This window comes from Theropithecus gelada, chromosome 19, assembly GCF_003255815.1.
Source record: "Theropithecus gelada isolate Dixy chromosome 19, Tgel_1.0, whole genome shotgun sequence".
NCBI lineage: Eukaryota > Metazoa > Chordata > Mammalia > Primates > Cercopithecidae > Theropithecus > Theropithecus gelada.
The window spans coordinates 18,725,607-18,794,159 of record NC_037687.1 but is presented as its reverse complement, the minus strand read 5'-3'; the positions used below and the strand labels follow the sequence as shown (position 1 = coordinate 18,794,159).

Sequence of the window (68,553 nt, the reverse complement as noted above, 5' to 3'; positions counted from 1 at the left end):
GTGCCCAGTCCTGTGTGAATGAGTCCCAGATGTGGCCTCTGGAGTGCCTCATCCCACTTTTAAAAACATAACGTATATATTTTAAATAGAAACGCGGTCATGATACCTTCCCCGGGCTGGTCTCAAACTCCTGGGCTCAAGCAATCCTCTCGCCTCAGCCTCCCAAAGTGCTGCGATTACAGGCGTGACCCACTGGGCCCGGCCATTTGTCACTTTTTTTTGGAGACAGAATCTCACTTTGTCGCCCACGCTGGAGTGCACTGGCAAGATCTTAGCTCACTCCAGCCTCCCGCTCTGGGTTCCAAGTGGTTCTCCTGCCTCAGCCTCCTGAGTAGCTGGGATTACAGGCGCAGGCCACCACGCCTGGCTAATTTTTGTATTTTTACTAGAGATGGGGTTTCGCCATGTTGGCCAGGCTGGTCTTGAACTCCTAACCTCAGGTGATCCACCCTCCTCAGCCTCCCAAAGCGCTGGAATTACAGGCATGAGCCACAGCACCTGGGCCACTCGCCCCACTTTTAAGGAGGATGCCCCAGAAGCTCAAGCCAAAGGTCTTCCGAGACCAGAGTGTCACCCAAACATGCACTCCAGCTAGCTGAGCAAGCCTTGTGGCCTCTGACCTTGGCCTCATGGATGCCGCACGTGTTTTGTTCCAGCCCGGAGGAACCACCCCCGCCCTCCTCAGCCTGATCCTGGAAGAGACTCAGGGCACCCCAGCCTCCGCCAACCCAGGTCAGTGCCGAGGGTAGCCACAAGCCTCTCTCTGCTCTGAACTAACCAACCCACCCGCTTGGCAGTCAGCCAGGCACCTACTTGTCTAACCACTTGGGGTTTCTCACTGGGCTTGTGGGATGGTTTCGGAGGTGGCAGGTGGAGGGGTGTCTGCGGGTCCAGAATGTTCCACCCTGCTGCTCAGGGACCATGTCAGCCCATCTTTCCCACTCTCTCTCCGCCACCTTCCTCTCTCTTTTCCAGGCCATAGGCCCTATGCCAGTCCCAGAGATTTCCACCCCCCAAGACAGAGAGGGGAGCCCACATTTCCTCTATCCTACCACATGCCAGCAGCCTGCTTTACCCATGCACAGTCTCTCAGGCAGAGCCCAGCATGGGCAATTACCCACCTATCTCAGGGACCTCCCCACCAATCCACTGCCTAACTGCTGTGTGACCGAGCAAATTAATCCCCCTCTCTGGTCTCTGCATTTCCTTTCTGTAAAGGTGGCTCATCAGGTGACTGAGAGGGGGCAGGGCATAGTGACGGATGTGCTTTGGAGCAGTCAGCTATTGCTACATAACATAGCATCCAAAAACTTAGTGGTTTACAGCCCCAGTAATTAATCTACTCACTATTCTGCACTTTGGGCTGGGCTCAGCTAGGCGGTTCTGCTGCTCTCTCTGGGGCTCGCCCATGCGCTGCTCATGGGAGCTCAGCTGCAGCTGCATAGTCGGGGGCCCTTGACCAGGACTGCTGGCAGCAGGCGTCAGGTATTCCTCGTGGCCTCCCCATCAGGCCAGCCTGGGTTTCTCCTGGTGGCTGGGAGCCAGGAGAGTAGCTTCCATGCAGAGTGCCGGTTTCACATTTGTGGGTGGCCCATCTGTTGAGGCCAGTCACGTGACCAGGCCCAGGATCAGATGGGAGAGGACCATACAAGTGCAGCGGGAGCTATGGGAGGCATGGCTGACCACGCTTAGAAAGTGTGGTGCCAGGAAAGATCTGATGTGTCACCATTCTATATCTGTGATGGGCAGATGCAGGCAGGTTGAAGGGGCCCCGGGGACTTATCAAGCCTCTGCCTGTTGGCCAGGCACTGTGATTGTCCTTGGTGCCATGGAAGCCTTCTCAGAGGTCGAGGGGAGGCAGGTGGAGACAAAGCCTCTGTACGCCTTTCAAGCTGTAGCCCCAGAGCCCAGAGGCAGCCGAATTCATGTGTCCAGTCAGAGAGCACTTAGTGGGCACTGCAGTCAATCAGAGAGCACTTAATGGACACCACAGGCAGCATGCATTTATTGAGTACCTCTGGCAGTTGATGCACACTTCCTGAGCACCTGTTCATAGCAGGCTTAGCTCTGGGTGTGGGGTGGTGAGGAATCCCACAGGCTGAGGGGTGGCCTGGGAGCTTTCTGGGGGGCCTGAAGCAGGAGGGGCTGCCTGAGGGGGTCAACAGCCTACTGCCCTAAGCAGCCCTACCCATACCCCCAACCTAGCCTCTGTCTCCCCAGTCCCATCCCCCACACCCTGGTCACTCCTACTTTGTGCCTCAAGGTCAGTGCCCGTCTGCCCTCCTCACTCCCCAGCGTCTGCTGTTCCCTCCGCTGCTGCTCCCTGGCAGGATTGCTCTGTGTCTCATCCACCTTTGTCCCTGTGGAGTCCCTCTCCTCTCCCCAGAACCACCAGTTCCATGCCCCATCTCAGAGCCTTTCTTTTTTTCTTTCTTTCTTTCTTTTTTTTTTTTTTTTGAGATGGAGTCTTGCTCTGGTCACCCAGGCTGGAGGGCAGTGGCACGATCTTGGCTCACTGTAACTCTGCCTCTCAGGTTCAAGCGATTCTCCCACTTCAGCCTCCCGAGTAGCTGGGACTATAGGTTCCTGCCACCTCACCCGACGAGTTTTTGTATTTTTAGTAGAGACGGAATTTCACCATGTTGGTCAGGCAGGTCTTGAACTCCTGACTTCAGGTGATCTGCCCGCCTTGGCCTCCCAAAGTCCTAGGATTACAGGCATGAGCCACTGCACCTGGCCTCAGAGCCTTTCTTTTTTTTTTTTTTTTTTTGAGACGGAGTCTCGCTCTGTCGCCCAGGCTGGAGTGCAGTGACCGGATCTCAGCTCACTGCAAGCTCCGCCTCCCGGGTTTACGCCATTCTCCTGCCTCAGCCTCCCGAGTAGCTGGGACCACAGGCGCCCACCACCTCGCCCGGCTAGTTTTTTGTATTTTTTAGTAGAGATGGGGTTTCACCGTGTTAGCCAGGATGGTCTCGATCTCCTGACCTCGTGATCCGCCCGTCTCGGCCTCCCAAAGTGCTGGGATTACAGGCTTGAGCCACCGCGCCCGGCCGCCTCAGAGCCTTTCATTCCCACCTTTCCCCCAAAACTGCACCCCTTGGGGTCATCAGTGACCTTCACAGGGTCAAGTTATCCCCCTCCTCTCCAGTCCCAGGACCTTAAGCACTGCCCCGTTTTACAGAAGAGGAAACCAAGGCCCCGAGAGGTAAGGCAGCCAGCCCAGGGTCATCGCCCGTGCCCAGAAATGCCAGGATTCCCACCCAGACCTCTGACCACCAAGCTCCACCTAAGCCTGGCCCAGGTTCATCCCTCAGGTGCCGCCTCATGCCTTGAGTCTGCCTCTCTGACCACCCTGACCCTCGTCCCCGCTCACCAGCCTGACCGAAGCTGGGCCAGGCAGAGACTGAAGACTGAATGAGTGCGGCCAGCACCCTCCTCCTGCGCCTGCCCCGAGCCTCCAGGCCCAGCCGTCAATGTTCCCAAAAGTAGCTTACTGCTCCTGGACTCTTACTGGCCCCCCATCGACCCTTGGACCAATAACTGCCATCAAAATAATCCTGATTATGCACCTACCAAGTCCCTGGCCCTGGGCTAAAGTCTTCACAGGGGTCATCTCATTTTATCCTCAGACAGCCCCCAAAAGCAGGTCTCACCCCCAAATACAGATGGACAAAGAGAGGCTCTGCCGGGCATGGTGGTGGGCACCTGTAATCCCAGCTACTCAGGAGGTTGAGGCATGAGAATCACTTGAACCCAGGAGGCAGAGGTTCCAGTGAGCCAAGATGGCGCCACTGCACTCCAGCCTGGGTGACAGAGCAAGACTTCGCACCCCCTGCCCCCCGACCACCAAAAAAAAAAAAAAAAAAAAAGGCACAGTCAGAGAAGAGCAGACCCTGGCCTGGTTTGGTCCCAGCCCTGCCCGCCTCTGATGTGCTGTGTGACATAGGCCTGGCGCTGGCCCTCTCTGGGCCTCCCTCCCTCCCTTCCTTTCTTTCTTTTCTTTCTTTCACCTGGTGCTGGCCCTCTCTGAGTCCCCTCCCCTCCCCTCCTCTCCTCTCTTCTTCTTTTCCAGGATCTGGCTGTCACCCAGGCTGGAGTGCAGTGGCATGATCTCAGCTCACTGCAACCTCTGCCTCCTGGGCTCAAGTGATCCTCCTGTCTCAGCCTCCCAAGTAGCTGGGACTACAGGCGCACACCATCACCCCCAGCTAATTTTTCGTAGTTTTTGTACAGATGGGGTTTCACCATGTTGGCTAGGCTGGTCTCAAACTCCTGAGCTCGTGATCCTCCCACCTCACCCTCCCAAAGTGCTGGGATTATAGGCGTGAGCCACCGCACCCAGCCTTGGTTCTCCCTTTCTTCATCTGGATAAGGAAGGCTGGACTGTACCTTCTCTACAGGCTAAGCTGGACACTCGCATATCTGCCCTCCCAACCTGCATTCTGCCTCAAGCAGCGACGCCCACCCCAGGTTCAGGCCACATGGAGAGGCCACCCCTAGTTCCAGGGGTGGTGGTTGCACCTCGGCCTGGCCAATCAGAGCTGCTGTGTCCTAGGTTCCCAGTGATTGGTTCGAGATGGACACGTGACCCAATGAGAGGCCTTCCTGGGAGTTCTACCGGGAGCATCAGGAAGGTTGAGCTGGGTGGATGGGAACAGGGCAGGGACGGGGGGGTTCCAGGGGGGACCTGAGAACATTGCCTGGGGCTGTGGATCCAACTGTACCTGACATTAGCCAATTTCATTTCTTCGGTTTCATGGACACCTGAATTATGATTTTTGCCAAAATGGCTTTGAGTCCGTTTCTGCTGCTGTTTGCAGAAGGGCCTGCACTGACCTCTGTGAATGCCAAGCCTGGGTGACCAGGCCTCCACAAGTTATGCATCTCCAAGGCCAGCTGTGTTACCCCAGAATCCCTTGTTCCAGTACAATGTATTAGGGAGGTCAGATAGAGTTGTTTGGGGTTGAGGCAGGTTCCAGTCCCACTACTCTGGGAGGGTCCCTCATCTTGGCACTGTGGGGTGGTTGATGGAGACGGGTGGGAAGAGCAGGGGTGCCCCGAGGGAAGACAGAGGGCATCCTACTGGGACATCAGGCCTGTCAAGGTGTCTGAAGGCCTGGAAAGCGGGTTCAGCCCTACCTCTCCTCCTCCTAGGGCACACTGGGGGGCCTCTGCCATTATACCACCTCTCTACTGTCCCACTCAGCTTAGGAGTGAGGAGGAGCCTAAAGCCACCCCATTTAGGGCCCTGATTGGTATGTGGCCTCCAGAGTCCTTCTCCCTTCTTACTTGCTCTGAAGGCATCTCTCAATGTCCATCTGTCCTCCATGCCACCATTTATCCAGCAAACACTGATGGGTATTTGTGAGCTAGACAGTCCAGCACTGTCTTGCTCAGACCTTCAGGAGAAACTGGCAGCAGAATGGAATTACCGCCTGCCTCCCAGGACCTGCCTAGGAAGACTGGGGCACTAGGAGCTGGGGGTAAGGGAGGCAGGTGTGGGGGACCCCACCAGACCCTTCTAGGGCGCTGAGTCACTCAACCTCTGGATGTGACCTCAACCAGCGACCAACAGTCATCTCTCTTTTTTTTTTTTTTTTTTTGAGATGGAGTCTCACTCTGTCTCCCAGGCTGGAGTGCAGTGGCGCAGTCTCAGCTCACTATAACCTCTGCTGCCCGGGTTCAAGCCATTCTCCTACCTCAGCCTCCCATTCTCCTACCTCAGCCTCCCAAGTAGCTGGGATTATAGGCACCTGCCACTGCACCGGGCTCATTTTTGTAGTTTTAGTAGAGACGGAGTTTCACCATCTTGGCAAGCCTGGTCTTGAACTCCTGACCTCGTTTTCCAAAGTGCTGGGATTACAGGTGTGAGCCACCGCGCCCGGCCCAGTCATCTCTCTGAAAAGGAGTCTAGGCTGGGTGCAGTGGCGCTCGCTTGTAATCCCAGCACTTTGGGAAGTCAAGACTGGAGGAACCCCTGAGTTCAGGAGTTAGAGACCAGCCTGGGCAACATGGAGAGACCCTGTCTCTCTCTCAAAAAAAAAAAAAAAAAAAAAAAAAAGCCGAGAATGGTGGCTCACACCTGTAATCCCAGCTTTTTGGGAGTCTGAGGCGGGCAGATCACCTGAGGTCAGGAGTTCAAGACCAGCCTGACCAATATGGTGAAACCCTATCTCTACCAAAAATATAAAAAATTAGCCGGGTGTGGCGGTGCGCACCTGTAATCCCAGTTACTTGGGAAACTGAGGCAGGAGAATCGCTTGAACCCGGGAGGCGGAGGTTGCAGTGAACCGAACCGAGATGGAGCCACTGCACTCCAGCCTGGGTGACAGAGTGAGACTCTGTCTCAAAAAATAATAATAAATAAATAAAAGGGGTCTGATCAGGACTCTGGGTTTTCAGACACTTCGTAACCCCAAGTCCCAGGGTTTGTGGGGGCGCTGGTTAATTCGCATCTCATTTGAATGCTCCGTAGTCCTTTTTGCCTGGAGGGCGCCCCCGCCCCCTCTAGCCGCCAGGGGGCGCAAGAGGCAAAGCGTTGGCGGGAAGCTCGGCCTCCAAGCCGTCATTGTCTGCAGTCCTGGCTGGCCCCGGTGGGCACACTGTGACCCTCCACACTTTTTCACTCTATATGCTGTCGCTCCCATTTTTCAGAGAGCAAACAGGTTCTGAGAGGCCAGAGGGCTCTGAGAACAAGAGCTCGCAGCCTCCGTTGTCAGGGTGGAGGGCAAGGGCGCTCCTAGAGCTCCCTCAATAGCATTTACTGGCCAGGCGCTGTGGCTCACACCTGTAATCCCAGCGCTTTTGGGAAGCCGAGGTGGGCGGATCACTTGACGTCAGGAGTTGGAGACCAGCCTGGCCAACATGGTGAAACCTCGTCTCTACTGAAAATATAAAAATTAGCTGGGTGTGGTGCCCACCTGTAATCCCGCTTACTCTGGAGGCTGAGGCAGGAGAATCGCTTGAGCCAGGGAGGTTGCAGTGAGCCGAGATCACGCCACTGCACTCCAGCCTGGGCGACAGAGGTAGACTCCATTTCAAAAACGACCAGCTGGGCACGGTGGGTCACACCTGTAATCCCAGCACTTTGGGAGCCCAAGGCGGGTGGATCACGAGGTCAGGTGATCAAGACCATTCTGGTCAACATGGTGAAACCCTATCTCTACTAAAAATACAAAAATTAGCTGGGTGTGGTGGTGCACACCTGTAATCCTAGCTACTTGGTAGGTTGAGGCAGGAGAATGGCTTGAACCCGCGAGGCGGAGGTTGTGCCACTGCACTCCAGCCTGGCTACAGAGCAAGACTCTGTCTCAAAAAAAAAAAAGCATTTACTTCCGGCAGAACTCCAGAGATGGGTGGGCAGCTAGAAGAGACAGCTCTCTGTGCCATGGGGCATCCAAACAAGAGCGTAGCGCTCCCGAGGCTGAAGATCACCAAGAAAGGATCCCAACCCTGATCTGCAGATGGGGTAAAAGGAGACCCATAGAGGGCAGCGACCTGCCCCCTGCTTCATCCACAGTGGTCAGGACAAGAATCAGACTTCTGCTGGGTTTTTGTCCTTAGCCCTTGGTCTGAGTCCTTGTTTTTATTTCAGACCTGCTCTGGGTTCCTGGAGAGTCCTGCACACTCAGGACCCTGGAAAGCCTTTTTTTTTTTTTTTTTTTTTAAAGCCCTATTGTATCCCTGAACAAGGCTTCTGGATGCCCCAGGCTTATCCCCCACTCCCTTTCACTGCTTAGACCTTCTTTGAGATTCTCCAGTTCTTCAAGAAACCCATGGAGACTGTGCACAATGGCTCACACCCGTAATCCCAGCGCTTTTGGAGGCCAAGGCAGGAGGATCGCTTGAGCCCAGGAATTCGAGACCAGCCTGGGCAGCAAGTGAGACACCCGGTGCACCTCAAAAAATATTAAAAAATCAGCCAGGTGTGGTGGTGCGTTCCTGTGGTCCCAGCTACTTGGGAGGTGGAATCGAGAGGATCACTTGAGCCCAGGAGTTCAAGGCTGCAGTGAGCCATGATTGCACCACTGCACTCCAGCCTGGGCAACAGAGCAACTCTGTCTCTAAAAAACAAAAAGAAAAACCCATGGAGACACCCCTTTGGTGCCACCATGTACTGGGCTCGGGCCTAAGGAACCCCCAGGCTGGGGGAGACAGAACCAGCCACATACTCCACCCCACCCTCTGGATCAGTGCTAAGCTGGAAGCAAGGATGGGGAAGTGGAAGGATCCTAAATGGTAAGAGGATAGGAAGGCTTTTGGAGGAGGGAACATAGTAGGTGGACCTTGAGGGCTCCTCTTGGCTCACTGCAACCTCCACCTCCCGGGTTCTAGCGATTCTCCTGCCTCAGCCTCCTGAATAGCTGGAATTACAGGCATGTGCCACCATGCCTGGCTAATTTTTATATTTTTAGGAGAGATGCGGTTTTGCCATGTTGGCCAGGTCCATCTCGAACTCCTGGCCTGAAGTGATCCACCCACCTTGGCCTCCCAAAATACTGGGATTATAGGCATGAGCCACCACGCCCAGCCTATCCGCACTTATCACATGAGTAAGGAGGCCCCAAGGGGTGCAGTGACCATCCTGAGGTCACACAGTGAGTGGGCGGCACAGCTGGGATGGGGACTCGGTGTTCTTTAACCTCGGGGGCCCTCCCTACCCACTGGGCCATACATCCTTGCCACGGAAGGTCCTTCAAAGCCTTCTCCTGGGAGAGGGGAGAGAATCTGGAGGAGGGAAAGTAGGGACAGCTTCTTCACCTCCCCAAGCCTCCCACCCCAGCCTTCTCCTCCATTCCCCACCCACCGCCTCCCCCATCTCCCAGACCCCCTTCCCAGGTCACCCTTCTCCCTCGCCACCCACTCTGGCCCCTTCTATCCCTTCCTCCTCACAACCTTCCCCTCTACTCTCCAGCTCTTACCCTAGCAGCTAAGGGTGTCCCTTCATCTGAGAAGAATGAGGTTAAGACTCTTGGGGGACACAATTAGTGGTTGGGGACGGTATAAGATAGGAACAGAGGCAAAAGGACAGGGGACAGACTATGAATAACAAGATGGTGCCCACCAGAAGAAGGGGGCTGGGAAGTCGGGGTGCATGAGGGCCAGCCCCAGCCAGCTTCGCTCTGCCGGGCTAGCCCTTCCCCCAGAGCTGGCCCAGCTGCCGGCCTCACGTAACCAGAGCCTGCCTGTTGCATCAGAGGCGGGCGGGCGGCCTCGGGTAAACAGAGCAGCCCTCCGGGGGCCCAGGGCTCCCCAGCCACCGCCACACTCCCCAAGCCTTGTTCTGCACCATGGAGTGGAGGCAGAAGCCCCCAGCCTGGCCCAGGCCCTGGTGTGTCCTTAGGACACCTGAGTGTGTGGCACTGGGCACTGGATGGGGACAGGAAGGACCCCCTGATAACACAGTGTGAACTCTATAGTTTTTATGTCCAAAGAAAAGTTATGCTCAGACTAGAGGCCCACACTGCCCATGTCACAAATGGGTAAACTGAGGGGTGGGGAGAGACACGAGCCTCCCAGGCGCCCTGTTCCCTGTCTCAGTGTCCCCCACACTCCAGCATCTGCCACATGCCTCAACCTGAGTTTAGGGGACCAGTCCCTCTCTTCTCTGGAGGAGATGGACACCAGGCAGCTTTGCAGCCCCCCTGCTCTCCACCTGTATCTGCCCCTCCACCCCCGCCCCCTGTTCTGGCTTCACCTTCCTCATCTCCCCCGGCTAGAGAATGTTCTGTGCTCTTCTTCCTCTGCACTTTTGCAAGTGCTTTTCCCTCTTGAAAAAGCCCTTCTCAGGTCTGGTGTAGTGGCTCACACCTGTAATCTCAGCACTTTGGGAGGCCGAGGAAGAAGGATCTCAAGCCCAGGAGTTTGGGACCACCCTGGGCAACATAATAAGACATCCTCTCTACAAAAAAAATTAGCTGGGCTTGGTGGTGGCGTGCCTGTAGTTCCAGCTTCTGGGGAGGTTGAGTTGGGAGGATTGCTTGAGCCCAGGAGGTCGAGGCTGCAGTGAGCTATGATCATGCCACTGCACTCCAGCCTGGGCAACAGAGTGAGATCCTGCCTTGAAAGAAAACACAAGAAAAACCTTTCTCCTAGTGGCAAACTCCTACACATACTTGAAAGCCCAGCACAAATGCCCCCTCTTCTGAGAAACCCTCCCTAACTCCTCTGGCACAGCGCTTGCCCCAATTCTGGCCTGTCCCAGCCTCCCATCCCTCCCTCTGGCCCAAGACTGACCCCACAGGGCTAGGGGAGTGCATGGATCCCCTCCCTGCCTCAGACCCGGGTTGGGGGGGATGGTGCCCAGCCCAGAGCCATCTTTATCCTGTAATTCTTTTCACATTGATACATTCACCAACCTCCCCTCTGATCTTCATGTGGGTCTGGCCTGTGCTGGAATCCCAGGGGAAGGGGTAGATTTAGAGGTCTGGGCTGGGGTCCAATCTGGAAGGCTTCTCACAACTGACCTTTGAAGTTTAGAAAACAGCCTCTAGCGGGAAGAGGGAGGGAGAAGGGCGCGGTTGGTGGAAGCATTGTGGTTGTCTTGGACTGTGGAGAGGCAGGCGGAGCGGGGTTGAGGGACCAGTAGCTGCGGAGGGTCTGTCACTCCCTGTGGGGGCACGTATCTGGCCCCGGGAGGCACAGTTGATTGAGGCCACACAGGCGACCCCAGAGCCCCGTCTTGCAGTCTTTCCATTCTAGTGAGCGCGAAGGTCAGCGTTCCCTGCGAGAAGGGCTTGGTTCCTCGGGTCGACGGGGTCCGGGATCGGAGTTCTATTTCGCTCAGGATGGAATTAATCCAGGCAAGTTGGGCCGAGTTAGGAACAGGTTTAGAATTAGGGTTAGGGTCACAGTAGGGTCAGGGGTCGGCAGTAAGGTCAAGGGCGCCCAGTGAGGGCGGGGAAAGCCTGGCCAGTCTGATCCAGACCCCTCCCTTCGTCCTGCTTCTTCCTTATCCGCGCCCCCACCCCTGGCGCCCCAGCATCCTTTCGCGTCTGAGTCCCAGGCCCATGAACTCCCGGGGCGGGGCCACGCCCAAGTGCCCGCCCATCGCCGCCTCCAGGGTGACGCCCTCTATGCAAATAAGCCCGTCACGCCCAATCAGCTCCCGGGGGCAGGGCCGCCCGCTCCCAAGGCACCTGCGGCCGCGGGCCCCTGATCTTCGTGCAGCCGCCGCGGGTCCGTGCGCCCAGCGTCCCAGGGCTCAGGCCGAGCAGGTGCGTGTCATATCGGGTTGAGGCTCCTGCGGTGTCCTCTGAACGGCTTCTGCGGGCTAGGTGGGTTTTGGAGGTCCGCGTGTACTGCTGGGCGTCCCAGGGTGGGGTGTGTGTCTAAAGGGGTGTGTGTCGTGGGGTTGTGAGTCCCGGAGGTTGTGGTAGGAGGGAGTTGTGTCTCCAAGGGGTGTGTATCTGAGGTGTATGGGTCTGGAAGTTGTGTGTCCAAGGGCTCTGCGTCTGAGGTTTGGTGTGAGTCGGGGAGTTGGAGAGTTAGCTGTGTGTCCAAAATCGTGATGCAGGGAGGCCCTATTATGTGTCTGTGAGCTCTATGATGTGGCATGCGATGTCCCTCTCTCCTGATGTGCACTCCTTTAGCATTAGCACGTCCCCTGCGCACAACCCTATGCCTTCCTTCTGTGGGTGTACACTCGTTTGTCACAGCAGGACGGTAGGCATAAACCTTGGAATGGGGGAGCAACAGCTGCCTGGGCCAACCCTCCTCCCTCTGCCTCAATGACTGTACCTGGGACTTGGGTACAGGAACAAGAGTCACATCCCCGTGTGGTTGTTAGCACACGACAAGGTGGTGGCAGCATTACTTTCATGGTCACAGTCCTCACTCCCTGTCTCTTTTGGGGTCCAGGGCTGCAGATATGGGCGACCTGGGTCCCTGGCCACCCTAACCCCTAGTTGCAGACCCAATTAGTCAGAAATAGCTGGCCGGGCACCGTGGCTTATGCCTGTAATCCCAGCACTTTGGGAGGCTGAGGCAGGAGGATCACTTGAGCCCAGTAGTTTGAGACCAGCCTGGGTGACATAGCTAGACCCCCATCTTTTTTCTTTTTTTCTTTCTTTCTCTTTTTCTTTCTTTCTCTCTCTCTCTCCTCTTTTTTGAGATAGGGTCTCATTCTGTCGCCCAGCCTAGAGTACAGTGGTGATCTTGGCTCACTGCAACCTATACCTCCCAGACTCAAACGATTCTCCTCCCTCAGCCTTCCCAGTAGCTGGGATTACAGGCATGTGCCACCACTGCCTGGCTAGTTTTTGTATTTTTAGTAGAGATGGGATTTCACCATGTTGGCCAGGCTGGTCTTGAACTCCTGACCTCAAATGATTCACCCGCCTCAACCTCCCAAAGTGCTGGGATTACAGGCGTGAGCCCCTGAACCCAGCTTAAAATTTTTTTTTTTTTTTTTGAGACGGAATCTCACTCAGTCACCCAGGCTGCAGTGCAGTGGCTCAATCTTGGCTCACTGCAACCTCTGCCTCCTGGGTTCAAGTGATTGATTCTTTGCCTCAGCCTCCCGAGTAGCTGGGACTACAAGCATGTGCCACCATGATCAGCTAATTTTCACCATGTTGGCCAGGCTGGTCTCATGTGATCTGCCCACTTCGGCCTCTCAAAGTGTTGGGATTACAGGAGTGAGCCACCGTGTCCGTCCAAAAAAAAATTTTTTTTAATTAGGCAGGTGTGGTGGCTTACATGTATAGTCCCAGCTATTCGGGAGGCTGAGGCAGGAGGATCACTTGAGCCGAGGAGTTCGAGTCTGCAGTGAGCTATGACTGAGCTAGTGCACTCCAGCCTGGGTGACAGAGCAAGATCCTGTCTCTAAAAAAATAAAAATAAAAATAAAGAAAAGAAACAAAAAAAAAATGGCCAGGTACGGTGGCTCACACCTGTAATCCAAGCACTTTGGGAGGCTGGGGTGGGGGAGCGGGGCGGATCACCTGAGGTCAGGAGTTCGAGACCAGCCTGACCAACATGGAGAAACCCCGTCTCTACTAAAAATACAAAATTAGCCGGCCATGATGGTACACGCCTGTAATCCCAGCTACTCAGGAGCCTGAGGCAGGAGAATGGCTTCAACCCGGGAGGTGGAGGCTGCAGTGAGCCAAGATCACGCCATTGCACTCCAGCCTGGGCAACAAGAGCAAAACTCCGTCTCAAAAAAAGAAAAAGAAAAAGAAACAAAAAAATAATAAAGGCCTCAGACTAGCCTGGCCAAGAATCATCCCTGGGAAAGGGTAGGGCCCCTGGACCTTGGGCATTAGGGACAAGAACTCTCAGACTCTTGGAGTGAAGGAAACTGGATACAAAAATCTATTTCGACTTCGGAGGACCAGTGTCTGAGGACTGATTTCCAGAGGTGAAAGGGGCTCTCTAAAAAGGCAGGCTTGTTCCCTCATGTCTCCTGCCTGTTGTGCGGTAAAGAGGGAAGCTTGGCCTCCAGCAGACAGAATTTCAGGACATTTAGGATCTTGGGGTATCACCTGAGAGAGCAGGAAGCTGGTTTGCAGGAGGGAAGGCTGAGGTCAGGTAGTAACACTAGGCCCCTCAGAAAAAGGATGGAGCTCAAGGCCATGCCTCAGCCCCTGAAGAGAACAGAGGCCGGGGGCGCAGGGCCCAGCTTCCTCTCCCTCCTCTCTGTGTGACCCCCCAACAGGTGGCTGCCCCTCTCTGAACTTTGTGGCCGCTCCTGTGAGCCGAGCAAGTTGAACCCAGTCTTGGCTTTCCCATCCCAACGAACGATTTATTTTATTTATTTATTTATTTTTTTTTTGAGACGGAGTCTCACTGTGTCTCCCAGGCTGGAGTGCAGTGGCGTGATCTCGGCTCACTGCAAGCTCCGCCTCCCGGGTTCACGCCATTCTCCCGCCTCAGCCTCCCAAGTAGCTGGGACTACAGGCGCCCGCCACCGTGCCCGGCTAATTTTTTGTATTTTTAGTAGAGACGGGGTTTCACCATGTTAGCCAGGATAGTCTCGATCTCCTGACCTCGTGATCCACCCGCCTCGGCCTCCCAAAGTGCTGGGATTACAGGCTTGAGCCACCGCGCCCGGCCCGAACGATTTATTTGGTTAAACTATGGCCCAACCAGGTGAACATCTGGAAAATGCAAATGAAGAAGGGAAGACGAATTAAAAACATTTGTTCACCGCAACTTGGGTGCAATGAGTGTAGACATGCTGGGTGTTTGGCCTTCTGGAAGAGGTGTTTTTTTGTTTTATTTCTTTCTTTTGGTTTTTGAGATAGCATCTTGCTCTGTTGCCCAGGCTAGAGTAAAATGGTGTGATCTTGGCTCGCTGCAACCTCCACATCCTGAGCTCAAGTGATCCTCCCGCCTCAGCCTCCTGAGGAGCTAGGAATACATGCTCACACCAGCACACCCAGCTAATTTTTTTTTTTTTTTTTTTTTTTTTTTTTTTTTGAGACGGAGTCTCGCTCTGTCGCCCAGGCTGGAGTACAGTGGCCGGATCTCAGCTCACTGCAAGCTCCGCCTCCCGGGTTTATGCCATTCTCCTGCCTCAGCCTCCCGAGTAGCCGGGACTACAGGCGCCCGCCACCTCGCCCGGCTAGTTTTTTGTATTTTTTAGTAGAGACGGGGTTTCACCGTGTTAGCCAGGATGGTCTCGATCTCCTGACCTCGTGATCCGCCCGTCTCGGCCTCCCAAGTCTGGGATTACATTTTTTTTTTTTTTTTTGAGACAGAGTCTTACTCTGTTGCCCAGGCTGGAGTGCAGTGGCACAATCTCAGCTCACTGCAACCTCCGCCTCCCAGGTTCAGGCGATTCTTCTACCTTAGCCTCCTGAGTAGCTGGAATTACAGGTGCGTGCCACCATTCCCGGCTAATGTGTATATTTTTAGTAGAGACAGGGTTTCACCATGTTGGTCAGGCTGGTCTCAAACTCCTGGTCTCAGGTGATCCACCCGCCTTGGCCTCCCAAAGTGCTGGGATTAAAGGAGTGAGCCACCGTGCCCGGCCTGTGCCCACCTAATTAAAAATAAATAAATAAAGATGGGGTCTTGTCATGTTGCCCAGGCTGGTCTTGAATTCCTGTACTCAAACAATCCACACACCTTGGCCTCCCAAAGTTGTGGGATTATAGGCGTGAGCCACCGCACCTGGCCCACTTTTATTTATTTATTTATTTATTTATTTATTTATTTATTTATTTCTAGAGACAAGGTCTCCCTATGTTGCCCAGGCTGGTCTTGAACTTGGCTCAAGCAATCAGCCCAACTCGGCCTCCCAAAGTGCTGGGATTAGAGGCATGAGCCACCACTCCCTGCCCCCTTCTGGAAGATTCGAGGCACAGAGTGGTCTGGAGACAGACTGTCTTTCTGTCTGTCTTTCCTTGAGTGTTGCAATCACAGCTCCCTGTGACCTTGAACTCCTGGGCTCAAGTGATCTTGTCACCTCAGTCTACTGAGTAGCTGGGACTGTAGGGGAGCGCTACCATGACTAGCTTTTTTTTTTTTTTGAGTCGGAGTTTCACTCTGTTGAGGCTGGAGGGCAGTGGTGTGATCTTGGCTCACTGCAAACTCCGCCTCCCGGGTTCACGCCATTCTCCTGCCTCAGCCTCCCAAGTAGCTGGGACTACAGGCGCCCGCAACCACGCCCGGCTAATTTTTTGTATTTTTAGTAGAGACAGGATTTCACCATGTTAGCCAGGATGGTCTCGATCTCCTGACCTTATGATCTGCCCGCCTCAGTCTCCCAAAGTGCTGGGATTACAGGCGTGAGCAACCACGCCTGGCCTCTTTTTTCTTTTCTTTTTTTTTTTTGTTGAGACAGAGTCTCGCTTTGTCGCCCAGACTGGAGTGCAGTGGCCGGATCTCAGCTCACTGCAAGCTCCGCCTCCCAGGTTCACGCCATTCTCCTGCCTCAGCCTCCCGAGTAGCTAGGACTACAGACGCCCGCCACCTCGCCCGGCTAGGTTTTTGTATTTTTTAGTAGAGACGGGGTTTCACCGTGTTAGCCAGGATGGTCTCGATCTCCTGACCTTGTGATCCGCCCGTCTCGGCCTCCCAAAGTGCTGGGATTACAGGCTTGAGCCACTGCGCCCGGCCTTTTTTTTTTTTTTTTAAGTAGAGATGGGGTCTCCCTATGTTGCCCAGGCTGGTCTTAAACTCCTGGGCTCAAATGGTCCTCCCGCCTCGGCCTCCCAAAGTGCTGGGATTACAGGCATGAGCCCAGCCAGATGCCATTTTTCTGAGAAGATTTAGAATGTGTCTGGGATCAGTTTTGGGTTCAGGGAACTCGCCCCAGCCCCGGCCTGTGAATCCCCATGGGGTAGGCAAGGAAGTTAAATCCCGTTTCTCAGCCTCCAAAGGGCCTCTCTGGGGCTGCATCCTGGGGACTTGTGTGGTTACCCTGATACCCTGGGGCCCAGGATTGAGTTTGCTGGACACTGTGATGGTGATTCTGGGCTGGACAGGCCCAGGCCCACTTCCCAGCCTGGGTGGGGGTGGTGAGATTGAGGTGTCACATGATGGCCCCGGGGTGCAGCCCAGGATTGGGTGGGGATCTGGGGGTCTCACCATGTGGCCCTGGAAGAAGCCTGCCGAATCCTGTGTAAAACAGGGCAACTATCTCTGCTTCCCTGGGGTGTCTGGGGGTCAGGCAGGTCTTATATGTAAATGAGGTGGGGTGTGGGCCCGGCGAAGACAGTAAGGGCTCAATAACAGAAGGTCCCATCTGGGCTGTGATCAAGCGGAGGTGTTTGTGAGCCCATCCAGGGCCCTTTCCTCTCCGCCCTCTGCCAGGTGCTGTTTCCCTCCAAGCCCAGGTTCACCCAAGGTCAAGGTGGGGCGTGAGGAAGGGAGAAATGGAGGTGGATGGTAATAAGAGTCATGGCTGCTGTGGGCATGGGCCTGCCTTGCCCACTGTTCCAACCTGCAGCCTGTGCCTGGTGCAAGCCCTATCATCCCTAGCTGGATGCTGGCCTGGCTTCCTGCTCCAACAGGCCTTTTCTCCATGGACGCCACAGGGTCTTCTGAAAATTCCGAATCAGACCGCAGTCCTCCCCTCCTCACACACCTTCCATGGCTCCCTCTTGCTCTACGTCCACCCTCTTTCTGTCCCCCAATGCCTCTCTGACCTTCTCTGTCTCCAGCCACCCCTTGCTCACTCCACCCTAGCTGCATGGGATTTGCCTGCTCCTGGAACCCACCTGTTTAGCACAATCCCACCTCAGGGCCTTTGCACCTGCCATTGTGTCCACCAGGCAGGCTGGCTCCCATCTCCCTGAGACACCTCAGAGACAGGGTCTTGCTCTGTCACCCAGGCTGGAGTGCAGTGGTGCGATCTCGGCTCACTGCAATCTCCGCCTCCTGGGTTCAAGCAATTTTCATACCTCAGCCTCCTGAGTAACTGGGACTGCAGGTGTGGCGCCCCTACACATCACCACCCTGTGGCTGGTGTCCTGTCCTCCTCAAGACCACTCCTCTTCAGAGAAGCCCTCCTGGACCCTCTGTCCAAAGTAGCTCTCCCCCTGCCCCACCCTCCACTGCCTCCCCCTGTTGAATTTCTTCCTTGAAGTCCTTCTTCCCAGATACAGTTATGTGGCCGCTGTTGCCTCCCCCATCAGACTGGGTGATGGGGGAGACCTTGCTGTGCCCACCCCCTGCTCCTGCATCCCCGGCACCTGATGGGCTCCCAGACATTTCTGCGGGAAGATATTGGGGGCTGACAATGTCCTAAAGCCCCATCTCAGGGTCCCTGCTGGCTGCATCTTGGGGCTGCCGGGCTTGTGGGCAGAGTCCTTTCTGCCCAGTGCTGACAGATGTGCTAATTTCCCAAGCAGGGAGGCTGGGGCATCTGGGGATACATTTCCGAGGCCCCACAGGGAGAGCTTTCTCTGGAACAAAGAGAGGAAAACCTTCGGCTGTCCCTGCGGCCACTACTGTGGCTCAGGGGACATCACTGGGGGCCTGAGAGAGCCTTGGACTCTAGCCTGCATGGGACAGCAGGGTCAAATTCAGAGTGTGGGGTCTCTCTTGGCTCCATGGGCTGGGTGACCTCTGACTCCCAGGTTCAAGTGATTCTCCTGCCTCAGCTTCCTGAGTAGCTGGGACTACAGGCGCCCACCATCATGCCCGGCTAATTTTTGTATTTTCAGTAGAGATGGGATTTCACTATGTTGGCCAGGCTGGTCTCAAACTCCTGACCTCAAGTGATCTGCCCACCTCGGCCTCCCAAAGTAGTGGGATTACAGGCGTGAGCCACCACACCCGGCCTGGAACAGGACTTCTTGGCCAGGTGAGAGTGCCTGTGCCAGGTCAGGTTTGCCATGGATGGTCACCTGGACATGGTTTTCTCCCAAGCTGGGCAGTGGGACATTCAGAGGGTCAGTTCCTTGGCCTGAGAGGAGCATCAGCACTGTCCAATTGACTGTTTTGCTGTGAAGGTTGTTTAGAGGAGGGGCCACAAACTGGCAGCCTGTGGGCCGGATGGGGCCTTAAATTTGTTGTGTGGACCATGAGGTGTTTCAAAGAGAAGTGAATAAGTAGGGCCAGGCTCACACCTGTAATCCCAGCACTTTGGGAGGCCGAGGTGGGCGGATCATCTGAGGTCGGGAGTTCGAGACCATTCTGACCAACATGGAGAAACCTCGTCTACTAAAAATACAAAATTAGCTGGGCATGGTGGGGGCGTGCCTGTCATCCCAGCTATTAGGGAGGCTGAGACAGGAGAATTGCTTGAACCTGGGAGGCAGAGGTTGCGGTGAGCTGAGATCACGCCATTGCACTCCAGCCTGGGCAACAAGAGCGAAACCCATCTCAAGAAAAAAACAAGTAGTTGCTGGGTGTGGTGGCTCACTTCTATAATCCCAGAACTTTGGGAGGCCAAGGCCGGCAGATTGCTTGAGCTCAGGAGTTCAAACCAGCCTGGGCAACCTAGTGAGACCCTGTCTCTACAAAAAATAAGATGTCAAAAAATCAGAAAATTAGCCACGTGGAGGGATAGGCGCCTGCAGTCCCAGCTACTCAGGAGGCTGAGGCAGGAGATTGGCTTGAACCTGGGAGGCGGAAGTTGCAGTGAGCCCAGATTGTGCCATTAAACTCTAGTCTGGGTGACAGACCAAGACCCCATCTCAAAAAAAGAAAAAAGAAAAACAGAAAACTGAGTAAGTTGTCAGTGTTGCTTCTGTTTGTGAAGCAGTTGTTTGCTCATTGATTCAAAGAAGGGTGACTGAGGGCCTTCTATGTACTAGGCGCTGGGGAGCCCGGCAGGACGAGATGCTCATCAAAGAAAGCAATAAAGAAACACACACCAAAAAATCTGATAGGGCTGAGTGCTGCAGAAAGAGTTGAATTTGGCCGGGCGTGGTGGCTTACACCTGTAATCCCAGCACTATGGGAGACCAAGGCAGGAGGATCACTTGAGGCCAGGAGTTCGAGACCAGCCTGGGCAACATGGGGAGACCCCAGCTCTACAAAAAATACAAAAATTAGCTAGATGTGGCATCGTACTACTCCCAGCTACTCCAGAGGCTGAGGTGGGATGATCGCTTGAGTCCGGGAGGTCCAGGCTGCAGTGAGTTGAGACCACACCACTGCACTCCAGCCTGGGTGACAGAATGAGACCCTGCCTGAAAAAATTAAAATAAACATTAAAAAAAATGTGGTGCCTCCAGAAAGAGGGTTTTCTGCAGGTCTTTAGAGGACATGGAGACACTCCTGGACTTGGGCAAACCTAGAAGGGTGTCCCGGGGTTGGACACAGTCCGGGAAAAGGGAGAGTGATGGGCAGGTAGGGGATCAGTTTGGGGCTGTTGTTGCAGATGCCCCCAAACGGGTAAAAGATAGGCTGGGAGTGTGCTGGTAGACACCTTTTCAAGTGAGGGGAGAGGTGGGTGGGTCCCTGGGGAGTTTGCATGGACCCCTTGTAGACACAGGAAACCAAGGCTCAGAAAACATCACGCAGTGGGCAAGTGGTGGGATCCTGGACTGACCAGCCCACAGCCCCAGCCCTGGCCTCTCTGTGCATGGCCAAAATGGGATCCTGGAGCGGAGCAGAGCAGAGGGGGCATCCCACAGGGGGTCCCACTCACCCTGGACTCCTGCCCCTCGAACAGGAGCTGTCCCTCCCAGGAGCAGGCCCAGGGAGAGGTGGGAAGGAGGGTCTGAGGGCTCCCCACTGGGCCTCACTTTCCCCATGGATGCCAGAGGGACCTGTGGAGAAAAGGACCCCCATGGGGCCTTCCCCAGCTGGAACATTCTAAGATTCCTGGATTCTAACACTACCCATTCAAATCTAGCCTCAGATGCCCCCAGCCTGCATTTCACCCCTGGTGGGTGGAGACCACCCTGCCTTGGGAAGGAAGCCAGGCCTGTGTGGTGGCTCACACCTATAATCCCAGCACTTTGGGAGGCTGAGGCAGGAGGATAGCTTGAGGCCGGAAGTTCAAGACCAGCCAGTGTGACAAAGTGAAACCCCCTTCTCTACAAAAATTTTAAAAATTAGCCTGGCATAGTCTGTTTAAAAGATAGGTGTGCGCTTGTAGCCCCAGCTACTGGGAAGGCTGAGGTGGGAGGAATGTTTAAGCCCAGGAATTGGAGGCTGCAGTGAGCTATGATGGCGCCACTGCACTCCAGCCTGGGCAACAGAGTGAGACCCCATCTCAAAAAATAATAATAATAATTAAAAAGAAGAAACCCAGCCAGGTATGGTAGCCTATAATCCCAGCACTTTGGGAGACTGTAGTAGCAGATCACACGGGGCCAGGAGTTCAAGACCAGCCTGGCCAACATGGTGAAACCCTGTCTGTACTAAAAATACAAAAATTAGCTGGGTATGGTAGCGCATGGCTGTAATCCCAGCTACTGGGGAGGCTGAGGCAGGAGAATCGCTTGAACCTGGAAGGCAGAGGTTGCAGTGAGCGGAGAACATGCCACTGCACTCCAGCCTGGGTGACAAAGCGAGACTCTGTCTCACAAAAAAACAAAAAAGAGGAAAGCCAGAGTGTGGGTGATACCACTGCAGGGATGGGGGGCCCTACCTGTGTAATGGGGGAACCAGTGTGGATTGGGGGAAGTCTGTATATGTTTTCTGGAAGAGTCTGCATGCGTCTAGTGGGGGTCTCCATATTGTTCAGGGGAAAGGGGTCTGTGTGTATTTGGGGGACTGGCATGTGTTTAGGGAGATCTGTATGTGTCTGCATTTGGGGGATTGGCATGTGTTGGGGCGTCTGGGTGTGTCTGAGTGTGTTCAGGTTCTGTCTATGCAGAGGGAACAGAATGCGTTTTGGGGACATGTGTGTTTGGAGAGCTATGTGGGTTGGGGGTTTGACGTACTGTGAACTACATATATTTTGGGGACTTTCGCAGGAGCAATCCTTGTGTGTTTGGGGTATCTGTTATGTTTTGGGCATCTGTGGATTTTCCGCGGCTGTTTGGGGGTCTCCATGTGTGGGGAATATTCCTACCTCCCATTGTGCCCATACAAGGATGGAGTGACCCCCAACCCCATCCGCCCCTGTCCCCCAGCACTCCACCAGGAGCTTTCTGGGGCCCTCAATCTGAGCTGGGTTCCCCCAGGATGGAGAGGTGACCCCAAGGCCTTCTGAGAGGCATCAGGGCCCGGCGGCCACAAACGCTCCCCGCATCTATAAAGCACTTTACTATGAAGCCCCTCCCCTCAGTTCAGCCAGGTGGCTCCTGCTACCCCCTGACTTTCCGGGGGAGGAAACTGAGTTCCAGAGAAGCTCAGCAACGGGGGAGTCACTGCCCGAGCCCACCCTCTCCCCTGAGTCCCTGAAGGCAGGTGCGGGGCTCCAGGGACCGCTGTGAACTGAGCCAGGCCGCCAAGTCACCTACCTGCCCCCCGACCTGGGCACCACCTCCCTAGGCCCCCAGGGGAGGAGGCAGGCCCAGGGCTCTGGCTGGGGAAGGAGGGTCGCCTGCAGCTGGGGTCGGAGCCGCTGGAGCCCCCAGGAGAGGGGAGGAGGGGTCCTGGCTTTCCAAGGGGCTCTTCCTGTCGCCCATAATGAGGTACTTGGGGAGCAGGTGATGAAACCACAGCCTGGGTTGCGTGAGGCGGGGCGACAGGCCTGATTCGCTGCAGGGCCCACGAGCAGTGCCCCCTCCCCGCTTCATCGCCTCCCGCGGGCCCTCACCCCCACCCCCACCCGACCCACCTGCCTCTCACTTCTCCTTTCCCGGCCTGGGTTCCTCCGCCAAGCCATGGCCTCCCTGCGGGCTCAGGGGTCTGGCAAAGTGACTGCAGCTCAGCCCCCCAGTAAAGTCCCGCACGGGTGCCAAGAAAGGGAACTTGACTTGCTCCTAATCTTTTCTCTTAAACCCCTGCTGCAAAGCCTGTGAGGTTAGGATGCTGTGACCCATTTTACAGGGGAGGAAGCAGGTGACTGATGACAGTATTTCAAGGTGGTCTTGCAGGATGCGGCACTGACTCAGCACCCCTAGTTCCAAGACCCGGACCTTCTTCCTTTTGGCTTCCCAGAAGCCAGAAGAAAAGTTCAGTAGAGGCCCCTGTGCGGGTGCTCACGCCTGTAATCCCAGCACTTTGGGAGGCAGAGGTGGGTGGATCACTTGAAGCCAGGAGTTCAAGACCAGCCTGACCAACATGCTGAAACCCCGTCTCTACCAAAAATATAAAAAATTAGCCAGGTGTGGTAGTGGGCGCCTGTAATCCCAGCTACTCGGGAGTCTGAGGCAGGAGAATCGCTTAAACCCGGGAAGCAGTGGTTGCAGGGAGCCGAGATCACGGCACTGCACTCCAACCTGGGCGACAGAGCGAGACTCAAAAAAAGCGAGTCTCAAAAAAAAAAAAAAGTTCAATAGACCCCTGCTCCCTACCCTCTCCCCAGCTGGTGGGAGAAGGATTCTCACCCCCAATTAACAGGTGAGAAAACTGAGTCCTACCACGCAGAGAGGCCAGAGGGGAAGGGTCAGCGGAGGGGTGGGATTCCCTCCAGCACCCCATCTCCATTACTGGGGGTCTAAGAGGCCTCGCCAGTCTGTGGAGATGATCATCTATGGCTTGAAGAGCTTCAGGGTAATGTTTGTTGATTGACTTAGTGACCACAGATACTGCCAGAGAATTTCTGATGCTTCCGTATTCCTGAGCTTTTCTTTTGTCCTCTCAATTCCCCCTAACCCTCACATTGCTCAGGCCTGGGATCACCAGGCTCCTCTTCTATCCCAGGTCACCAGCACATCCTGCCCCTTTGGTCACCAAATGAACAGTCCACTTCTGCCCAGGTGCCACCCCTGTCTCCATTCAAACTCCGTATTTCCCACTGGCTCAGCCTCTTCGTGTCACCTCACTCTAGCCTGAACAGACACCGCTCCCCAAGGCAGCCATAAGCAGCAGGGAGCTTTTTTATTTTTAGAGACAGAGTCTCACTCTGTCACCCAGGCTGGAGTGCAGTGGCCCCCTCATAGCTCACTGAAGCCTCCACCTCCTGGGCTCAAGTCATCCTCCCGCCTCAGCCTCCCAAGTAGCTAGGACTACAGGCAGACACCACCATGCCCGGCGAGATTTAAATTTTTATTTATTTATTTATTTATTTATTTATTTATTTATTTATTTATTTTAGGCTGTGCACTGTGGCTCTCACCTGTAATCCCAGAACTTTGGGAGGCCGAGACTGGTGGATCACCTGAGGTCAGGAGTTCGAGACCAGCCTGGCCAACATGGTGAAACCCCATCTCTACTAAAAATACAGAAATTAGCTGGGTGTAGTGGTGGGCGCCTGTAATCCCAGCTACTCAGGAGGCTGAGGCAGGAGAATTGCTTGAACTGGTGAGGGGGAAGTTTCAGTGAGCTGAGATTGCACCACTGCACTCCAGCCTAGGTGACAAGAGCGAAACTCTGTCTCAAAAAAAAGAAAAGAAAATTTTTTTTAGAGTCAGAGTCTCACAATGTTGCCAGGGCTGGAGTTCAGTGGCGGGATCTCAGTTCACTGCAACCTCTGCCTCCCCTGCTCAAGTGATCCTCCCACTTCAGACTCCTGAGTAGCTGAGACTAAGGGGCGCACCACCACACCTGGCTAAATTTTTTATTTTTGTTTATTTATTTTTTGAGACAGGGTCTGGCTCTGTTGCCCAGGCTGGAGTGTAGTGGTGTGATCTTGGCTCACTGCAGCCTCTGCTTCCTGGGCTCAACTGATTCTCCCACCTCAGCCTCCTGAGTAGCTGGGACCACAGGCATGCCACCACACCCAGCTAACTTTTTTTTTTTTTCCTAGAGACAGGGTTTTGCCATGTTGCCCGGGCTGGTCTTGAACTCCTGGGCTCTAGCGATCCTCCCACCTCAGCCTCCCAAAGCACTGGGATTACAGGCGTGAGCCACTGCGCCTGGCCCCAATTTTTTTTTTTTTTTAGGGGCAGGGGCAGGATCTCACTATGTTGCTCTGGCTGGAAGCTTTTTAAGAAATCTTCTTTTTGGGCCAGGCGCCATGGCTCATGCCAGTAATCCCAGCACTTTGGGAGGCCGAGGTGGACAGATCACCTGAGGCCAGGAGTTTAAGACCAGCCTGGCCAACATGGTGAAAACCCATCTCTAGTAAAAATGCAAAAATTAGCCAGGCACAGTGGCAGACGCCTATAATCCCAGCTACTCGGGAGGCTGAGACAGGAGAATTGCTTGAACTCAGGAGATGGAGGTTTCAGTGAGCTGAGATCATCCAGTGCACTCCAGTCTGGGTGACAGAGCAAGACTCCACCTCAAAAAAAAAAAAAAAAAAAAAAAGAGAGAGAGAGAGAGAGAGAGAAATCTTCGTTTTGAAATAAATCACATGAAGAAAAATGCACAAATCAGTAGAGTTGAGCTCAACACATTTGCACAAACCGAACACATCTGTGTACCCAAACCTGGGATCCAGGAACAGGACTTCCCCAGCCCCTGGGACTTCCCCCTTGGGCCACTGCCTAATCACAGCTGCTGCCCAGGGTGACCAATGTGCTGTCTGATGTCCATCAGCCTCACTGAGGGATTTTTTTTTTTTTTTGACATGGAGTCTCGCTCTGTTGCCCTGGCTGGAGTACAATGGCACAATCTTGGCTCACTGCAACCTCCGCCTCCTGGGTTCAAGTGATTCTCCTGCCTCAACCTCCCAAGTAGCTGGGATCACAGGCACATGCCACCACGCCCGGCTACTTTTTGTATTTTTAGTAGAGATGGGGTTTTGCCATGTTGGTCAGGCTGGTCTCAAACTCCTGACTTCAAGTGATCTGCCTGCCTTGGCCTCCTAAAGTGCTGGGATTATAGGCTTGAGCCACAGCATCCAGCTGCATCAGTGAGTTTTGATTGTTCTGAAACTTCATGTAAATAAAATCACACAGCGCGTCCTCTCGGTGGAGTCTGGGATCGTCGAATTGGCCAATGGTCTCTGAGATTCATCCACGTGGTTGTGTGTAGCAAGAGTGCACCCCTTTTCTGTGTTGTGCCATAACTGATCATAGAATCGACAAGAACGTGTTGACCAACTCTCCCATTAAGGGCTTCCGGGTTGATTCCAGTTTGAGGCAATGATGTACGAAGCGGCAGAAAACATTCTTGTCTGTATCTTCAGGTGCAACTTGGACCCGTTTGTCTTGGGTCACAGGGTAGGCATCTGTTCAGATTTAGTAGATGCCAGAGAATTATCCAAGTGTTTGTCCCTTTTTCCTCTACCACCAGCGATGCATGAGAGCTGGAAGTGGAAGAGCTTGCAAGATCATTGCTCACTGTAATGTTGAACTCCTGGGCTCAAAGAATCCTCAAGCCTCAGGCTCCCACATAGCCAGGACTACAGGTGTGTGCCACGGCGTGCAGCTAATTTTCACTGTTTTTGTAGACAGGTTCTCGCTATGTTGCCCAGGCTGGTCTCCAATTTCTGGCCTCAAGCAATCCTCCCACCTTGGCCTCTCAAGTAACTGGAAGTATCTGGGAGTAGCCAGGAGTTTGAGAGCAGCCTGGGCAGCATAGCAAATCCCTGTCTCTACAAAAAGTTTTAAAAAATTTGCTGGGTGTGGTGACACTTAGCTGTAATCCCAGCTACTCGGGATGCTGAGGCTGGAGGATCACTTGAGCCCAGGAGTTCAAGGCTACAGTGAGCTATAATTGCACCACTGAACTCCAGCCTGGGCAACAGAGGAAGACCCCATCTCAAAAACAAAAAAAATGACTTGGCTAGATCCCATCTATTTCAAAGATCTAAGTTCATTGAAATAACACTGCACTTTCCTGTTGTGTGAGATTTGAGAAAATAGCTGTAAAACCACCTGGACCTGTTGCCTTTAAACATGTTTTTTAGTTATTGTTTTAATTTTGAAATTATTATTATTTTTTAGAGACAGAGTCTCACTCTGTTGCCCTGGCTGGAGTGCAGTGGCTCAAAGCTCACTGCAGCCTTGAATTCTATTGCCTTTCAAAAAAAATTTTTTTTTTTTTTAGACATAGGGGTCTCGCTATGTTGCCTAGGCTGGTCTTGAACTGCTGGGCTCAAGCAATCCTCCTACCTTGGCCTCCCAAAGTGCTGGGATTACCAGTGTGAACCATCGTGCCCAGCCCAGTTTATTACTTTTTTAATGCTAGGTCCTGAGTCACCTTTCTAATCTTCTATGGTTGTTGGGTCTACTTAAGCTTTCTACTTCTTCTGAGGTCAGTTCTTGGCTCAGTGACTTGCACAGGTTGATGCTTAATAAATGCTAAGTATGAGGGTGCAACAAAAGGGCTAGGAAGGTGCTGGACTCTTAGTTTCAAATGCCCACCTCCCTCCCCTTCTGCTCAGGATCCCATCCAGCCTCTGCATCTACCTCCAACTACATGCCTCCTCCCCCAGGAAGCTCTCCTGGGTTTCTTCTCCTGTTCTTTCTTCTATGCTTCATTCCTTGGTCAATAGGTCCACCTCTCTGCCTCTGCCCTGGGCAGATGCCACAGCTCTCTGATTTCTGGCTGGACAAAGCAGGGAGGGTATGTGTGTGCGGAAGAGGCCTCCCCAAACCTCAGCTTCCCCCCTCGTGCCTGGCACATTCAGCCTGTGCCGCCACCTCCCCCAGCAGTTCCGATCACACCAACATCTGGAGAATGGGCCACCAGGGTCTGTCTGCGGCTCTGGGCAGGGATTTGCATGTGACTACAAATATACATACACACTCTGGCCTGCCGCCTCCGCATTCTTTGCCTGGCCCTTCACACCTGGGCCCGAGACAAGTCAACGCTGAGTGGCTGGATTTGCATGCGCGTGTATTTCTGGGCAGGGTATCAGCTGGGGCAGTCTGAGAGGAAGTTGTTGAGGGAAGCTGTAGGGTTGTGGAGGAGGTCAGTGACATCTCTCTTGATCTACTCTGCTCACCAAACCTTACTGTCCATTCCTAGTCCTTATCCAGAGGGGCTTTTAGTCTGGAGGAGACAAATCTGGATATATATACCCTCAATGCCATGGAATCTGAACTGGAGGAGGATGGTGACTGTGGGAGACCAGAAGAATGGCAGGGAGGACTTCCTAGAGGAATGGGTTTTTTGAACTGGGTTTTAACGTTTGAATAGGAGTTGGCTTGGTGAAAAAGGGGAAAGGCTCCTTCTAGTCAAGAGATATTTATCGAAGAGAGAGAAGCAGGCAAGAGCTGATTTGGGAAGAGGACTTGAATGCCAGGCTAAGTGCTGGAACTTTCTCATAAGGGCAGTGGGGAGCCATGGAGAGTGTGTGAGCAGGAGAGGACCATGCTCAGAGCTGTGTGTTGGGTAGATTCCCTCAGGGGCTAGAGTGGAGGATGGCTTTGGTTCCACGTCACTGGGGTTCAGGAGAGTGAAACTCCTGCATGCGTTCATCTGCACCTGTCAGGCTTGGCTCCAGAGTTGGTGTAGGGCCTGCTGGCTTCTGGAGGACTAAAGCACCCTGGAGTACAGTGACTTAAAGTGCAAGGCACAGGCCCAGCACAGAGGGGGCCCTACCCCCAGTCTCTGTCCAGACAGACACAGCCCTTCCCTCCTCTCCAGCCGCCCATCATCTCCATCCTGGCCTCCAACAGACCTGCTCTCCATGGAAGCCATGAGCTGAGTCTTAAAATAATAAACCAAGCCCATCCCTTCTCTGCTTAAAACCTTCTCATAGGCCGGGTGCGGTGGCTCACGCCTGTAATCCCAGCACTTTGGGAGGCCGAGACGGGCGGATCATGAGGTCAGGAGATCGAGACCATCCTGGCTAACACAGAGAAACCCCGTCTCTACTAAAAAATACAAAAAACTAGCCTGGTATGGTGGCAGGGGCCTATAGTCCCAGCTACTTGGGAGGCTAAGGCAGGAGAATAGCTTAAACCCAGGAGGCGGAGACTGCAGTGAGCTGAGATCGGGCCACTGCACTCCAGCCTGGGCGACAGAGCGAAACTCCGTCTCAAAAAAAACAAAAAACAAAAAAAAAAAACCTTCTCATAGTGGCTCATGCCTGGAATCCCAGCACTTTGGGAGGCCGAGGCCACTGGATCCCTTGAGGTCAGGAGTTCAAGACCAGTCTGGCCAACTTGTCAAAACTCTGCCTCTACTAAAAATACAAAAATTATGCCGGGCGCAGTGGCTCACGCCTGTAATCCCAGCACTTTGGGAGGCCGAGGCGGGCGGATCACGAGGTCAGGAGATCGAGACCATCCTGGCTAACATGGTGAAACCCCGTCTCTACTAAAAATACAAAAAAAATATTAGCCGGGCGTGGTGGCGGGCACCTGTGGTCCCAGCTACTCGGGAGGCTGAGGCAGGAGAATGGCGTGAACCTAGGAGGCAGAGCTTGCCGTGAGCCGAGATCACGCCACTGCACTCCAGCCTGGGTGAGAGCAAGACTCCGTCTCAAAAAAAAAAAAAAATACAAAAATTAGCCAGGCGTGGTGGTGCACGCCTGTAATCTCAGCTACCTGGGAGGCTGAAGCAGGAGAATCGCTTGAACCTGGGAGGTGAAGATCACGCCACTGCACTCCAGCTGGCATAACAGAGCAAGACTCTGTCTCAAAAAATAAAATAAAAGGCTGGGCGCGGTGGCTCATGCCTGTAATCCCAGCACTTTGGGAGGTCCAGGCAGGCGGATTATGAGGTCAGGAGTTTGAGACTAGCCTGACCAATACGGTGAAACACCGTCTCTACTACAACTACAAAAATTTGCCGGGCGTGGTGGCACATGCCTGTAGTCCCAGCTACATGGGAGGCTGAGGCAGAAGAATCGTTTGAACCAGGGAGGTGGAGGTTGCAGTGAGTCGAGATCGCACCACTGCACTTCAGCCTGGGTGACAGAGCGAGACTCCATCTCAAAAATATATATCTATTAAAAATGAAAAATAAAATAGGAAATAAAATAAAATATGCCCTCATAGCTCCACATCACTCTTAGACCAAAATCCACAGCCCTCCTCCAGCTCAGAAGGCCCACAGTGGGCCAGGTACAGTGGCTCACACCTGGAATCCCAGCCCTTTGGGAGGTTGAGGCAGGAGGATCACTTCAAGCCAGGAGTTTGAGACCAACCTAGACAACATAGTCAGACTCCATCTCTGCAAAAATAAAACAAAAATTAGCAGGGAGTGGTGGCACTCACCTGTAGTCCCAGCTATTCAGGAGGCTGAGGTGGGAGGATTACTTGAGCCTGGGAGGTCAAGTCTGCAGTGAGCTGAGATTGCACCACCGCACTCCAGCCTGGGCAACAGAGCAAGACTCTGTCTCAAAAAAATAAATAAATATGGCCAGGCATGGTGGCTCACGCCTGTAATCTCGGCACTTTAGGAGGCCAGGGCAGACAGATCCCTTGAGGCCAGGAGTTCGAGACCAGCCTGGCCAACATGGTGAAACTCGTCTCTACTAAAAATACAAAAATTAGCAGGGTGTGGTAGTGCATGCCTGTAATCGCAGCTACTCGGAAGGCTGAAACGGGAGAATCACTTGAACCCAGGAGAATCGCTTGAACCCGGGAGAATCACTTGAACCCTCCAACCTCATAGCTGTTACTTTTTTTTTTTTTTTTTGAGACGGAGTCTCGCTCTGTCGCCCAGGCTGGAGTGCAGTGGCCGGATCTCAGCTCACTGCAAGCTCCGCCTCCTGGGTTTACGCCATTCTCCTGCCTCAGCCTCCCGAGTAGCTGGGACTACAGGCGCCCGCTACCTCTCCCGGCTAGTTTTTTGTATTTTTTTTTTTTTAGTACAGTCGGGGTTTCACCGTGTCAGCCAGGATGGTCTCGATCTCCTGACCTTGTGATCCGCCCGTCTCGGCCTCCCAAAGTGCTGGGATTACAGGCTTGAGCCACCGCGCCCGGCCCCTCATAGCTGTTTCTTATCCCTCCTCAGGGCCCTGGCACCTGCTATTCCTTCTGCCTGGAACTCACTTCCTGTCTCAGCTCTGAGGGTCTCAGTGCAGACAGAGACTGCCCAGTTCTCCCCCATCGCATGACCTCTGCCCTAGCCGTGGTGTCTATGTCTAAAATGGGGACAGATGGAGTGAGAAGGGGCTCGAGTGAGGTCTTCCATGCTTAAGAGACTCAGGCCTAAGCCCCAGCCCTGCCACTGCTCTCATGGGACCCCGGGCATCAGGGGCATTTCCGGAGTCATCTTGGCACTGGGACCTCTGGACCAAGGCCCCCCTCCACCCCCCAGGGACCCATCAGGGTGGGGGCAACACATCCCAGCCGTGGGAACAGTCCCGATTCCGGCTGGGGATTAAAATTAGCCCTGGAGGTTAAATTTAGCAAGTTAAGCTGGAGCTGAGGGTCTGGGACCGACAGCCTGAGCTCTACATAGTTGTGGGGGCTCAGAGACCCAGCCCAGAGAGGGCAGAGGGTGTGCCTGGGGTCACACAGCATGCCATGTATGCCAGTCGAGGTATCTGACACTTCCGGGCCCTAGGATAATGGAGGGCCTTTCCCAGACTGCTTGGGCAGGGGTCTGGCAAGCCCCTGTGACCACTCCCAGAGAACAATCTGGATTTCTTTCTTTCCTTCTTGTTTTTTTTTTTTTTTTTTGAGACTGAGTCTCACTTTGTTGCCAAGGCTGTCAAAGTCTCGGGATCTCGGCTCACTGCAACCTCTGCCTCCCAGGTTCAAGGGATTCTCCTGACTCGGCATCCCGAGTAGCTGGGTCTACAGGCGCCCACCTCTATGCCTGGTTAATTTTTGTATTTTTAGTAGAGATGGGGTTTCGCCATGTTGGCCAGGCTGGTCTCAAACGCCTGATCTCGTGATCCACCTACCTCAGCCTCCCAAAATACTGGGTGGCATGAGCCACCGCGCCCAGCCGGATTTCTTTTTCTTTTTCTTTTTAAGACAAAGTCTTGCTCTGTCACCCAGGCTGGGGTGCAGCGGCACTCCTGCCGCAGCCCCCCAAGTGGCTGGGACTACAGGCGTGTACCACGACACCTGGTTAATTTTTGCATTTTTAATAGAGACACGGTAGGTTGGATGCAGTGGTAATCCCAGCACCTTGGGAGACCAAGATGGGTGGATCATAAGGTCAGGAGTTTGAGACCAGCCTGACTAACATGGTGAAACCCCATCTCTACTAAAAATACAAAAATTAGCTGGGCATAGTGGAGGGTGCCTGTAATCCCAGCTACTTAGGAGGCTGAGGCAGGAAAATCACTTGAACTTGGGAGGCGGAGGTGTTAGTGAGCAGAGATTGCGCCATTGCACTTCAGCCTGGGCAATAAGAGTGAAATTCATCTCAAAAAAAAAAAAAATAGAGACAGGGTTTTGGCATGTTGGCCAGGCTGGTCTTGAACTCCTGATCTCAAGTGATCTGCCTGCCTGGGCCTCCCAAAGTGCTGGGATTACAGGCGTGAGCCACTGTGCCTGGCCTGATCTGGATTTCTTGATAACTTGTTGCCAAGCCTGGTGGTGGGTGCTCAGCATTTCATACCAGCCCATTCACAGAAGAGCAAACTAAGGCCTGGGGAAAGGGCCTTCTGTGCTGAGGGCTGCCCTGAGGGTCAGAGGGAAGGCCAGGCCCGAGCGCAGGTCCGCGTGACCCTGGAGAGGCCCCTTGCCTGCAGCCTCAGTCACCTGTGACATGGTAGAGGCTGGGAGGTGGAGTGTGGTCACACAGTTGGCGGAGCGGGGATGTCCCCTGGGGTGTCAGGGGATGTCTGTACAGCGGGCAGTGGCTGCAGGACAGGCCACGTGATTTGATTGTTCCCAGGAACCTCGCGTGGGGGTCTCTGGGGAAGGCCTGGACCCCAACATAGTCCAGCAGTCTCCTCCTTCTGGGACCCCTACCAGGGCAATCTCACATCTCCTTGAGTGGGGTACAGGAGTTCTTCCAAGTCACCAAGTGGATGCCAGGCCCACATCCTGGCCCAAGGACTCCGAGCTGGAGGCCTTTCCAGAGTGTGCCTGCATCCTCCTGCTACAGCAGCCTCAACCTCCCCAGCTCAAGTGATCCTCCTACTTCAGCCACCAGAGTAGCTGGGACTACAGACGTGTGCCACCATGCCTGGCTAATTTTTGCATTTTTTGTAGAGCCGGGGTTTCAACATGTTGCCCAGGCTGGCCTCAAACTCCTGGGCTCAAGTGATCCTTCCGCCTTGGCCTCCCAAAATGCTAGGGATCACAGGCGTGAGCCACCATGCCCCATTTGGTCTAAACATGTTTATTGAGCCTCTACTGCATCCTCGGGCTGGCCGGGGGCGGAGTCTGCGACAGTGACCCAGCCTGCCTTGATTTTCCCCATCATCTTCCCCTCAGTGACTGACAGGGGCAGGTAGAGGAGAGGCGTGAGGCTGGGGTACCCCTCCCCACTCTCCACCCACTCACTCTGTCCTCTCCCTCTTCTCCTCCTAGACAGAGATCACTCCACTCAGCCTGGGACGATGGGGAGGAAAAAAATCCAGATCTCCCGCATCCTGGACCAAAGGAATCGGCAGGTGAGTTCCACCAGGTGGAACAGTGGTTGGGAAAGACATTCCTAGCAGGGGGCGTGGCCTAGGCAAGGGGCTGACCTGACCAATTGAACTGCAGGGGAATGAGGAGGCATGAGGAGTCCTGATGCTGTGTCAGCATTTCTTTCTTTTCTTTTCTTTTTTTTTTTTTTTGAGATGAAGTCTCACTCTATTGCCCAGGCTGGAGTGCTATGGTGCGATCTCAGCTCACTGCAACCTCTGCCTCCCAGGTTCAAACGATTCTCCTTCCTCAGCCTCCTGAGTAGCTGGGATTACAGGCACGCACTACCATGCCTAGCTAATTTTGCATTTTTAGTAGAGACGGGGTTTCACCATGTGGGCCAGGGTAGTCTTGAACTCCTGACCTTGTGATCCGCCGGCCTCGTCCTCCCAAAGTGCTGGGATTACAGGCATAAGCCACTGTGCCCAGCTTGTCAGTGTTTCTTGTTTCCCCTCCCTCCCTTCCTCCCTCTCTCCTTCCCTCTCTGCCTCCTTCCCTCCCTCCCTCCTTCCCTCCCTCCTTCCCTCTCTCTTTCCGTCCTTCCTTCCTTCCTTTTCTTTTTTTTTGAGACAGAGTTCACTTTGTCACCCAGGCTGGAGTGCGTGGAGCAATCTCAGCTCACTGCAAGCTCTGCCTCCTGAGTTCAAGTGATTCTCCTGCCTCAGCCTTCCAAATAGCTGGGATTACAGGCGACCGCCACCACACCCGGCTAGGCTAATTTTGGTAGTTTTAGTAGAGTCGGGGTCTCACCATGTTGCCCAAGCTAGCCTCGAACTCCTGACCTCAATCAATCCTCCTGCCTCGGCCTCCCAAAGTGCTGGGACCTCAGGCTGAGCCACCGTGCCCGGCCTGCTCATTTTCATGATCATTTATTCATTTATTCTCCCTGATGGCTGGAACCCCAGCCACAGGGGAGATGGAGCTCGACACAGCCACACCCAACTCAGAGGGCCAGAACAGAGGGAGGCCCAGAACTGGGAAAGCCCAGAGAGAGCATGTGGGCTCTGCTTGGGAACCCAAGGCACACTTCTCAAAGGGCAGGAGACATTTGGGCTGGGTTTTGAAGCTCCAGTAGGAGTTTGCTAGGTTGTGACATGAGAATTACCAGCGCAGCCAGAAAGAATCCTGAGGTATGTTCGGGGAAGAGTTAGGCCCTGCCACTTCCCCCACACCACCCCACATTCGTCTCTTCTTCTCTCCCCTACCCCTGCGGATCCTGGGTCCAGGTAACGTTCACCAAGCGGAAGTTCGGGCTGATGAAGAAGGCCTATGAGCTGAGCGTGCTCTGCGACTGTGAGATAGCCCTCATCATCTTCAACAGCGCCAACCGCCTCTTCCAGTACGCCAGCACGGACATGGACCGCGTGCTGCTGAAGTACACGGAGTACAGCGAGCCCCACGAGAGCCGCACCAACACTGATATCCTCGAGGTACCCCAGGTCCTCCTCCCCAGCCCCACCAGGCCCTGTGCACACTGCTTTCTCAGAGCCCAGGGACCCTCGGTTTGCACAAAAGATGAGCATCTTCATCTGGCTTTACGGGCTGATGTCCTTTATTTCGGCTGTCCCTAGAGTCGGGGGACCTTTCTAGGGACAGCAGAAATAAAGCACATCTGGCAGGTTGTGGCGGCTCACACCTGCAATCCCAGCACTTTTGGAGACTGAGGCAGGGGGATCACTTGAGGTCAGGGATTCTAGACCAGCCTGGCCAACATGGCATAACCCAGTCTCTACTAAAAACACAAAAATTAGCCGGGCGTGGTGGCTTATGCCTCTAATCCAAGCTACTTGGGAGGCTGAAGTAGGAGAATTGCTTGAACCCGGGAGGCGAAGGTTGCAGTGAGCAATTTCGCGCCATTTCACTCCAGCCTGGGCAACAGAGCAAGACTCTGTCTCAAAAAAATAAGTAAATAAAATAACAAATAAATAAATAAATAAATAAATAAGACAGAGGGGTCTTCACTGGGATGGGAAGCTAAAGCCTAAGGGCTGCAGAGAGCAGCGGGCTAGGGCTAGGCCTGGGAGTCCTCAGTGTTTTAGAAGTGTGGGGCAGAAGGTGGCAAAGAAGAGGTTGGGGTCCAGGAGTGTGTGGTTCTGTGGCCGCAGGAGAAGGCAGCTCAGGAAATCTGCTGGCGTTTCTTAAGCAGCTTTTTTTTCTTTTTTTGAGACCGAGTCTCGCTTTGTCGCCCACTCTGCAGTGCAGTGGCACAATCTCAGCTCACCACAACCTCTGCCTCTCAGATTCAAGTATTCTCCTGCCTCAGCCTCCCAAATAGCTCTGACCACAGGCATACGCCACCATGCCTGGCTAATTTGTATATTTTTAGTAGAGATGGAGGTCTTACCATGTTGGCCAGGCTGGTCTCAAACTCCTGACCTCAAGTGAATCTACCTGCCTCGGCCTCCCAAAGTGCTGGGATTACAGGCGTGAGCCACCGCGCCCAGCCTCTTAAGCAGCTTTTGATGCCAGGCTATGAGGCTGCAAGTGGGGGCAGAAGGGAGGTCCTGGAGTCATGTCAGGAGCAGCATTAGGACAGTGCCAACAGGCCTGCATGAATCTCAGCTCCTGCTATGTCGATCTGGGCAGGACCTTGGGCTCTCTGGTCCCAGGGGAGGAAATTGCTAGCTGGTATCTCACTGGGGTTTGGTCAGTGGGGTGTGGCTAGAGCAGGCCATGCCTGCATTCCTCCCCACTCATGGGGCTGGATGGGGATAGTCTCTCCCCTCTCCCATAGAACTGGGTTCCCTGGCTAGGGTAGGGGTAAGCGTCTACCCTGTTGTCTCCTGTCCCCATAGACGCTGAAGCGGAGGGGCATTGGCCTAGATGGGCCAGAAGTGGAGCCAGATGAAGGGCCTGAGGAGCCAGGAGAGAAGTTTCGGAGGCTGGCAGGCGAAGGGGGTGATCCAGCCTTGCCCCGACCCCGGCTGTATGTAAGTGACTCCCTGGCTCTGTGAATGAGGCATTCCTCCTACTTCCTAGGCCCAAGTTGTTGAGGCTGGTACTGAGAGAGGGGCTTAGAGCCAGAGATCCTGGAGTTTGGAGGCAGGTCTCCACCTGGTTGGGCAGGAAAGGCTTCTTTGAGAAGTGGGCACCATAGCTGGGGCTTTGAAGGATGAGTAAGAGTTCAACAGGTGAACAGTTCCCGCCTTCATTTCATCTTTGATTCATCAAACACTCTGTGCAGCCCCCTCAGTGCCAACTCTACACTAAGTGAGAGGCCTTGGCTCTGAACCTACCTGTCAAGGATAGGCAGTCAGACAGAAGCTCCCCCAGCCTGTGGGGTTAGAGCAGGTAGGGAGCCTGGTGGGAGGTGCAGCAAAGGCTTCCTGAAGGTAGAGCTGGGCCCCTGAACTCATCAGGATTTTCTCCCTTGGACCCCATCTGGCCTGGGATCATCTGACCCATCCCCTCTCTACCCAAAGCCTGCAGCTCCTGCTATGCCCAGCCCAGACATGGTGTACGGGGCCCTGCCGCCACCAGGCTGTGACCCCAGTGGGCTTGGGGAGGCACTGCCCGCCCAGAGCCGCCCATCTCCCTTCCGACCAGCAGCCCCCAAAGCCGGGCCCCCAGGTGAGCATGGGACAGTGGGGTGGGGGTGGGGTCCTGGGGGGCTGTGTGGGTGCATCTTGGCTCTGGCACTGCCGGACTGTGTGCATCACCTCTAAACCTCAGACTTCATTAGTTGACATGGTCCGCCTGTCCTCTCTCTCTGGGGTCTCCTCTTCCCCAGGCCTGGTGCACCCTCTCTTCTCACCAAGCCACCTCACGAGCAACACACCACCCCCACTGTACCTGGCGACGGAAGGGCGGAGGCCAGACCTACCTGGTGGCCTGGCTGGGCCCCGAGGGGCACTAAACACCTCCGTGAGTGAGGGGAGGGTGTGGTGGGGCTGATGAGGGCAGACAGGGCGGGCTGGGTGTGGGCCTCAGTTTCCCCTTCACCCTCTCTCCGCACAGAGAAGCCTCTACAGTGGCCTGCAGAGCCCCTGCTCCACTGCAACCCCTGGACCCCCGCTGGGGAGCTTCCCCTTCCTTCCGGCAGGCCCCGCAGGTACACCCCCTAACCCGCCCCGCCCCGCCTGGGAAGCGTCCGTACTCCTGCCCTCTGGGAGTTCCACACTCTCTCACCCACCAGAACTCAAAACTCACCGGGGGTGGTCAGGTTTGCAAGAGGCTTAAGGAGAGGTCCAGGCCTCAGCCCCCAATTCCTGCCCAGCAGAATATGGCCTGGGAGACCCTCCACCGCCCCCTGGCTTGTTGCAGCCCCCCACCCTGGCCCCCTGGCAGCCCTCGAGGGGTGATGGGCCCCCCGCCGTGCCCTCCCAGCCCAGGTAAGTGCCCTGACGACGGCCCCAGCTCAAGTCCCGCTCCTCCAAAGCCCCTGCCGCTGCTGTCCTCTGGTGGCCATCCCTGGTACTGCGCACACTTCCGGTGCGGATGGGCAGTTATTTTGAGGCCCCAAGAGGGACCGCCACCCCCTCCTTTCCCAAGGTCCTCCTGCCAAGCCTTTGCCCACGCTGTGCCATCCCCTGGCTTCCTTCCCTTCCTCGCTGAGCTCACGGCCTCCCTCTCTCTTTCCCCCTGCAGTGGGGGCCGAAGCCTGGGCGAGGAGGGCCCCCCAACCCGCGGCGCCTCCCCGCCGACCCCCCCAGTCAGCATCAAGTCCGAGCGCCTCTCTCCGGCCCCCGGGGGCCCCGGCGACTTTCCTAAGACCTTCCCCTACCCCTTGCTCCTCGCCCGGTCCCTGGCAGAGCCTCTGCGGCCCGGGCCCGCCCTGCGCCGGCTGCCCTTGGCCGACGGCTGGCCCCGGTAGGAGACCCCTGGTGGCACAGGCCCAGGACTCTCGCCGGGCACGGCGAGGGCACGTGGGGACCCCACCTCCCTCCAGGCCTCTTCAGAGAAGACTCGACAGTGACGGCCCCCTCCGCGGTGGGGGCTTGGACTCAATCCATGCTGGGGGCACTCCTTTCCTTCTTCCTCTTTGTGTGTATACCTAAAAATAAAACGCGCGTGGCGTCCGTGGACCAGACTGACTGTGGCTGCTCAGAACTCGCCTCATTCTTGCCTAGTCTTGGCTTGGGGTGCCCCCTCCAGAAGCCGACCTGAGATGAGGACTCAAGAGCCCGTGGGGTGTCCGGGAGGGCTGCCAGGTGCAGGGGTGGGGAGGTGAGGCGGGAGGAGCCCTGCAGGGGACGCGCACCAGCAGCGGGTGCTTAGCCCGCGGGGGCTTCTGAGGACAGCATAGAGTGATCGTGCACCTAGAATGGTCCCACTCCAGGGGTGAAGGCCCCGGCTATTTCCACTCCAGGGCCAACGGCCAGGGCTGCTCCTGGCGCTGTGGGTCATGGGCTCAGGGGCAAGCCCCTAGGGCTGGGTCGTATGGCTCCAAAAGCAGCAGCTGGGAATCCTGAATGTCGGGCTCCCAGGCACTGGGAGCACCCCTGAACTGCTCCTCTTCTTATTTTTTATTTTATTATTTTAATTTTATTTTATTTGAGACAGGGGCTCCCCATATCACCCAGGCTGGGTTGCAGCGGTGCGATCTCGGCTCACTGCAACCGCCGCCTCCCGGGTTCGAGGGATTCTCCCGCCTCAGCCTCTGGAGTAGCTGGGACTACAAGCGCCTACTACCATGCTAATTTTTGTATTTTTAGTAGAGACAGGTTTCGCCATGTTGGTCAGGCTGGTCTCGAATTCCTGACCTGAGGTGGTCCTCCTGCCTCGGCCTTTCAAAGTGCTGGGATTATAGGCATGAGCCACCCAGCCCTGCCAACTGCTCATTTTTTGAATGGGTGTATCTCTTGAGCCTTTGACCCAGCAATTGATTCTACCCAAGGGACAAGAGAGCAAGGTGTTTACACACCCACTCCTGGGGCTGCAAACTGCCCCCACTCGGGCCTGTCCTGTGTGTGAAGGCAGACTTGGGTGTCCTGGAGTCAGGGGTGCCTCCCAGAAAATAGTTGAGATGCAGCAGGGTGACACCCCAGGTGGTCTCAGTGGGATTCTTTTTTTTTTTTTTTTTTGATACGAAGTCTTGCTCTGTCGCCCAGGCTGGAGTGCAGTGGCCGGATCTTGGCTCACTGCAAGCTCCGCCTCCCGGGTTTACGCCATTCTCCTGCCTCATCCTCCCGACTAGCTGGGACTACAGGCGCCCGCTACCATACCCGGCTAGTTTTTTGTATTTTTTAGTAGAGACGGGGTTTCACCCTGTTAGCCAGGATGGTCTGGATCTCCTGACCTCGTGATCCGCCCGTCTCGGCCTCCCAAAGTGCTGGGATTACAGGCTGGAGCCACCGTGCCTGGACGGGAATTTTTTTTTTTTTTTTTCTTTTTTCAGTTAGGGCCTCATTATGATGCCCAGGTTGGTCTCAAACTCCTGGGCTCAAGCAATCCTCTCACCTTGGCCTCCAGAATAGCTGGGACTACAGGTGCAAGCCGCCATACCTGGCATTCAGTGAGATCTTCAGAACACTTAACATCTGACTTCTTGCTGTGTCCAGTGGTGAACACCTATAATCCTAGCACTTTGGGAAGTTGAAGTGGATGGATGGCTTGGGCCCAGGAATTTGAGACCAGCCTGGGCAACATAGTGATACCCCGATCCCTACAAAAATTTTTTTAAAAAATTAGCTGGGCATGGCTGGCACATTCCTGTAGTCTTAGCTATTTAGAAGGCTGAGGTGGGAGAATCGCCTGAGCACGGGAAGTCGAGGCTGCAGTGAGCTGTGATCAAGCCATTGCAACTCCACCCTGGACAACAGAGCAAGACCCTCTGTTAAAAACATCAACAACAATGACAACATAAAAAACTGACTTCTAGCCGGGCGCGGTGGCTCACACCTGTATTCCTAGCACTTCGGGGGGCCAAGGAGGGCAAATCACTTGAGGCCAGAAGTTTGAAACTGTCTCTACTAAAAATACAAAAATTAGCTGGGCCTGGTGGCCCGTGCCTGTAATTCCAGCTACTTGGGAGGCCGAGGCACGAGAATCACTTGAACTCAAGAGGTGGAGGTTGCAGTCAACTGAGATCACACCACTGCACTGCAGCCTGCAGAACAGAGGAAGACTCCATCTCAAAAAAAAAAAAAAAAAAAAAAAAAATTACTTATTGCCTGTAATCCCAGCCCTTTGGGAGGCTGAGGAGGAAGGATGCCTTGAGCCCAGGAGTTGGAGGCTGCAGTGGGCTATTACCAGCCCACTACAATCCAGCCTGAGTGACAGAAAAAAAACATTGTCTCTAAAAATAACAGTAATAAAATTTAAAAGATCTGCCTCTGCCCTGTTCTGCTCATCTCTTTGAAGCTTGCCCTCATCCTTAGAAGGAAGCTGGGCTCCTCAGCTGCCCTACCCCACTCTGGTCCTGTCTCCTATCCCTGTCCCAGCCCCTCCAGTCCCTTCGAAATATTTGCAGTTCCAACCTACTGGTCTTTCCTGGAGCGCCTCCCTCAACCCCCAACTTGCCTCCTTTTTAAACTCCTTCCCACCCTCCAAGGCCCAGCTCTGCCTCTCTTCCTCCAGGGTGCCATCTACACTGTCCCAAGCTGAGAAACGCCTTTGTGGATTGGAGTTCACAGATTTGGACAGGAAGATGGAAAACATGAGTGTTGAGATCAAGACTTACAAGATCCGCCTTGGCCAGGCACAGTGGTTCACGCCTGTAATCTAAACACTTTGAGAGGCTGAGATGGGAGGATGGCCTGAGCCCAGGAGTTCAAGACTAGCCTGGGTGACATGGTGAATCCTATCTCTTTAAAAAAAAAAAAAAAAAAAAAATTAGCCAGGCGGGGCGGTGTGTACCTGTAGTCCCAGCTACTCAGGAGGCTGAGGTGGGAGAATCACCTGAGTCCGGGAAGTAAAGGCTGCAGTGAACTATGATTGAGTCACTGCACTCCAGCCTGGGCGACAGAGCAAAAGACCCTGTCTCAAAGAGTGAAAAAACAAAAACAGGCCGGGCATGGTGACTCACACCTGTAATTCCAGCGCTTTGGGAGCCTGAGGCAGGTGGATCACTTGAGGTCAGGAGTTCGAGACCATCCTGACCAATGTGGTGAAACCCCATCTCTATTAAAAATGCAAAAAATTGGGTGCAGCACACCAACATGGCACATGTATACATATGTAACAAACCTGCACGTTGTGCACATGTATCCTAGAACTTAAAGTATAATTTTAAAAAATTAAATTAAAAAAATAAAAAAATACAAATGCAAATACAAAAATTAGCCGGGCATGGTAGCATGCGCCTGTAGTCCCAGCTGCTCAGGAGGCTGAGGCAGGAGAATCGCTTGAACCTGGGAAGTGGAGGTTGCAGTGAGCCGAGATCGCGCCACTGTACTCTAGCCTGGGCAACAGAGCAAGACGCCATCTCAAAACACAAACAAACAAACTCACCTGGTTTCCAATCACTCTGCCAAGATCCAAAGCTGAGCTGATTGGCGCAGCTCAGCCAGAATGGGCAGGATACCTTGACTGACAATTTCAAAATCCCCTTCCATCACTCAGTGCCCCAGGGAGAGATTTCTTCAGTAAAACTGAGCACCTTGCATTCCACCCTTAGCGCACACAGTCCTAGACGAGATGATGGGTGGGACTCCTTTTAAGGGCTAGAGAGACAGGACAAAGTATATAAGTGACAGAACCCGGAGAGGGCACTCATTTATACGACGGAGTATAGGATGCCATCTGCACCCCAGACCCCAGCTAAAGTTTGTCCTATGTCATCTTCGCCACCCTCATCCCCAGTGAGGTGGGGGCTTTGGGGCCCCAGTTTCCAGGACAGGGATATGGCATGATCAAAGTGTGTAAAAGCCCCTCTCCAGGCTCCCGTGGCAGGGGACACTGGGCGCTGAGGGGAGGCAGTATCCCCTGGAATGATCACTCTGTGTGTGTGTGTGTGTGTGTGTGTGTGTGTGTGTGTGTAGGCGAAACCACCAGGACTCCAGGACAGCTCGGAGGTGGAGGTGAAGGGAAGAGGGTGCCGTGGGCGACTGGAAGCCCCCATTTCACCCTCTGTGCTGTGGAAGCTTGTGGGGAATGAGACTTGGATGGGGTGAACTCGAAGCCACTGCAGAGTGTCCGAGTGTGGCTAGAGATTTCGCTCACCCAACCCCAGACTCAGGTCTTTCTTTTTTTTTTTTTGAGACGGAGTCTCGCTCTGTCACCCAGGCTGGAGTGCAGTGGCCGGATCTCAGCTCACTGCAAACTCCGCCTCCCGGGTTTACACCATTCTCCTGCCTCAGCCTCCTGAGTAGCTGGGACTACAGGTGCCCGCCACCTCCCCCGGCTAGTTTTTTGTATTTTTTTTAGTAGAGATGGGGTTTCACCAGGTTAGCCAGGATGGTCTCGATTTCCTGACCTCGTGATCCGCCCATCTCGGCCTCCCAAAGTGCTGGGATTACAGGTTTGAGCCACCGCGCCCGGCCTATTTGTTTATTTTTATTTTGTTTTGCTTTTTTTTTTTTTTTCCTGAGATGGAGTCTCGCTCTGTCATGCAGGCTGGAGTGTAATGGTGTAATCTTGGCTCGCTGCAGCCTCCGCCTCCCAGGTTCAAGCAATTCTCCTACCTCAGCCTCCCGAGTAGCTGGGACTACAGGTGCGTGCCACCATGCCCAGCTAATTTTTTGTATTTTTAGTAGAGATGGGGTTTCACTATGTTGGTAAGGCTGGTCTCGAACTCCTGACCTCAGGTAATCCACCCACCTTGGTCTCCCAAAGTGCTGGGATTACAGGCGTGAGCCACCGCTCCCGGCCTATTTTATTTTTATTTTTATTATTCTTGGTTTGTTTTGTTTTGTTTTTTTTTTTTTGTTTTGTTTTGAGACAAAAGTCTCACTCTTGCCCAGGCTGGAGTGCAGTGGCAGGATCTCGGCTCACTGCAGCTTCCGTCTCCCGGGTTCAAACAATTCTTGTGCTCCCCAAATAGCTCAGATTACAGGCGAGCGCCACCACACGCGGCTAATTTTTCTATTTTCAGTAGAGACGGGGTTTCACCATGTTGGCCAGGCTGGTTTTGAACTCCTGACCTCATGTGATCCACCCATCTCAGCCTCCCAAAATGCTGGGATTACAGGCATAAGCCACCACACCTGGCCTATTTTTTTTAATTTTTGAGGCAGGGTCTCACTCTACTGCCCAGGCTGCAGTGCAGTGGTGCAATCAGCTCACTGCAGCCTTGACCTCCTGGGTGCAAGCGATCTTCCTACCTCAGCCTCCCAAGTAGCTGGGACTGCAGGTGCGCACCACCTTGCCCAGCTAGGCTGGAGTGCAGTGGCACAATCTCGGCTCACTGCAACATCTGCCTCCTGGGTTCAAGTGATTCTCTTGACTCAGCCTCCACAGTACCTGTCAGGCGTGAGCCACAACGCCTAGCTAATTTTTGTATTTTTAGTAGAGATGGGGTTTCACCATATTGGCCAGGATGGTCTCGATCTCCTGACCTTTTGATACGCCTGCCTCAGCCTCCCAAAGTACTGGGATTACAGGCGTGAGCCACTGTGCCCAGCCTGCCCAGTCAATTTTTGTATTTTTTGTATAGTCTGGGTTTCCCCACGTTGCCCAGGCTGGTCTGGAACTCCTGGGATTAAGCGATCATCCCATCTTGGCCTCCCAAAGTTCGTGGATTACAGGCATGAGCCACTGTACCCAGCCTCTTTTTTTTTTTTTTTTTCCTTACCATGTTGCCAGGGCTGGAGTGCTGTGGCATGATCGTGACTCACTGCAGCCTCAAACTCCCGGGCTCAAGCAGTCTTCCCACCTCAGGCTCTTGAGTAGTTGGGACTTACAGGCTTGAGCCACCACATTGGGCTAATTCAACTTTTTAAAAATTTATTTTATTTTATTTAGAGATGAGGGTCTTGCTGTGCTGCCCAGGCTGGTCTCAAAATTCTGGGCTCAAGCAGTCCTCCAGCCTTAGCCTCCCACGTAGCTGGGACTACAGGCATACGCCAAGCCACCATGCCTGGCTGGACTCAGGTCTTCAACACTTCCCACCTGGTTCCTTCTGTCCCTTCCCCACTCAGGAGGGGTGAGCCACTGTCCCCATGGCAGTGATCAATGGCTGTGGAGGTCCAGCTGAGCATACAGCCCCTGCCACCTCCAGCAGCGCCACTGCCACATGCACGGTATTACACATAAAGGATGCAAACCCTTCACCCAGTTACCCACCCTTCTGTTCTGAGGACCTCCCCGACAATGACTCTGGCCTTCCTTCCACATGGGCTGAAGAACCGCCTACTCACTGGCACCCCAACCCCACACATCCGGACCAGGACCAGGGACTGAGCAGGAGGAAAAGGGTCAAAGTAGCAGGTACCCTGGGGGAAACTGAGGCATGGCCAGAGAGAAAGAACCTTCCCAGCCTTTGGATCTCACCCTCACGGTGACAAGAAGTCAGGCCAGTCCCTGATATCAGTGCCCACAGACTAAGCACCCAGTGTGAGGTCCATTAAATTATGGGCTGCTTTCTAAGACTGGGAGCCCCCAGGGCTACTGGTGAGACTGGTTCGGCTTCTCCATCCCAGGGAGACTGCACTTTTGCCCTCCACCACGAGGTGGCGTGAGATAGTGCGCTTAAGATTCAGCACTTGCCAAAAGTTAAAAAAATAAAATGTACTCTTCCGGGGACGTTGTCTGCAGGCACTCAGAATGGTCCAACGTTTGACATACCGACGTAGGCTTTCCTACAATACAGCCTCTAACAAAACTAGGCTGTCCCGAACCCCTGGTAATAGAATTGTTTACCTTTATACCAAGAAGGTTGGGAAAGCACCAAAATCTGCATGTGGTGTGTGCCCAGGCAGACTTCGAGGGGTTCGTGCTGTAAGACCTAAAGTTCTTATGAGATTGTCCAAAACAAAGAAACATGTCAGCAGGGCCTATGGTGGTTCCATGTGTGCTAAATGTGTTCGTGACAGGATCAAGCGTGCTTTCCTTATCGAGGAGCAGAAAATCGCTGTGAAAGTGTTGAAGGCACAAGCACAGAGTCAAAAAGCTAAATAAAAAAATGAAACTTTTTTGAGTAATAAAAATGAAAAGACTTGCTGTTAAAAAAAAATAATAATAAAATAAAATAAAATAAAATAAAATAAAATAAAATGTAAACCAGGCCCGGGGGCTCCCGCCTGTAAACCCAGCACTTTGGGAGGCCGAGGCGGGCGGATCACCTGAAATCGGGAGTTCGAGACCAGCCTGATGAACACGGAGAACCTCGTCTCTACTAAAGATACAAAATTAGCGAGGCATGGTGGCCCATGCCTGTAATCCCAGCTACTCGGGAGGCTGAGGCAGGAGAATCACTTGAACCAGGGAGGCGGAAGTTGCGGTGAGCCAAGATCGCACCATTATACTCCAGCCTGGGCAACAAGAGCGAAACTCCGTCTCAAGGAAAAAAAATAAATAAATAATAAAATGTAAAAATGAAAAGGTAGTTACACGGGCCCCCCACACAGGAACCCACCCCCATAAAGATACTCAGACACTTGGTCATACCCAATATATGTCTACACTCAGGCAGACACACTCATCCACAGAAAGACAAACGGCAAAACCCAGGCACGAACACCAGAAGCCCTTTCCTTCTAGCGGTGAAATAAAGAACATCAGGTCCCTGAAGCTGACATTTGGTCCTTGATCCAGCCATGCCTGAAGCTGACCCTACAGCTAGTATTTTCTGTCACATGAGCCATAAACTTTCCTTTTTTTTGCTTGAACCTATTTTAGTTGATATTTTGTGGAGCACAGCCAGAGTCCTGGCTGATAGAGATGAATAAGGCACTTGCCAGGTGAAAAATATTGAGGCATTCTTTTTTGGTTTTGTTTTGTTTTTAAGATTGAGGCATTCTTGAAGGTATTGCAAAATGTAGGATATTTACAAAGGCCTGGAGGTATGACAGAGCATGGTGGGTGCAAGCTGTACTATTAGGTGCACCACAGTGCTAGCAGCAGATTTAAGTCAGGCAGAGGGGTCTGGATTCAGTCTGAGTACTTAGCCTACTTGGTACTTAGGAATACTAAGTACTTAGTCTACTAAGTAGGAGCCATTGAATGTTCTTGATGGGGGGAGAGTTCTCTCAGAAATGTCCCTTAGGTGGGAATAAATGATTTCGCTGCAAACCTTTGAAATAAGTTTAGGTAAGAGAAGACTGAGCCTTCAGAGAGGTGGGCCACGCAGGCCTCCCAGACACAATCTTGACTTTGATCGCTCAGAACCAGCGTGTCTGAACTACAATTTCCGGCATGCAACGCGAGCGGCCTCCTCGTCCCTGGTGACTTGCCGGCTCAAAACACGCTGATTGGTTGCACGGGATGCTCGTCAGATCAGAGTCGGGCTCTAATTGGTCGAGTTCCCGTGGAGGGCCCGGAGCCCCAGGCCGGTGGGTCCGTGCACCGCGCTCCCGCAAGCGCCATGGTGAGCGAGCGTCTTGCGAAGTGGGGGGCTCTGCAGGGCCGGGGTCCAGCCGAGGGGGTCCAGGGAGACACTGAGGGAATGTGGTCTCTTCTTGGGGATTGGAGGCTCTGAGGGATTCGGGGGCACGCTGAAGGCCGTGTGTCCCTGTCTGGGGGCCCTGCTCTCGCTGCAGGACCTCCGAAGGAGTCGACTGGGGTCGTACCCAGGGAGACTAGAAGCCCTTAAGCGTTCTGGGGATTCCGCTCTCTGGAGACCTTTTAGGGGTTTGGGGCCCTGCTATGGGGTCGTGGTCCCACAGAGGGGACTGCGGACCTCAGCACATTTGGAACCTTGTTAAGGCGGTGTGGAGGCCTATTGGGGTCCACTCTGGGGACAGGGGTCCTGCAGGAGCGTGGGGGCCGCGCCGACGGGATCCATCAGGGGTCCCTTGTATATCGGGGTGTGTGCAACGGGCAGGGGACGCCGTGGGAAGTGGACTCAGGAGGTCTGGGTGGCCTCAGGGCGGGCAAAGTTCTCAGAGTGGGAGACAGGACAGTTGGAACCTTCAAGTCTCACTCAGCTCTGGGTTCAACCCACTGAACGTGTTCTTAAAACTTAGCCCAGCCCCAGGGGATCAGGCTGGTGCGGGTAGATGGGGGACTCCCACAACCCTGACGCGACTGGCCTGGGCAGAGAGAGGGACGTGGAACTGGAGACTGGAGGGTCCCTGCCTGGGACCATCCCCGATGAGGGGTGCTGGAGATGGCCCTGAAGCAAGGGCCCTGATGGCCGGGATTATTGAAAGTGGGACGTTGTCCTAGGCGCAGGTGCAGGACTCCGTAGGAGATGAGGGCGCGAGCTCCCGGGAATGAGATGGAGGGAAGTTGCATTGATTTTATCAGGGTTCTTGGGTTCGAGGATCGTAAATCCAGTAAAGGGAAAAGAAGGAGCTGATGGAAGACTCAAGAAAATCCTTGGAGATGTCTGCGGAGCCCTGACCTTGAGATAGGAGGCTGGCTGGAGGGGAGGGCTATCAGAAAATCCCAGGACAGACCTCTAGAAGCCTTAGGTGGAGAGATACACTCCTCCACCACCTTCTCCCTTAGGGGATTTTGGGAGGTGGTGGGGTCATTGATGAAGAGCCCAAAGGTCCAGGAAGACCTCTGAGACTCCAGTGGTTGGGCGCAGTGAGGGCTGAGGAGAGAGCTGAGCCATCGGGAGGTGGGCGGGGGTCTGTAGCTATGCCTGCAGGGTGCAGAACCGAGTTGGGGGCTGACTGTGAGACTGGTAAAGGCCTGAACCACCTGGAAGGGTATGGGATGATGGGTGAGTGTTGGGGTCTCTCAGGAGAGCCTGGAGGAGGCTACTGGTTGAGCTCAGCAGAGAGGTCTGGGCTGGAGGTGTTACTGTGCTGAGGTTGTGATGGGTTGGTGGATTGGGTGGTTAAAACCCTGGCAGGTCACAGGAGAGAGGTCCCAGAGAGAGGAGAAAAACAGACTAGGGGGTGGGACGGCAGGGTCCTAGGGAAAGGGTGGGGCTTCGACAGCCCTGGCTCACTGGCTTGCAGGGGCCCATGGGCTGGCATTCATGGTCCTTAAGTGCCAGCCAGCCAACCAGCCAGTGTGCACTAGGGTCCCGGGGAGGGTGAGCAATGAGGATGTAGAGATGAGAAAGATGGCGCCACCAACCTCATTACTGAAAAAAGATTGCTGGTGTCAGTTTATAAGTCACAGGCACAGAGAAAATGTCCTATTGGTCTGTTATTTTATTTATTTTTATTTTTTTATGATTATTATTTTGTTTTGAGACAGAGTCCCACTCTGTTGCTCAGGCTGGAGTGCAATGGCGCAATCTCGACTGACTGCAACCTCTGCCTCCCGGGTTCAAGCAATTCTCCTGCCTCAGCCTCCCGAGTAGCTGGGATTATAGGCATGTGCCACCATGCCTGGCTAATTTTTGTATTTTTAGTAGAGACAAGGTTTCACCGTGTTGACCAGGTTGGTCTCAAACTCCTGACCTCAAGTGATCAGCCCGCCTCAGCCTCCCAAAGTGCTGGGATTACAGGCGTGAGCCACCGCGCCTGGCCTCAGCAGTCATTTCGAATTACCATGCTAGGCCCGGTATCCATCACATTAGGGTTTTTCTGACTAAATTTAGCTTATTTATGCCTGATTAAAGGATTATTTTAATAATTAATTTTAGTATTAAACTTTATTTCATTTTGATTATAACACCAGAATACTAGTAGACAGCTCTCCTGAACACATAATTTTACATAATTACGTAATTACTGGCAGCAAATGGGTATTTACTGCATTCAAGCAGGAAAACCCAGCTTCACCACAGACTGATTCTTCTAAAATGTTTAAAAATAAGTATATGAAAATGTGTTCTGAATTAAGAACTGGGTGAGAAAATTCCTAATTTAAAAAAAAAAAGTCATAGCTGGGTGTGTTAGTGCATGACTGTGGTCCTAGCTACTCGGTAGGTTGAGGGAGGATCACTTGATCCCAGGAGTTTGAGACCAGCCTGGGCAACATAGCAAGACCCCATCTCTAAAAATAAAAATAGGCCTGACACAGTGGCTCATGCCTGTAATCCCAACAGTTTGGGAAGCCAAGGCGGGAGGACTGCTTGAGCCTAGGCGTTCAAGACCAGCCTGGGCGACATGGAGAAACCCTATCTCTACAAAATAGTCAAAAATCAGCTGGGTGTGTTGGCGGGTGCCTGTAATCCCAGCTACTAGGGAGGCTGATGTGGGAGAATCACTTGAACCTGGGAGGTTGAGGCTGCAGTGAGCACCCCACCATGTCACTGCACTCCAGCCTGGGTGGCAGAGCAAGACCCTATTCTCCCCACCACCACTCCCCTGCCAAAACACACACACACACACACACACACACACACACACAAATAAAAATAAATAAGCTCACCACACTCAGACATGTAGGTCTTCACATCAAAACAGGAGGTGGCCAGGAGCATAGATGCCCTTTCAAGGAGGTTAATTACAAAGGGAAGGAGAGGGAGGAGGGTGATGGAACCATCAGGGATCATTTAAGGTGGGAGACACTTAGGGGAAGGAGCTACCCGGGGAAGGAGAAAGCTAGAAGCTCAACCAGGACGCAGTGGCTCCCAAGGTGGGAGTGCAGAAGGCGGTGGGAGTTGCTTGCACTGAGTGTGGCGACCTCGTGGTTAGGGGCTGGAAGGTGGTGGTGAGGAATACAGGAGGCTACATAGGAAGCACCCATTTCCAGATGAGAAAAGTGAGACTCCAGGAAAGTAATATTATACCTGAATCCATAGTGGAGGCAGGAGGCGAACCCCATGGTCTCCACTGCCCTACACTCCAGCTAGGTGGTGATGCGGGGGGGTGCTGCTGACCTCTGACGTGAGAGGGCAGGGCCAGGCCAGGTGAGTCCAGGCTCACCCCAGGACTCTCCCCTAAGAAGCTGCTACAGCCTAAGAGGCTCGCCCTTCCCCCATCGGGCCTGGCTTCTCTATAAATAGCCTGGGTTCCTAGGGAGGGAGGGAGCTTGTGACCCTCTGGCAGGTGCTGCCAGTCACGTCCCCTCCCCCCAGGCGGTCCTCGGAGTGCAGCTGGTGGTGACCCTGCTCACTGCCACCCTCATGCACAGGCTGGCGCCGCACTGCTCCTTCGCGCGCTGGCTGCTCTGCAACGGCAGGTGAGTCGTGTCCCGGCGGTGGGAGGGGCCCCGCGGAACCACGCCCCCTTCTGGCTCCCTACGCTCCCCCTCACAAATTGCACGGCCTCGATCTTGGTTAGTGGGTGATGGGGGGAAAGACGTTGTTGAGGTGTAATTGAAGTACAACAAACTGCATATATTTGTTTTTTCTTTTTCTTTTCAGAGACAGGGTCTCATTGTTACCCAGCTTGGAGTGCAGTGGTCTGATCATAGCTCACTGCAACCTCAACCTTCTGGGCTCAGGTGGCCCTCCTGCCTGAACCTCCTGAGTAGCTGGGACTACAGGTGTGCACCACCATGCCCAGACAATTTTTTAACTTTTAATAGAGATGGGGTCTTGCTAAGTTGCCCAGGCTGGTCTCAAACTCCTGGACTCAAGCGATCCTACCACTTTGACCTCCCAAAGTGCTGGGATTACAGGCGTGAGCCCCTATGCCTGACACAAACTGTATATATTTGACGTATACAGTTGGACCTGTTTTGACAGATGTACACATGGGTGGAACCATCGCCACACTCCCCACGTCCCCCACTCTTCCTGCCTCCCTGTAACCCAGCCTTCCTTCCACCCCTGCACCTGCTAGAGCTCGCCTGCTCTGTTTTTTGTCCCTGTGTGGGTCTCTGATGCTTTCTGAGAATCTGGTGGTAACTGAATTCTCTCCTGAGAAAAATGTATGTGACAAAAACAAAGGCAAAAAACCGCGTCAGAGATGATGGCTCAGGCCCATAATCCCAACACTGGGGGAAGCCAAGGTGGGAGGATCACTTGACCCAGGAGTTTGAGACCAGCCTGGGCAACATGGCAAGACCGCGTCTCTACAAAAAATTTTAAAGATTAGCCAGGTATGGTGGCTCACGCCTGTGATCCCAGCTAATCAGGAGTCTGAGGCGGGAGGATCATTTGAGCCCAGAAGGTTGAGTCTGCCGTGAGCTGAGATGGCGCCACTGTACTCTAGCCTGGGCGACCGACCAAGGCCTTCTCTCAAAAACAAAAACAGAAAGCCAGGTGAGGTGGCTCATGCCTGTAATCCCAGCCCTTTGGGAGGCTGAGGCGGGTGTATCACTTGAGGTCAGGAGTTTGAGACCAGCCTGGCCAACATAGTGAAACCCTGTCCCTACTAAAAATACAAAAATTAGCTGGGCATCGTGGTGCATGCCAGTAGTCCCAGCTCCTCGGGAGGTTGAGGCAGGAGAATCACTTGAACCCGGGAAGTGGAGGTTGCAGTGAGCCAAGATCGTGCCACTGCACTCCAGGCTGGGCGACAGAGCAAGACTCTGTCTCAGAAAGAAAAGGAAAAAGAAGATAAAAGTTGCACACACCTGCTTCCCCAGGAGAGTTAGCCAGCAGATTCAGGGGTATCCAAGCCTCCTGAGCCCACTCAGCCTAGATCTGTTGGCCTCACGATTTCCCCAGAATTTCCCCATGCTGTACCCTCACCTACCTCCCAGTGTTCCCCTGAACTAGGCTACCCTCTAACTAGAATCCCTGGATTTGAGGTTCACTGCCTCAACCTGCCAGCCCCATATCTGAGCTTCCCTGACTGCCCGTCCTTGCTCTCAGTCTGTTCCGATACAAGCACCCGTCCGAGGAGGAGCTTCGGGCTCTGGCGGGGAAGCCGAGGCCCAGAGGCAGGAAAGAGCGGTGAGTGAACTGGGCCCCATCCCCAGCCTTGGGTGGGTGGCTCCTCCCCAGGGATGGCCTCACCCTTGCTCAGGGGGCTCTGGGCTAAGGGATACAGGACTGGCCTACCCACACTTCCAGACTCTGATCTGGGCACAGGTGAACTGGGAGACCCTAGTCCAAGGAGATGATCACTGTCAAGTTAGCATCTGTTTCCTAGCAGTTTGCTCTAGCCAGTCCTGTGGGTGGTGGTGGTGGGGGTCCTCACATCCCAGTGTGCAGAAGAGCCAAGGCTATAGGAAGTGATGGTCTCCAGGCCAACTGCTCTGAGCTCTGAGGGTGGCTGGCCCCAGTGGGATGTGTGCTTACCGGCCCCCTTGCTTGTCACCATCCTCCCAGGTGGGCCAATGGCCTTAGTGAGGAGAAGCCACTGTCTGTGCCCCGAGATGCCCCATTCCAGCTGGAGACCTGCCCCCTCACAACTGTGGATGCCCTGGGTAATAGCCCAGTCCCGTCCCTAAACTCCACGCCCTCAGCCCTGAAGGTCCCCACACCCTCATGGGGGTGGGGAGGATTTGAAGGAGGAGTATGCTGTTGGGAGGGGAGCGGACTGGGCCCCAGGGCTGAGCAGAGTGCCCCCTGCAGTCCTGCGCTTCTTCCTGGAGTACCAGTGGTTCGTGGACTTTGCTGTGTACTCGGGTGGCGTGTACCTCTTCACAGAGGCCTACTACTACGTGCTGGGTCCAGCCAAGGAGACTAACATTGCCGTGTTCTGGTGCCTGCTCACAGTGGCCTTCTCCATGTATCCTTCCTCTCTGCTCCCTGCCAGAGGGGCAGATGGGAGCAGGACCCGAGCTTCCCTGGCTCCCCTAAACTGGGGTGGCAGTTTTCACCTGCTATGCCACAAACTTCCCCAAGCTTGGTGGCATGAAGCAGACATTTTATGTGCTCTGGCTCTGTGGGTGGACAGACTGGGTGGGGCTCAGCAGGTCGGTTCATCTTCACTCCACATGATCATGCCATTCAGTGGCAGTAGAAATGCCAGGAGGCAAGAGGGAATGCCTTGCCCAAAGTCACCCACCCCATCCCTTTTCCTTCTACCACATTCTCCTTGTGTAAGGAAATCACCAGGCCAGTCCACAATCAAGGCCAAGAAAGAGATGGCCCCTTGGCAAAATTTTAAAAAATGTATACTCCAGGCATGGTGGCTCACACTTGTAATCCCAGCACTTTGGGAGGCCAAGGTGGGTGGATCACCTGAGGTCAGGAGTTCAAGACCAGCCTGACCAACATGGAGAAACCCCTTCTCTACTAAAAATACAAAAATTAGCCAGGCATGGTGGTGCATGCCTGTAATCCCAGTTACTTAGGAGCCTGAGGCAGGAGAATCGCTTGAACCCGGGAGGTAGAGGTTGCAGTTAGCCGAGATCATGCTATTGCACTCCAGCCTGGGTGACAAGAGTGAATTCCTTCCCCGCCCCCAAATTTTATATATATACACACACACACATATGTATGTATGTATGTATGTGTATGTATTTGTGTATATGTATATATATTTGTTGTTGTTGAGATGGGATCTTGCTTTGTTGCCTAGGCTGGTCCTGACTGGCTTCAAGTGATTCTCCTGCTTTGGCCTCCCAAAGAGAGCAAACATATGACTTTAGGGACCCAAGTTTGAGGAAGCACAGAAAGAATGCCACTCCTGTGACTCTTGGAGAGGGAAACCTGTCTCAAAATCCACTGGTTCCCCAGATTCCCATGCTTTTTTTTTTTTTTTTTTTTTTTTTTTGAGATGGAGTTTTGCTCTTATTGCCCAGGCTGGAGTGTAGTGGCATGATTTAGGCACTACAACCTCTGTCTCCCGGGTTCAAGTGATTCTCCTGCCTCAGCCTCCCAAGTAGCTGGGATTACAGGCATGCACTACCGTGTCTGGCCCCAATGCTGCATTTTGAGGGCAGATTGGAGATGAAGCCCTTCTATATCTGATTGCTTTTCCAAGGGATGTGAAGTAGGTGAGGTGGGTGAAAGAGGCAGGATCACCCAGGGCGGGAGGCTGAACAGACATGGTGGCCTGATAAGGCCATCTCCCACTCAACAGGAACCCCCAGTTTACATCCTGATCTGGGATCCAGCACCCCAAACCCGAACTCCTCTAGGTCATCCCCAAGGCCTGTTTGTGCAGCAGTGCTTGTTCCCGGGAGTTCCCAGGTGGGGTGTGGTGAAATGGGCAGAGTGGGGCAGTGGCAACTGAGGCCTCCTTAGCTCTAGCCTCCAGCAAGATGTTCCTGACAGTGACATGGCTGTACTTCAGCGCCGAGGAGGGGGGTGAGCGCTCTGTCTGCCTCACCTTTGCCTTCCTCTTCCTGCTACTGGCCATGCTGGTACAGGTGGTGCGGGAGGACACCCTCGAGCTGGGCCTGGAGCCTGGTAAGTGCAGCCCCCAACGTGGGGGCGCCACAGCTGTCACTCCCTTATGTAATCTGACCAGGCTGGTTTCACTGGCTCGGTGTCCAGCATGAATAGGTAAAGGAGTGGGCTCCTGGGGTGAAGACAGCCCCCATTAGTGACTATCTCAACTCCTGAACCTCATTGGGCTTTGGGGAAGAGAGGACCTTCCCTTTCTCACTGTCTCTGATGGATACTCATGGCTATAGCTCTTCTTTTTCTTTTTCTTTTTTTGAGATGGAGTCTCACTTTTGTCACCCAGGCAGGAGTTCAGTGGCATGATCTCAGCTCACTGCAACCTCTGCCTCCTGCATTCAAGTGATTCTCCTGCCTCAGCCTCCCAAGCTGGGATTATGGGTGCACATCACCAAGCCTGGCTAATTTTTTTATTTTTAGTAAAGATGGGGTTTCACCATGTTGGCCAGGCTGGTCTCAAACTCCTGACCTCAGGTGACCCACCCACCTCAGCCTCCCCAAGTGCTGGGATTACAGGTGTGAGCCACTGTGTGTGGCCTCTTTTTTTCATTTTTTTAAAAAATTATTTATTTATTTATTTTTATTGAGACAGGGTCTCATTGTGTTGCCCAGGCTGGTCTCACACTCCTGAGCTCAAGCGATCTGCCCACCTCGGCCTCCCAAAGTGCTGGTATTACAGGTGTGAGCCACCATGCCTGGCCTCTTAAATGATCCTTTTAACATAGAATTTGTACCTCATCACTTCTCTGCCTGGCACCACACTCCCTGGGTCTTAGGAGAAAGACCATAGTCCTCACCATGGCCCACATGACCCTGCTGACTGTTTGAGTTTTACCTTCTCCAATTCTCCCTGCCTTTCAGTTTTTAAAATTATATATGTTTGATATATACAAAGAAGATGTGCATGTCAATTATAAAGCAAAATAATAATATGAGTACCTGCAAACCTACCCCTCAAATAAGAAGTAGGTGGGGTAGTGACTGCACCAATCTCCCAGGGGGCAGTAAGGTTTAAATGAATCAGGATCCATAGATAGGGCTTGATTTTTGCCAACCTAGTCCTCGTCACGTGGAATGATGCCCTCTGTGGCCTTAACATGCATTTCTCTGATTACCAGGGAAGTTGAGCACCTTTTCCTGTTTATTCATGATTCATGTCTCTTCTATGAAATTTCTGTGAAATGCCTGTTCACGTTGTTGCCCATTTTTGTATCTTTTTTCTCTTTGAATTTTTTTTCATTGTGGTAAAATAGACAAAACATAAAATTCACCATCTTAACCATTTTTAAATGTGCAGCTCAGTGGCATTAAGTATATTTAGATGGCCGAGCGTGGTGGCTCATGTCTATAATCCCAGCACTTTGGGAGGCTGAGGCAGGCAGATCACCTGAGGTTGGGAGTTCGAGACCAGCCTGCTCAACATGGAGAAACCCTAAATTTTGTCTCTACTAAAAATACAAAATTAGCCGGATGTGGTGACACACGCCTGTAATCCCAGCTACTTGGGAGGCTGAGGCAGGAGAATTGCTTGAACCTGGGAAGCGGAGGTTGTGGTGAGCCAAGATCAAGCCATGGCACTCCAGCCTAGGCAACAAGAGTAAAACTCCATCTCAAAAAAAAAAAAAGATAGGCCAGGCGTGGTGGCTCACGTGTGTAATCCCAGCACTTTGGGAGGCTGAGGCAGGCAGATCACAAGGTGAGGAGATCAAGACCATCCTGGCTAACATGGTGAAACCCCGTCTCTACTAAAAATACAAAAAATTAGCCGGGCGTAGTGGTGGGCACCTGTAGTCCCAGCTACTTGGGAGGCTGAGGCAGGAGAATGGTGTGAACCCAGGAGGCAGAGCTTGCAGTGAGACGAGATCACGCCACTGCACTCCAGCCTGGGAGACAGAGCGAGACTCTGTCTCAAAAAAAAAAAAAAAGTCTATTTAGATTATTGTGGAACCATCACCACCATCCATCTCCACAACTCTTTCCTCTTGCAAAACTGAAACTCCATCCCATTAAACACTAACTCCCTGTTCCTCCTTCTGCAGCCCCTGATACCCACCATTTTATGTCCTGTCTCTGTGAATGTGACCACTCTGGGTTCCTCATATAGGTGGCATCATACAGTATTTGTCCTTTTGTGATGGGCTCATTTCAGTTAGCACAATGTCCTCAAATCATATCCATGTTGTAGCAGGTGTTAGATTTTTTTTTCTTTTTTTGAGACAGGATCTCACTGTGTCATCTAGGCTGGAGTGCAGTGGTGCAATCACAACTCACTGCAGCCTTGACCTCCAGGGCTCAAGTGATCTCCCACCTCAGCCTTCCAAGTAGCTGGGACCACAGCCACGTGCCACCATGCCTGGCTAATTTTTACTTTTTTTTTTTTGTCTGTAGAGATGGGGTCTTGCTATGCTTCCCAGGCTGGTCTCAAACTCCTGGCCTTGAGCAATCCTCTCACCTCAGCCTCCCAAAGCGCTGGGATAACAGGCGTGAGCCACTGTGCCCAGCCAGAATTCCATTTTTAAGACTGAACAGTATTTCATTGTCTGGATGGAACACATTTTGTTTATTTGTCCACGGATGAACATTTGCTTGGGTTGTTTCCAACTTTTGGCTTTTTGACTAATACTGCTGTGAACCTGAGTGTACAAGTCTCTCTTTGAGACTCCATTTTCAGTTTTGGAGGGGATATATCCAGAAGTGGAACTGCTGGATTATATGATAATTCTACTTTTAATTTTTTGAGGAACTGCCATACCGTTTTATATAGCAGCTGAACCATTTTATTTTATTTTTGAGACAGAGTCTCATTCTGTTGCCCAGGCTGGAGTGCAGTGGTGGCATGATCTCCACTCACTGCAACCTCTGCCTCCTGGATTCAAATGATTCTCATGCCTCAGGCTCCCGAGTAGCTGGGACTATAGGCTCCTACCACCACACCGAGCTAAAAATTTTTTTTTTTTTTTGGTCTTGAACTTTTGACCTCAGGCGATCTGCCCATCTTGGCCTCCCAAAGTGCTGGGATTACAGGTGTGAGTCACCGCGCCCAGCCACACCCAGATAATTTTTGTATTTTTAATAGAGACGGATTTTGCCATGTTGCCCAGGCTGGTCTCAAACTCTTGAACTCAAGCAGTGTGCCAGCCTCGGCCTTCCAAAGTGCTGGGATTATAGGCATGCACCACTGTGCCTGGCCCATTTTATATATTATATTCCCAGCAGCAGTGCACAAGTGCACAATTTCTCCACTTCATTGCCAATACTTGTTTTCTTTTTCTTTTCACTTGACCACTATTTGCATTATTTTCCGTCTGCATACATGCATCACACTTTCTTTGCTGAGCCATTGAATGTAGTTGTAAGCGTCACCTCTAGTATCTTGATGAATGTTATTTGATTATTTTAGTTGATATTTGTCTTGAAAAATATCCTTCCCTAAAATCAGAAAGTCATTCTATATTTTATTCTAAAATATTTCGGCCAGGCGTGGTGGCTCATGCCTGTAATCCCAACACTTTGGGAGGCCGAGGCGGGTGGATTGCCTGAGGTCTGGAGTTCAAGACTAACCTGGTCAACATGGTGAAACCCCATCTGTAGTAAAAATACAAAAAGCAGCTGGGCAAGGTGGCGTGCACCTGTAATCTCAGCTACTCTGGAGGCTGAGGCAGGAGAATCGCTTGAACCCAGGAGGCGGAGGTTGCAGTAAGCCAAAATCGCGTCATTGCACACTGTAGCCTGGGCGACAAGAGCAAGACTTCATCTTAAAAATAAATAAAATAAAATATTTCAACTTTTACATTTCATATAAGCTCTTAAACTCCTCACTGTCGCTGATGGACAGTGACATTAATTTTTGTGTTATGATGTAGGGGTCAAATTTGAGTGTCTCCATGGACTAACCTTGCTAAAGAATTATATTTTTAGGCTGGGCGTGGTGGCTCACGCCTGTAATCCCAGCACTTTGGGAGGCCGAGGCGGGTGGATCACGAGGTCAGGAGATCGAGACCATCCTAGCTAACATGGTGAAACCCCGTCTCTACTAAAAATGCAAAAAATTAGCCGGGCATGGTGGTGGGCGCCTGTAGTCCCAGCTACTTGGGAGGCTGAGGCAGGAGAATGGCGTGAACCTGGGAGCTTGCAGTGAGCCGAGATCACGCCACTGTACTCCAGCCTGGGCGACTGAACAAGACTCCGTCTCAAAAAAAAAAAAAAGAATTATATTTTTATTGAATTCCAGATTATTTTTGGTTTTCTTTTGTCTTGTCTGATCTTTCCCTTTTGGTGTGGCTAGGACCTCTGGATTTTAGAACAGTAGTGATGTACCTCGTTTTCTTGTTTCTAATTTCTCAGTTAGCTACTTGGCTCATAAATTTTCAGTCTTTTCTAAGTTTATAGCATATATAGCATTTAATGTTATACATCTTTTATCAGGTCTCTCACTTTTGTTCACCTAATTTTTTTTTTGTTTTTTGGAGGTTTTTTTTGAGATGGAGTTTTGCTCTTGGCACTCAGGCTGGAGTGCAATTGTGCAATCTCAGCTCACTGCAACCTCTGCCTCCTAGGTTCAAGTGATTTTCCTGCCTTAGCCTCCTGAGTAGCTGGGATTACAGGTGCATGCCACCACAACTGGCTAATTTTTGTATTTTTAGTAGAGAAGAGGTTTCACCATGTTGGCCAGGCTGGTCTCAAACTCCTGACCTCAGGTGATCCACCTGCCTTGGCCTCCCAAAGTGCTGGGATTACAGGTGTGAGCCATCACGCCTGACAGTTCACCCAAGTTTTGATTGATATTTTTTATTGTTCTGTTTGGGATGTTTTAACATTTCTCTTCTGATTTCTGTAGAGATGGGGTCTTGCTATGCTTTGACCTATGGATTATTAAATATTTTTAAATTTTTCAAACATAGACCTTTAAAAAATACATGTTTATTTCTAGCTCAATTGCACAGATGGTCTATTTGAAATAATTTCTTTAAAATTTGGTAAGGTTTGCCCTATGGCCTGGAATGTGATCAGATTTTGTGACTATTCCATGTTTTCTTGACATATTCTGTTGTTGTGTTGCCTTTTTTCACGTGTTCTAATTGAAGGACATATTCTCTGGCTCTATGAGTTTAGTAAATTCAAATCTCCATCTTGCCTAACCTTTTGTCTGTGACATATCAGTCAGCAGAAGTCAATCTCCCTCTGGGACAACAGAGCTCTCAATTTCCTTATCAATTCTGTCAGTGTTTTCTTTATATATTTTGCAGCCTATTCACAAGGTGTTCACAGATTTAGAACTGCTACATTTTCCTGGTGAATCAGCCATTTTATCATGATGTATGGACCTCTTCTATCTTCTAATACTACTTCTTTTTTACTTCTTTTTTTTTTCTTTTTTTTTTTTTTTTTCGAGATGGAGTTTTGCTCTTGTTGCCCAGGCTGGAGTGCAATGGCGCAATCTCGGCTCACTGCAACCTCTGCCTCCTGCGTTCAAGTGGTTCTCCTGCCTCAGCCTCCCAAGTAGCTGGTATTACCTGCCATTATGCCCAGCTAATTTTTGTATTTTTAGTAGAGCCAGGGTTTCACCATGTTGGCCAGGTTGGTCTCGAACTCCTGACCTTGTGATCCACCTGCCTCAGCCTCCCAAAGTGCTAGGATTACAGGTGTGAGCCACCACACCCAGCCTATTCTAATACTACTTCTTAGTCCAGTTTGGCTGGTAGTAGTGTAGCCTTTCTAGCTTGCTTTCTTTTGATTAGTATTTGCTGTATCTTTTTAACATCCCTTTACTTTCAATCTTCCAGTGACTTTATGTCAAGGTATGTCATCCTTTAAAAAAACATGTAGCTGGATATTTTCAATGTAGTCTGATAGTCTTTGTCATGTAACTTTAAAGTTTAGTCTACTTACATTTATTGTGATAACTGACATTTGACTTTGTTTCTACCATCTTACTTTTTTGCTTTCTATTTGTTCCTTTTCTGTTGTTGCAGTTGACATTAGCTGTCAGCCTAATTGTTGTTCCTTTATAGGTGAAATGTCTTAACTCCCCGGCTGCTTTGTGATTTTTTTGTTTTTGGTGTTCTGCAGTTTCACTCCATTGTGTCTAGGTATGGATTTCTTTTTATTTACATGGTTTGATATACTTTGTGTGTGTCTTTCATTCTGCAAACTTCTCAACTATTCTCTTCCAGTAATTCCTTTTATTCTTCATTCCTTCTCTTCCCTACCTCTGGGGCTCTGATTTGATTTGCATTGGACTTTCTGTTCTGTCTTCCTTATTCTCTTAGCCTCTCTCTTCGTATTTCTCACCTACTTTTCTGAGTTGGAATCTGAGTGATTTCTTCAGATCTGTCTTCCAGTTCATCAGTTCCTCCTTTGGCTGTTCCTAATGTGCTGTTTAACAATCTATTATTTCAACACTTACATTTTCCCTTTAGAAGAGTTTAATTTGGTTCCTTTGCAATTCTACCCAGTCATCTGAAGGTAGTCTCATGTCACCTGTTCTGTGATTACAGCTTTCATTTCCTTAGTCATTTGACACATAATTGACAGCACCAAGTTCTGAAGTCTTTGAGGCCTAAACTTGACTGTTGTTTTTCTGTTAACTCTCCTTTATGGTGATTTGTTTCCTTATGCATTTGTTGATTTTGCCTGTGAGCTCATATGAATTTTCTCCTTTTTTTTTTTTTTTTTTTTTTTTTGACAAAGTCTCACTCTGTACTGGAGTGCAATGGCATGATCTCAGCTCACTGCAACCTCCACATCCTGGGCCCAACCCATCCTCCCACCTCAGCCTTCAGAGTAGTTGGGACTACAGGCGTGTACCACCACTCCTGGTTTTGTATTTTTTGTAGAGATGGGGGTTTTGCCATGTTGCCTAGGCTGGTCTCGAACTTGTGAGCTCAAATGATCCACCCGCCTTGGCCTCCCAAAGTGCTGAGTTACACGTGCGAGCCACTGCACAGTCTTGGGTCCTGAACTGAGGATTCCTTCCTCCAGGAGGACTTTGGTTTTCTCCTGCAGGAGTCCTTCATCCCCCTCCAGATTCCTTCTATAACCTAGGGAGCTCAGGCTCAACAGATACCCCTGGATGTTCCCAGCCCAATCAGGAGTATCTGCCTGGTACATTCTGTTTCTTTTTCTTTGAGACTGAGTTTCACTCTTATCCCCCAGGCTAGAGTGCAATGGTGCGGTCTAGGCTCACCGCAACCTCCGCCCCCCAGGTTCAAGCGATTCTCCTGCCTCAAGTAGCTGGGATTACAGGCACCTGCCACCACGCCCAGCTAATTTTTGTATTTTAAGTAGAGACAGGGTTTCACTATGTTGGCCAGGCTTGTCTCAAACTCCTGATCACAGGTGATCCGCCTGCCTCGGCCTCTCAAAGTGCTGAAGGCGTGAGCCAACACACTGACCTTGTTTCTTGTAAAGAGTGCTGTGTAACTAGAGCACAAAGTTGTCCTTATGCCTGGCACAGGGCCTGGTGCATTCCTACTTGGGGAGCAAATGGATGCCTGAGGGATGGGGGATTAGGGAACAGAGTGGCCTCAGAGACCCTAGGAATTCACTCTATTCGGTCCTCTTCTTATCGTCCCCAGGCCTGGCCAGCATGACCCAGAACTTGGAGCCACTTCTGAAGAAGCAGGACTGGGACTGGGTGTGAGTCCTGGGAATGGGGGAGGGGAGCAAGGGCAGGATGGGACCCTCCCAGGGTCCCCCAGGCAGGCTTGTGACCTGGTGTTCTCCTAGGCTCCCTGTGGCCAAGCTGGCTATCCGTGTGGGGCTGGCGGTGGTGGGCTCTGTGCTGGGTGCCTTCCTCACCTTCCCAGGCCTACGGCTGGCCCAGACACACCGGGACGCGCTGACCATGTCGGAGGACCGGCCCATGCTGCAGTTACGTGGGTCGCTTGGTGGGTGGGGGGCTTAGGGGCCCTAAGGGAGGGGCTGGGGAAGAGGGGGTGCCCAGGCCTCACTCTCTCCTGCTGTCACCCCCTAGGTTCCTCCTGCACACCAGCTTCCTATCTCCCCTGTTCATCCTGTGGCTCTGGACAAAGCCCATTGCACGGGACTTCCTGCACCAGCCGCCGTTTGGGGAAAGGCCCTTCTCCCTGTGCGTATCGGGTGGGGCTCCCCTGGGTGCCCCAACCTCTGAGACTCAGGGAGGAACCTGGGGAAGATCCTGGGGGGTGAGGGGCGGCCTTCCTAGCCCCTTACCCCGCCCCGCTCCGCACAGGCTGTCCGACTCTGCCTTCGACTCCGGGCGCCTTTGGCTGCTGGTAGTGCTGTGCCTGCTGCGGCTTGCGGTGACCCGGCCCCACCTGCAGGCCTACCTGTGCCTGGCCAAGGCCCGCGTGGAGCAGCTGCGAAGGGAGGCTGGCCGCATCGAAGCCCGTGAAATCCAGCGGAGGGTACGGACGCCCCGATGACCTAGGCCAGAGGGAACTTGGGGCTGAGGGCAGGGTTCCTAGTCCTTTGGGCGTGGAGTCCTCCCAAACCCAGAAGGCTTCCTGCTGTAGCCACCCCTGTTACCTGCCCACAGGTGGTCCGGGTCTACTGCTACGTGACCGTGGTGAGCTTGCAGTACCTGACGCCGCTCATCCTCACCCTCAACTGCACACTCCTGCTCAAAACGCTGGGTGAGATGCTGCCGCGTGGAGGTGGAGGAGGGGCGGGGTTGGAAGATAAAACACAGTGAAGTTGGAGTCTTGGGGAGGCCGGGGTGGGGGGGGGGAGGAGGCGGGGCCTGGGCAGGGGGTGGGGACTGTGGTGAGGCAGGTTCTGAGCAGGAGGTGGAGTTTGGGATGGGGTTTGCCTTAGGAGGTGGAGCCTGAGGAGGGTTGGCTCTTGGCAGGAGGTGGGGCCTGGGAAGGGGGCGGGGACTGTGGTGGGGCAGGTTATGAGCAGGAGGTGGAGTTTGGGATGGGGTGTGCCTTAGGAGGTGGAGCCTGGGGAGGGGTTGGGTCTTGGCAGGAGGTGGGGCCTGGGTAGGGGGAAGGGCATGTAGTGAGGCAGGATCTGAGCAGGAGGTGGGGCCAGGGATAAGGCTTGCCTTGGACAGGTGGCGGCGCCTGAGGGGGTGGAGACCCGGCAGGAGGTGGAGTCTGAGACAGGGGTGGGAGTGTCTGGAGGAATGGGCCCGGCCCCTCATGCCAGCCCTGCCCCTCGCCCCCTCCCCCATTTCTCCACTCATACCTCGCTTCATCCCCTTCTCCTAGGAGGCTATTCCTGGGGCCTGGGCCCAGCCCCTCTACTATCCCCCAACCCATCCTCAGCCAGTGCTGCCTCCTTCGGCTTTGGGGAGGACGAGGTCCAGCAGACTGCAACGCGGATCGCCGGGGCCCTGGGTGGCCTGCTCACGCCCCTCTTCCTCCGCGGCATCCTGGCCTACCTCATCTGGTGGACGGCGGCCTGCCAGCTGCTCTGCAGCCTCTTCGGCCTCTACTTCCACCAGCACTTGGCAGGCTCCTAGCTGCCTGCAGACCCTCCTGTGGCGCTGAGGTCTTGTCCTGGGTCAGCAGGACACTAGCCTGTCCCCTCTGTGTGTGCCCTCGTGTCCCCAGCAGCAAGGTAGGGGCAGACTCCCTGCTGTTCCCTTCACCGCAGTGCCTGAGCCGCGGCCCCCCTTGGACGCCGAGTTTCTGCCTCAGAACTGTCTCTCCTGGGCCCAGCAGCATGAGGGTCCCGAGGCCATTGTCTCCGAAGCGTGTGTGCCAGGTTTGAGTGCTGGGGGTGATGCTGGCTGCTCTTCTGAACAAATAAAGTAGCACGCCGATTTTTACAAACAGGGTCTGAGTGGTTTGGAACTTGGGCGTGTGCAGGGTGGTAGCTGCCTTGCACATCCCTGTGGCACCTGCCCGGGTGCAGGGTGCGGGCTGCGCAGGAGGGAGAAAGGATCAGGACTGAGAGGGGAGCAAAGGTCTGGGAGGAGACGGGAAAGCGAGGAGGAGGCCAGGCACGGCAGCTCGCGCCTGCAATCCCAAATCCCAGCACTTTGGGAGGCCAAAGCGGGCAGATCACTTGAGGCCAGCAGTTCGAGAACAGCCTGGTCAACGCATGGTGAAACCCCATCTCTACTAAAAATACAAAAAGTAGGCATGGTGGCGCATGCCTATAGTTCCAGCTACTGAGAAGAATGATCCTGAAGAGTCGCTTGAACCTGAGAGGTGGAAGCTGCAGTGAGCCAAGATCGCGTCACACTCCAGCCTGCGTGACAGAGTAAAACTCTGTCTCAAAAAAAAAGAAAAGGAGGAAAAAGAGAAGAAATACAAGTGTCCCAGGAAAAGTCCAAAAGCAGGATGGAAGAGACCAGAAATCAGAGGAAGGTGGAGCCCCAGCTGAGAGTGCAGGTGGCCTGGGACGGGCAGGCAGGTGAGAGAAATGCCTCGTGAGGGAGTGCCAGGAGAAGGTTAGATGGGCAGGGAAACCTCAGGGGAAAACCTGTTTGAATAAATGGGAGGGCGGGGAGCCCACGGTGATGCCAGCATCTGCCACAGGTATGCAGGTGACTTTGTATAGAGGTCACACACAGGGAGGGGCATATTGAGGTCTTTGTGACCCAGGGAAGGGACGTGGGGCCGTCGTGGACTCTGAAGTTGTCCTGTAGCTGTGACTCCAGGGTGTGTGCACATGTGTGTTACAATGTAAGGTGCAGGCTGGGCGCCGTGGCTCACGCCTGTAACCCAGCACTTTGGGAGGCTGAGGCGGGCCAATCACCTGAGGTCAGGAGTTCAAGACCAGCCTGGCCAACATGGTGAAACCCTGTCTCTACTAAAAATACCAAAAAAATTAGCCAGGCATGGCGGCACACACTTTGTAATCCCAGATACTCGAGAGGCTGAGACAGGAGAATCGCATGAACCTGGGAAGCGGAGGTTGCAGTGAGCCAAGATCATGCCACTGCACTCCAGTCTGGGTGACGAAGTGAGACTCCATCTCAAAACAAAAACAAAAACAATGTAAGGTGCATATGTAACCTTTTTGTATAAGTAAGATGTATATAGACAGTTCCCTGACTTAGAAGGGTTTAAGATTTTTCTTTTTTAAAAATTTCATCGGGCTGGGTATGCTGGCTCACACCTGTAATCCCAGCACTTTGAGAGGCCGAGGCAGGAGTATCGCTTGAGCCCAGGAAGTTTGAGACCAGCCTGGGCAACATACCACGACCTCCTCTCTACTAAAGATTAAAAAAAAATTAGCTAGACATGGTGGTGTACACCTGTAGTCCCAGCTACGTGGGAGGCTGAGGCAGAAGGATCTCTTGAGCCCGGGAGTTTGAAGCTGCAGTGAGCCGTGATCACGCCACTGCACTCCAGCCTCGATGACAGAGTGAGACCCTGTCTCAAGAAAAGCCACAGAAAGAGCTGACACGCAGTGGCTCCCAGAACAGGCATCAGGAGATGCCCTTTGAGTGATGTTTGACTTCTGAAATTTGTACTTCTGTTATGTGGATAAAAATGAAAAATATATTAAAAATAAGGATTCAGGCTGGGCGTGGTGGCTTATCCCTGTAATCCCAGCACATTGGGAGGCCGAGGCAGGAGGATGGCTTGAGGCCAGGAGTTCAAGACCAGCCTGGGCGACATAGGGAGACCCTGTCTCTCCAAAAAATAAATTAGGTGGGCACGGTGGCACACACCTGTGGTTCCAGCTACTTGGAAGGCTGAGGCTGGAGGATCCACTGGGCCCGAGAGTTTGAGGCTGCAGTGAGCTATCATCTCACCTCTGTATTCTAGCCTGGGTGACAGAGCTTGACCCTGTCTTTAAAAAAAAAAAAATGAAACTATGGCCAGGCTGGGCGTGGTGGCTCACACCTGTAATCCCAGCACTTTGGGAGGCCAAGGCGGGCAGATCACGAGGTCAGGAGATCGAGACCATCCTGGCTAACATGGTGAAACCCCGTCTCTACTAAAGAATACAAAAAATTAGCCAGGTGTGGTGGCGGGCGTCTGTAGTCCCAGTTACTCAGGAGGCTGAGGCAGGAGAAAGGCGTGAACCCAGGAGGCAGAGCTTGCAGTGAGTGGAGATCCTGCCACTGCACTCCAGCCTGGGCGACAGAGTGAGACTTGGTCTTGAAAAAAAAAAGAAAGAAAAAGAAAATATGGCCAGACACAGTGGCACACGCCTGTAATCTCAGCACTTTGGACAGCTGAGGCAGGAGGATCACTTGAGCTCAGGAGTTTGAGACTAGCCTGGGCAACATGGTGAAACCCTGTCTCTACAAAAAATCCAAAAATTAGCTGCGTGTGGTGGTGCACACCTGTACTCCTGGCTACTCAGGAGGTCAGGGTAGGAGGATTTATTGAGCCCCATAGGTTGAGGCTACAGTGAGCCGTGATTGCACCACTGCATGCCAGCCTGGGAGACAGGGCAAGACCCTGTCTCAAAAATATAAAACCAAAACAAAAAATGAAAATAAAAATAAAAACAAAAAGTAGTGTAAGGAGAAAAATCAGACGGAACCACGATGAGAAAAAAATAGGAAAGATACGGCCGGGTGTGGTATCTCACACCTGTAATCCCAGCACTTTGGGAGGCCGAGGTGGTGGATCATGAAGTCAAGAGTTTGAGACCAGCCTGGCCAAAATGGTGAAACCCCATCTCTGTTAAAAATACAAAAATTAGGGCCGGGCGCGGTGGCTCAAGCCTGTAATCCCAGCACTTTGGGAGGCCGAGACGGGCGGATCACGAGGTCAAGAGATCGAGACCATCCTGGCTAACACGGTGAAACCCCTTCTCTACTAAAAAATACAAAAAAACTAGCCGGGCGAGGTGGCGGGCGCCTGTAGTCCCAGCTACTCGGGAGGCTGAGGCAGGAGAATGGCGTGAACCCGGGAGGCGGAGCTTGCAGTGAGCTGAGATCCGGCCACTGCACTCCAGCCCAGGCGACAGAGCGAGACTCCGTCTCAAAAAAAAAAAAAAAAAAAAAAAAATTAGCCAGGTGCGGTGGCAGGTGCCTGTAATCCCAGCTACTCAGGAGGCTGAAGCAGGAGAATTGCTTGAACCCGGGAGGCAGAGGTTGCAGTGAGCCGAGATCGTGCCATTGCACTCCAGCCTGGGCAACAGAGCAAGACTCTGTCTCAAAAAAATAATGAAATAGGAAAGATGGAAGTGGGTGGTTGAGGTCTTTGTGTGTGGTTCAGAGGGAAGATAAACATTTTAATTATTTTGTGCGTGTATTTTTGAAATTTTTTTTATTTTTTGAGATGGAATCTCACTGTGTCACCCAGTCTGGAGTGCAGTGGCACAATCTCGGCTCACTGCAAGCTCCGCCTCCCAGGTTCACGCCACTCCTGCCTCAGCCTCCTGAGTAGCTGGGACTACAGATGCCCGCCACCACGCCTGGCTAATTTTTTGTATTTTTAGTAGAGACAAGGTTTCACTGTGTTAGCCAGGATGGTCTCGATCTCCTGACCTTGTGATCCACCCATCTTGGCCTCCTGAAGTGCTGGGATTAGAGGCATGAGCCACCGTGCCTGGCCTTTTGTGTGTTTCTTTGTTTTTTGTTTTTGTTTTTGAGACGGAGTCTCACTCTTTGCCCAGGCTGGAGTGCAGTGGCGCCATCTCAGCTCACTGCAAGCTCCACCTCCCGGGTTCACGCCATTCTCCTGCTGAGTAGCTGAGACTACACGTGCCCGCCACCACGCCTGGCTAAGTTTTTGTATTTTTTAGTAGAGATGGGGTTTCACTGTGTTAGCCAGGATAGTCTCGATCTCCTGACCTCGTGATCCGCCCGTCTCGGCCTCCCAAAGTGCTGGGATTACAGGCTGGAGCCATCGTGCCGGGCCTTTTTTGTGTATTTTTAATAGAGATGGGTTTCACTATGTTGGCCAGGCTAGTCTCGAACTCCTGGCTTCAAGTGATTCACCTGCCTCAGTCTCCCAAAGTACTGGGATTACAGGCCTGAGCCACTGCACCTGGCCAAACATTTTAATTTTTGTTGATGCATCCATTGTAACCACCACATCCATGCCTCTCATAGGAGGCGGTGGTTCTGCTCCAAGGGAACACATGTTGATGTCTGGAGACATTTTTTAGTTGTCACCACAAGGGGTGGAGGTGTTGCTCTTGGCGTCTGAAGAGTGGAGGCCAGAGATGCTGCTTAATACCGTGAGGTGCCCAGGATGGCCTCACCCCAGACGCTGATCAGCACCAAATGTCAGCAGTGCTGATGTTGTGAAGCCCTATGGGTGAAGAAATGGCATGTACCATTTCCAGACAAGCTGAAACAAAATGAAAAGGGGAAGTAAAACTCATAGAAAAAAACAAAACAAATACAACCTTCAACTTTTAAAATATTAAAATAATTTTAAAAATTATTTGTAGAGGGCCAGGTGCAGTGGCTCATGCCTGTAATCCCAACACTTTGGGAAGTCGAGGTGGGCAGATCTCTTGAGCCCAGAAGTTCAACATCAGCCTGGGCAACATAGCAAGACCCCGTCTCTACAAAATATAAAAAATTAGCCAGGTGCAATGGCCTGCGCCTATAGTCCCAGCTACTCGGGAGGCTGAGGTGGGAGGATCACTTGACCCTGGGAGGTTGAGGCTGTAGTGAGCTGTGATTGTGCCACTGTACCCCAGCCTGGGTGACAGAGT

At 53.0% G+C, this 68,553-nt stretch overlaps 3 protein-coding genes and 1 pseudogene across 7 annotated transcripts in view; all 4 read left to right on the top strand.

The window, feature by feature from the left end:
• Positions 1-4,761, top strand: part of BORCS8 (BLOC-1 related complex subunit 8) — a 16,452-nt gene extending 11,691 nt beyond the window's left edge. The window contains exons 5-6 of one of the 2 annotated variants that reach the window (XM_025366792.1): positions 657-732; positions 4,556-4,761. In XM_025366792.1, the coding sequence (XP_025222577.1) occupies positions 657-690 (34 nt within the window). In that variant the 3' untranslated portion in view covers positions 691-732; positions 4,556-4,761. Of the gene's footprint in view, positions 1-656; positions 733-4,072; positions 4,106-4,555 lie in introns of those variants that run through there. The other variant, XM_025366791.1, reaches the window with a different exon arrangement.
• Positions 4,762-10,642: 5,881 nt separating this feature from the next.
• LOC112612356 (myocyte-specific enhancer factor 2B-like) lies at positions 10,643-37,875 on the top strand. 2 transcript variants are annotated; one of them, XM_025366780.1, is made up of 10 exons: positions 10,643-11,216; positions 25,645-25,759; positions 32,748-32,830; positions 34,073-34,276; positions 35,642-35,776; positions 36,269-36,416; positions 36,577-36,710; positions 36,804-36,897; positions 37,066-37,177; positions 37,434-37,875. In XM_025366780.1, the coding sequence occupies exons 1-10, from the start codon at positions 11,010-11,012 to the stop codon at positions 37,657-37,659; spliced, it is 1,458 nt and encodes a 485-aa protein (XP_025222565.1). In that variant the 5' UTR covers positions 10,643-11,009; the 3' UTR covers positions 37,660-37,875. The 2 variants fall into 2 exon arrangements, with proteins under 2 accessions (XP_025222565.1, XP_025222566.1); XM_025366781.1 differs by lacking the exon at positions 25,645-25,759 and having other exon boundaries at positions 11,132-11,216.
• A 6,584-nt stretch (positions 37,876-44,459) lies between these two features.
• LOC112613332 lies at positions 44,460-44,888 on the top strand (annotated as a pseudogene). The gene has a single exon (XR_003116943.1). The product of XR_003116943.1 is annotated as a 60S ribosomal protein L34 pseudogene (transcript).
• Positions 44,889-46,181: 1,293 nt separating this feature from the next.
• Positions 46,182-63,743, top strand: TMEM161A (transmembrane protein 161A). Of its 2 annotated transcripts, XM_025367200.1 has the most exons (12): positions 46,182-46,251; positions 49,813-49,916; positions 51,499-51,579; positions 51,958-52,055; positions 52,204-52,360; positions 53,837-53,988; positions 61,560-61,620; positions 61,711-61,854; positions 61,958-62,071; positions 62,195-62,369; positions 62,501-62,597; positions 63,177-63,743. In XM_025367200.1, exons 1-12 carry the CDS (start codon positions 46,249-46,251, stop codon positions 63,428-63,430), a joined length of 1,440 nt encoding a protein of 479 aa, XP_025222985.1. In that variant the 5' UTR covers positions 46,182-46,248; the 3' UTR covers positions 63,431-63,743. The 2 variants fall into 2 exon arrangements, with proteins under 2 accessions (XP_025222985.1, XP_025222986.1); XM_025367201.1 differs by lacking the exons at positions 52,204-52,360; positions 53,837-53,988.
• The last annotated feature ends 4,810 nt before the right edge of the window (positions 63,744-68,553 follow it).

Excerpts from the sequence above, each read along its gene's own strand:
- LOC112612356 (XM_025366780.1), top strand. The coding sequence starts at position 11,010 with ATGAACTCCCGGGGCGGGGCCACGCCCAAGTGCCCGCCCATCGCCGCC. Across the intron at positions 11,217-25,644 it reads CCAGGGCTCAGGCCGAGCAG|CGATGCATGAGAGCTGGAAG; the intron begins GTGCGTGTCATA and ends CTCTACCACCAG. Across the intron at positions 37,178-37,433 it reads GCCGTGCCCTCCCAGCCCAG|TGGGGGCCGAAGCCTGGGCG; the intron begins GTAAGTGCCCTG and ends TTCCCCCTGCAG.
- TMEM161A (XM_025367200.1), top strand. Across the intron at positions 62,072-62,194 it reads GGGGAAAGGCCCTTCTCCCT|GCTGTCCGACTCTGCCTTCG; the intron begins GTGCGTATCGGG and ends CGCTCCGCACAG. Across the intron at positions 62,598-63,176 it reads ACTCCTGCTCAAAACGCTGG|GAGGCTATTCCTGGGGCCTG; the intron begins GTGAGATGCTGC and ends CCCTTCTCCTAG.